Source organism: Coregonus lavaretus, assembly GCF_964263955.1.
Source record: "Coregonus lavaretus genome assembly, chromosome: 37".
In the NCBI taxonomy this organism is placed as follows: domain Eukaryota; kingdom Metazoa; phylum Chordata; class Actinopteri; order Salmoniformes; family Salmonidae; genus Coregonus; species Coregonus lavaretus.
This window is the reverse complement of record NC_140024.1, coordinates 6801352-6872700: the sequence shown is the minus strand read 5'-3', so window position 1 is coordinate 6872700 and position 71349 is coordinate 6801352. Positions and strand designations below refer to the sequence as shown.

At 42.8% G+C, this 71349-nt stretch overlaps 5 protein-coding genes across 9 annotated transcripts in view; 2 read left to right on the top strand and 3 right to left on the bottom strand.

The window, feature by feature from the left end:
- The window catches only part of LOC311111778 (receptor-interacting serine/threonine-protein kinase 2-like), a 7601-nt gene extending 606 nt beyond the window's left edge, over positions 1 to 6995 (top strand). The window contains exons 2-12 of one of the 5 annotated variants that reach the window (XM_084154605.1): positions 1302 to 1455; positions 2340 to 2489; positions 2778 to 2920; positions 3069 to 3118; positions 3269 to 3418; positions 3816 to 3901; positions 4109 to 4177; positions 4273 to 4414; positions 4567 to 4740; positions 4877 to 4903; positions 5387 to 6995. In XM_084154605.1, coding sequence (XP_084010731.1) covers positions 1302 to 1455; positions 2340 to 2489; positions 2778 to 2920; positions 3069 to 3118; positions 3269 to 3418; positions 3816 to 3901; positions 4109 to 4177; positions 4273 to 4414; positions 4567 to 4740; positions 4877 to 4903; positions 5387 to 5691 — 1450 coding nt within the window. In that variant the 3' untranslated portion in view covers positions 5692 to 6995. Of the gene's footprint in view, positions 1 to 1301; positions 1456 to 2339; positions 2490 to 2777; positions 2921 to 3068; positions 3119 to 3265; positions 3419 to 3815; positions 3902 to 4108; positions 4178 to 4272; positions 4415 to 4566; positions 4741 to 4876; positions 4904 to 5383 lie in introns of all 5 variants that reach the window. The other 4 variants (XM_084154604.1, XM_084154608.1, XM_084154607.1 and 1 more) reach the window with 4 other exon arrangements.
- A 686-nt stretch (positions 6996 to 7681) lies between these two features.
- On the top strand, positions 7682 to 27288 carry LOC311111680 (Y+L amino acid transporter 2-like). The gene is made up of 10 exons (XM_084154469.1): positions 7682 to 7757; positions 19134 to 19704; positions 20327 to 20452; positions 20569 to 20713; positions 21215 to 21338; positions 21798 to 21901; positions 24149 to 24245; positions 24514 to 24663; positions 24817 to 25000; positions 25174 to 27288. Exons 2-10 carry the CDS (start codon positions 19203 to 19205, stop codon positions 25239 to 25241), a joined length of 1500 nt encoding a protein of 499 aa, XP_084010595.1. The 5' UTR covers positions 7682 to 7757; positions 19134 to 19202; the 3' UTR covers positions 25242 to 27288.
- Positions 27239 to 30471, bottom strand: LOC311111681 (putative RNA polymerase II nuclear localization protein SLC7A6OS). Its single transcript, XM_084154470.1, has 5 exons — positions 30198 to 30471; positions 29176 to 29484; positions 28768 to 28974; positions 27975 to 28107; positions 27239 to 27856 (listed from the first exon to the last, which is right to left on the bottom strand). The coding sequence occupies exons 1-5, from the start codon at positions 30387 to 30389 to the stop codon at positions 27747 to 27749; spliced, it is 951 nt and encodes a 316-aa protein (XP_084010596.1). The 5' UTR covers positions 30390 to 30471; the 3' UTR covers positions 27239 to 27746.
- Positions 30472 to 52772: 22301 nt separating this feature from the next.
- LOC311111334 (adhesion G protein-coupled receptor G3-like) lies at positions 52773 to 55352 on the bottom strand (the record flags this gene model as incomplete). Its single annotated transcript, XM_084154055.1, has 4 exons — positions 52773 to 53121; positions 54611 to 54710; positions 54811 to 55091; positions 55336 to 55352. The coding sequence occupies 4 exons, from the start codon at positions 55350 to 55352 to the stop codon at positions 52773 to 52775; spliced, it is 747 nt and encodes a 248-aa protein (XP_084010181.1).
- Positions 55353 to 60946: 5594 nt separating this feature from the next.
- On the bottom strand, positions 60947 to 69288 carry LOC311111141 (adhesion G-protein coupled receptor G1-like). Its single transcript, XM_084153827.1, has 12 exons — positions 69154 to 69288; positions 68615 to 68678; positions 68171 to 68261; positions 66256 to 66384; positions 65848 to 65976; positions 65652 to 65706; positions 65353 to 65444; positions 64666 to 64784; positions 64143 to 64423; positions 63943 to 64042; positions 62235 to 62515; positions 60947 to 62114 (listed from the first exon to the last, which is right to left on the bottom strand). Exons 1-12 carry the CDS (start codon positions 69212 to 69214, stop codon positions 62005 to 62007), a joined length of 1512 nt encoding a protein of 503 aa, XP_084009953.1. The 5' UTR covers positions 69215 to 69288; the 3' UTR covers positions 60947 to 62004.
- Between the last annotated feature and the right edge of the window lie 2061 nt (positions 69289 to 71349).

Sequence of the window (71349 nt, the reverse complement as noted above, 5' to 3'; positions counted from 1 at the left end):
GCTGCTGTGATGGCACACTGTGGTATTCCACATAATAGATATGGGAGTTTATCAAAATGTGATTTGTTTTCAAATTCTTTGTGGGTCTGTGTAATCTGTGGGAAATATGTGTCTCTAATATGGTCATACATTTGGCAGGATGTTAGGAAGTGCATCTCAGTTTCCATCTGTATTCTCTCCAGAGCCAGGTCTGCCTATGGCCTATGGCCGCCTTTCTCAATAGCAAGAGTTATGCTCACTGAGTCTGTACATAGTCAAAGCTTTTGTTAATTTTGTGTCAGTCACGGTGGTCAGGTATTCTGCCACTGTGTACTCTCTGTTTAAGGCCAAATAGAATTCCAGTTTGCTTAGTTTTTTGGTTAGTTCTTTCCAATGTGTCAAGTAATTATCTCTTTGTTTTTTCATGATTTGGTTGGGTCTAATTGTGTTACTGTCCTGGGGCTCTGTGGTGTCTGTTTGTGTTTGTGAACTGAGCCCCAGGACCAGCTTGCTGAGGGGAATCTTCTCTAGGTTCATCTCTCTGTAGGTGATGGCTTTGTTATGGAAGGTTTGGGAATCGCTTCCTTTCAGGTGGTTGTAGAATTTTAAGGCTCTTTTCTGGATTTGGATAATTAGCAGGTATCGTCCTAATTCTGCATGCAGTCTCAATTTGGTGTTTGTCTCCATTTTGTGAATTCTTTGTTGGTTAATGGACCCCAGACCTCACAACTGTAGAGGCCAATTGGTTCTATAACTGATTCAAGTATTTTTTGCCAGATCCTAATTGGGATGTCAAATGTTATGTTCCTTTTGATGGCGTAGAAGGCCCTTGCTTTGTCTCTCAGATAATTCACAACTTTGTGGAAGTTACCTGTGGTGCTGATGTTTAGGCCAAGGTAGGCATAGTTTTTTGTGCGCTCTAGGGCAACGGTCTCTAGATGGAATTTGTATTTGTGGTCCTGGCAACTGAACCTTTTTTGGAACACCATTATTTGTATTATAGGTGCTGCTGTAGGCCCTTCTTTGTTGGGGACAGATCATCAGCAAACAGTAAACATTTTACTTCAGATTTTAGTAGGGTGGGGCCAGTTGTCTCTCTCTCTCTCTCTCTCTCTCTCTCTCTCTCTCTCTCTCTCTCTCTCTCTCTCTCTCACACAACTTTCTAAAAGATGACAAATCTGTCACATCATGGTGATTACTTGTTTAGTGTAAACAAAAGCCTTGTGAACCAAGACCACTTCAGCAGGTGTTTGTGTGTTTATATTTGTTTACTGCATATGTTTGTATGTGGTGTGTTGACTGTGCGTTTTGTTCTGCCCCAGTGAGTGGACTGAGTGGATGAGAGACGTGGATGTGGTCAGACAAGTCCATTCAGAGCGGGTTCTGGTTCCACTGGGTGTGTACAAGGCCTGGTGTCTGATGGGCCTGCTGTATGACTGGATGCCTGAAGGCTCTCTGCACTCTCTACTATACCAGGTCAGTGTAATATATGAGCACTCAGTCTAACTCAAATATGAATATGCATGTATAGTGTGTGGCAGTAGGCTAATTGATTAATTTAAATAGGTTCTGCATCTTTTCCCTTGGTTGTGGCCTACAGTATACACAGAGTATACCAAACATTAGGAACACCTTCCTAATATTGAGTATTGCCCATTCACCCTCTGAATGGCACACACACAATCTGTCTCAATTGTCTCAAAGCTTAAAAATCCTTCTTTAACCTGTCTCCCCCCCTTCATCTACACTGGTTTAAGTGAATTTAACAAGTGACATCAATAAGGGATCATAGCTTTCACCTGGATTCACCTGGTCAGTCTATGTGATAGAAAGAGCAGCTGTTCTTAAAGTTTTGTACACTCAGTGTATGTCAACAAACTGGTGGTCAGAGCTTCGATAGACACATATAAAGTTAATCAAATAATGTCCTTCTTTTGATTGCTTTATTTACAATTCCCGTGTTTTCAAGGAGAACATTGCTAAGCTTGTCGCCCACATGCTGTGTCTGGAAAGCCCCTGGCTGATGCAAAAAGAGATCCATCTGTCACTGCCTTATTTACACAAAGAGCTCTTCCTGGTTCAGGAGAAAGTGCCCTGGCTGGAACATAACGTCAGACAGTAGACATGTGACTTAATTCCAATGCACATGACTTAGTCTATCTGTGGTTAAACTGTATTTACATATAATAAGTTGGGTCGTGATCAGGTTGAATTCTTTAGGATTTTCAGTTCACAATTTCAACTTTGTGTTGTCATGTGCTTTTTTCCCCACTAGTCATTTTCAGTTCCCCTTTATTTATTTATTTAGAGAGTTTATACTGAATCTGTTGAATGATTGCAACCCTTGTTATCCCTGTCAGACCCAGCTGTATCCAGGTCTACCGATGAGTTTCAGGCTTGGCATCCTATTAGATGTGGCAGAGGGGTTGTGCCACCTCCACTGCATACCACTCCCCCACCAGGCCCTGAAACCCACCAATGTTCTCCTGGACCAGCAGTACCGGGCCAAGGTAGAGAACAGTGACTGATAACTGACCCAATCCTGTACTACAGAGACAAAAGCCTTCTCTCTGAGTGGTGAAACTAATGTGAGAAAGAACTCCATTTGATTGATGGTATATGAGCCATTGGATATGGTGTATTGTGAACGGTTACAGGTGCAAGCTTTACAGTGTACGTATGTGGGTTTGAGTCTGTGTTAGAACAGGTGTTTTTTGTCGATTTGTATGTGGGTGTTTATGTTCATGTGTGTTGTCGTTTATGTTAATGTGTGTGGGTGTTCATGTTCCTACCTCCAGGTGAGTGACTGGGGCCTGCCCAGGGAGTGGAGGGTTGGCTCCTCTCTCTCTGCTGGAGGAGGGCCCTGCTTCAGGGACTTGGTATACCTGTCTCCTGAGGCCCTGACAGGGACCACACCCTCTGTGGAGGCAGACATGTACAGGTGAGATCACCTTTCATGATCCTGCCACTTCAAACAGTCATATTCACCAATGAAATGTACCAGGTGGGGCAGGAGGGGTTTAACACTTTTCTACAGATGCCTTTACTAATGAACATGCAGTTACCCAATGAATATCTTCTCTCTTTAGCTTTGGTGTGCTGCTGTGGGAGACTTTGAACAGAAGGCAACCATGTGGAGGTGTGTTTCTATATCTTTCCGTCTATTCAAAGCACAGCTCTGTTTCTATCAGAGGAGACTAGGTTATACCTGGCTGTATGTCATACAGTCTCAATATTTTATTACATTTGTAACTTGTAAGACATCATGTCATTGTCTATGCCCAAGCAGATTTGCTCCAGCTGCTTTCAGGTGAGGATGGGGTTGATTCAGGCTTGGAGGATGAGCTGCTACCCAAGCATGTGCCCCACTGCCATACCCTCTCCCAGCTGATGAACAACTGCTGGAGCACTAACCCACACAGCCGTCCAACAGCAGAGGGTGAGTCTGTCTGTGAGGGTGAATCAGAGTATAGATAGACAGTGGTGAAGAGAGCAGCTGTGCCTGGACTTTGTGATCTCTCCTTACAAGTCCCCCTTCCTTGACTGGTTACCCACCTGCCTGTTGAGGACAAGTGACAGGCACAACCACTTGCAGCACCCACCTCCTCTCTGTTCCACACGCCAGGACTGGGAGATACAATCCCATACCCTACTTCTGCCATCTAAATTGTGTGTAATTGTTTATTATCTGATGTTAGTCCATATCCATGTATTTAATTGCCTATGACTGCCATGTGTATATAAAAACAATCTTGAAATGTTGGTGCATTATGGTCAATGTGATGTTTACTTGGCAGACATCTTTTTCATGTCCTCTTCTTGCTCTCTGTCCACAGACTGTGCATTGGAACTGAGGAGCGCCATAGCAACCTTTGATCCTGATGCCATGACAAGGGCTATCCTCAGGGTGAGGGAAAGCAAGGTACTGATCATCCTTATTTAATAAGTTCTAATATTACACTCCGAAGTCCGATATTCTCTGTTACCACAACCCTGATCTGCTATCGGTTTGTTTTGACTGAGGGAATCAGGATATGTTTAATGTGGTTTTAATCTCTCAACAGTTACCACTGATAACAGTCTCTCGTCATGAGCAAACATGTGTATGCGTCTTCTGTCCCTTTACCAGGAGAGGGCGCTACATGACTCTAAAATACATCCTGTGAAGGATATTCCCATTGAGATAAACAACCTAGAGGTGAGCTTGGTTCACATTTTTGTGGTATTATGACTGTACTTAATGCTTGTGAAGTCTATTACATTTAAAACAATATTTACATATCTCATTACTAGGCCTGCGCTGGTTCCGGAGACACTAAATGTGTGGGCAACAAGACACTGCCTTTACCACAGACTACCAGCCCTAGTGAAACACTCCCTAGTCCCCCTACAGCCATATATACAGGGGAAGCACCCCAGAGGAGGCACTGTCAGGGTAAGAACTTCAAACTGATCGATAATGAGAGCAGTTTGTGAATGTGCTCAGTTTGTCAGTGAAACCACCCTGTTGTTTATCTTCTTTATTAAGTCATGATTAATTTATACCTTATCCCGAACAGTATAACAGCAACATGTGTCTCTCCCCAGACTGTGTGACTGGCTCTGTGGTGTCTTCCAGCAGTGGCCCGGTTCCTGAGCATCCCAGAGGGACAGGATGCGTCTCCCAGGGACAAAGACAGAGCCTACCACCCCCACTCTCCTCCAGCCCCTCCAAAGCCCTCAGACAGAGCCCTCTCAACCAGCCCACTGCCAGCTCCCATGGTAGGAAATGTGTTTAAGCTTAGACCTCCCACCTATTACCCAGTTTTGTTTGCAAACTTATGTACAGTGCCAGACTGTAGCTATCTAGAATTTACTTATCTTTTTCTATCATGTTTCTAAAATGTTGCTGAAAAAGGTGAAGAGAACGTAAAGCAATATGAAAGTGAGTAGACGTTAGAAACAATGCCTCCCTCTGTGTGTTTGTATGTGCACAGTAAGCAGTTTTGGGGATTGCTGGTTTCCTGCATGGCCATCCTTTCACAGTCTTATCTGTATCCAATGCATTTCCTCTCTTGAGAATCTTTGTTTCTCTCTATAAGTTGTCTGTTGTCCCAGTAAATGCTCTGAGTCAAAAACATTTTGTCTTTTAAAAAGCAATATATGGCTACCACACATTTTAAAGTGTGTTGAATAAGAGGGTAACTTGTCTAGTAGGGCTATGAATTCAGTGAAATAATCTACTGCACAAATTACTGTCTTTCATATCAGATAGCTACTACTTCTCTCTTGTCCTCTTTCTCTGAGTTGTCTTAGTATTTTTCTGAAGGTCCTCTCTACATGATTTGTGTTTTATGAGTGTGTGAGAGATGTGATATTATAGTTTTTGTACCATCCCTGAAACTTCACCCTCCCTTCTTGTCAGCAGCTGCACGGTGTGTGACTCCGACGGCGGTGAGCTGTTGTCGTATCCTGCGCGAGAGGCGTGAGGGCATAATTCGAGGCATGACGGAGGGACGACTCAACAACCTGTTGGATGTGCTCATCTCACGGCGGGCCCTTCCCCTGGAGGCCTATGAGGTCATCTCTGCCTCTCTGACACTGACTGCTCGCACACGCTCCCTACTGGACACCTGTGCCTGTCTGGGGGAACACACAGCTTCCCTGGTAGCTACCACCCTTGGTCTGATGTCCATTGCCACCAATCGTGGCCCTCCACAGATGTCTCACTGAAGGTGGATGGATGGTTATTAGAATGGGGGTTGTGTAGTGATGGGCCCCTAACCAAATGTATCTGTTCACTGTTTATCGTGTCATACTGTATCTCAGAGAGTCAACTGAGACTGGAGCCTTGGAGTGAAGAGCTGAGGAACCCTAACCAAATCTATTCTATACTGACTCAGGTCTAAGGCAGACCACAGTCCATCAGAGTGAATATCAATTGGAGAACCTGAGATTCCTAATTTCATCAGAACAGCTGCAATGACTCATCTATATACATAGAGATCCATGTTGGTGACACACCCATCCATGCCTTTGAAGTCTGAGTATTCAGTCAGAGTGGTGCTACCTCTGAAGTTGATGTCAATAATATGTTTGATTAGAGGACGCTTCTGTGACAGTAAAATTATAGAAACAATGTTGGAGAGAAACCAATGAAAGGGAATAGCTGTGTGGATGATTAGGAGTGATTAATCTGCTTTGATCATGTTTATGACCCATCACTAGCGATAATGAGTGTTAACTATGTGTTGAGGGAGTACTGAGCTAGCACACAGAACTGTTTGTTCTATATTAGATGCTACATTTTCTGTGTTATGACTTTTGTCCCTCTCTCCTCTGTGGGTTATTGCATGGTGCCACAATGTAGCTCGTCTTTTGACAGCCTGTTTATAACGTACATATTGTACAAAACTATATGTTCAACATAGTTTGGATTATCCTGTTCAGCAGTTTCTGACTTGGTATCTTGTAACAAGATTATTATTTGTTGGTTTATCATCAGATAAGTCTCATTTTATGCTACTTTTGCTGGTTGTTTGTGTTTGTAAATCTGTTAAATCCTTGAACCTGTAGGTCAATGTCACATTCCCCTCAGGGTACCCTTTGATTTTGTTGCCCATCTTGCGCATCCCGCCTTTTAACAATTACATTTACATTTTAGTCATTTAGCAGATGCTCTTATCCAGAGCGACTTACAGTTAGTGAGTGCATACATTTTCATACTGCAATACAATGTCTAATTGCATGTCTGGTCTTCACACCGTACCACAGGCTTCACACAGTACTAATTGTCACACATTTTAAGTACAGTCTAAAGACGTTTATGTACTAAAAGGGTAAAAAGGGGTCTTGTCAAGTGAGAGGCCCAGTGAAGTATTGGCCATAGCGTACATCTTTTTTTTTTTGGAGGGGGGGGGTCTGTTTAACATCATGATGAAGACAGTCATTTCCCCAAAGCACTGTCTGTGTGAACAGCCTAATGATCTGAATATTTTGAGTTGCATAATAAAGCAAATGAATCTATAACGACATAACATTCGATCAAGACTCCTCCTTGACACTCAAGAAGCTACTTTCTTGTTTTTTTTTTTTAGTTCATGCACTCAGAAACAAAGGAAGATTTTTAAAAGAGGTTGTAATTTTGATCCAGTGGCATAAAGTAGGTCTACTTGGAGAATTTTTGCCTATTACTGTTGCGCTCAAATATATTGCCCACTGGGCACACACACACACTTGTATCAATGATGTTTCCACATAATTTCAATGAAATTACTTTGAACCAATGTGGAATAGACGATTAATTTACATCTGTGCCCAGTGGGTGTTTTCTCGCTTCAAAACTGGTTGAATGGCTATTTTCACCCTGAAGGTACCTGTAAATGACCACAGGTGAGATAAATTACACATTAAACGGGAATCGCTTCACTTGCCGACAACCAAATTCATTTCATTTGAATTCTGAATAATTGATTCCAGGTATTTATTTTACTTTGAAGTGAAAAATCTGTTTCATTTTTGTTTCTTGGTCCAGTGCAGTTGTAAATCAAACAAATACTGTAAACACCTAATTATATATATATATATATATATATAGTTATTTTAGAAGAAAATAAATAGTGAATCATGCAAGTGTTCCAATATACTGCATTTGACAGCAACTGTATCCATTCACGTGATCATTTATTGCCGCCGTCACGTGACTGTGATAATTTGTCTCTGCTGTGTGTTCATTGGGGATGCCGCAACCACACATCTTGGCAGGTCGTCAAGAGCGAAAACCAGAAAACAAGAAAAAGGTAAGACAAATAGCGGATACGAATGTAGCTATGTTACTACTAATTTCACTAGTCAGTGTAATTGCCTTATTCACAGCCTACCTGCCATGTAGGACAAAGGAGGTTGTTATTTCCTAACAAGAAGATGGAAAAGATAACTGGTCCCCTGCGTTTGCATTGGTTTTACTGTATGTTTTACTGAACATTACAGTAAATATAATGTCGATATTGTTTTGGAAACAGACCAAAATCAATCTCATTTAGGCTGCAAATTCAAATCCTCGATTTCCCTGTAGGGGAGACCGGGGTTGGTTGTCTCACGGGTTGGTTGTCACAGTGCTTTCTCGTCACAGTGCTTACTCAAAATCCAGGGGGGCTGTGTAATAATTTTAAACAACAAAGAAATGTGTAGGTCAAGCCCGCTTGTCACAATCTGAAAACCATCCCCATTGTAACAATGTACTCAGTAAGATAAATGACGTTGAAAAGACGCCTAGAATACTTGTTTTTTGGACGTTGAAAAGACGACTGTTTCACAAGTTTGGATAGCGCAGTCCAGTAGAGTTTAATTCAGCAGAGTATGTTAGAGTACAGTAGTACGGTACAGTGCAAGACAGTTGAATTCAGTATAGTACAGTACAGTAGAGAAAAGTACCGTACCATACAGTTGAGTTAAATTTTAGTAGAGTACAGGATATTAGAGCAGTGGTTTCCAACCGGTGTGCCGCAGCACATTGATGTGCCTTAAGGAACTCTCAGGTGTGTTGCGAAACTTTTCCTAATCTTGTGGCCTGCGGAATGCACATGGAATTTTGACTTGGGCACCCTAGTGCTGGTCAGATAATACATTCAATGGAACATGGTTACGTCTGTATCCAGTGCGCTCAGGCTGTTGTTTCATTTGTGTAATTTTACTTTGTCTGTGAAAACCATTAGCACAGGCAACTCTGATTAGGTTTAGCCAGAGTAATTTATTTCTTAATATATGGCTCTGGGCTAACTGTAGCTATTCCACAGCCTCTGCGATATAAACAAACTGAGCATGGCCTTGTGTCGCAGAAAACCACTCATCTGTAGACCAAACCGATTTTACCTGAGCTACATTTTCTTCTTTCTGGCAGGACGCTCTTAAAGGGGTAAACACAAATTATCCATAATCACATAAGGAGCTATCAAAACTATGAAAATATTTCAAATAAACCCTATGTAATCTGTTTTTAAAAAATTGTCACAGAAAATTGATTGCATAATGATTCAGATGAGATGGAGGTCATTACCACTGAATAAATTAGGGACATTTTAGGTGTGCCGCATAATTGTATGTCCCATCAAGGTGTGCCACAGTTAAAAAAAGGTTGGGAACCACTGCATTAGAGTATAGTACAGTACATTACAGTTGAGTTTAATTCAGTAGAGTACAGTAGGATATAATACAGTATATTATACTGTACTCTACTGTGACGATTTGAGTGGAGTAAGAACTACAATGTCAAAGCAAATATTCAACAATGTTAAATTTATTTTTACTCATTTATTTTTACTATGTTAGATAGAAATACTGTTCAGGCTTTACTTTTTCTAAAACTTTGGTTCAATTGTTGCTGAAAAACAAATGGCAAACACTGTGACAACCAACCCCATACTCTGTGACAACCAACCCCGGACAGTTTGTGTTTAATGGCTTATAACTCCATGTTGGAATAAGATATGAGGATAAAAAAGGGTCCCCATTTCAACCCAAGACCTTGGTCTTTCTCCTAATATTGAAAATAGTCTTGTTAGATATACCGGTGCAGAGAAATACATTATGAAATACAATGAATATAACATGGTAACATATTTTGTGAAATCAGCTACAATTAGGCTTACTCAGATCTAAACTTAGTTGAAAACCAATAGCCTGATATTTCGAACATCTGTTGATAAGCAACTGCTTGCTAAGGTTACGGTTAGGGTTAGGTTTAGAATAAGGGTAAAGGGTAAGTGTTAGGCCAGTGCTTAATTTGTAAATCGGGAGGTGCCGGAACAAAAAGTGAGCGCGAGAGGGGAGTGACCTGGGGAGTTCTGAGGTTTTGAGGTACTAGAACGCATGAGAAGAAAGTGTCATAGAGCAGTAGAGTAGAGACACTTACAGAAGTTGTATACATTGGGAACATTTTTAGTAGCCTAGGGTCTCTGATGTTTTGGGGGTCCTTTTTATAAAGGCATTTCATGCAATTCTACATCATTTTACATGACTCGAGACTTTGGCAGAATCTTTTTTAATACCGCACAAATCAATTATTGAAATGGCAGGCTACTTTGACACTGACAAACTGAGAATCTGAGATCAATAAAAACGACCTTGTCTTGATTCCATCAATAGCCTAGGCCTAGGTGTGTGGAGACCCATATTGAGGAGGAAATTATAGTCCTAAAAATCCTTTCCAGTTTCACTGACTCACCCAATGATGCGCAGCTCACTCGCTGGTGATGGCTGATGCACTCGTGCCAAAAGCCTATCTCTCTTTTGTTTTACTTTGTAAAACAATATTTGGAAGTTGATCAAATATTTTGGTAGCCTACAGCATAGTCTTCTCTTTTCAGCAGGAGCCATTTGGTTTCCAACCTGTATTTTTCCTCAATTGTATTTGAAAAAGGACTGTTTTGTCTGTTTGTTTTTTCACTGACAGATTTGCCTCGCGTTCCCGACTGTAGGCTATTCCTTGTTATTGGGCTACAATTCACGGCTAGCCTGTTTTTAAAAAGAAGCTATTGATCCTCTGTGGTTAAATGATAGGCCTTCTCATGAGGTAGTAGGCTATTCTGAATTATTTCATTTATTTCTGAACAGACAGCAGTAATTCTATAACTTTGGCACATGTATTTAAATTTATCAGGGGTGCTGCAGTTCCTTCAGAACCCTTTGTGTGATTCTATAAGGAAATAAATGATGAAGTGCAACGCTGGAGAGATGAGTTGCAGGCTCATGTCTATCAGAGCAGAAAGGGAGAGAGATCATATAAAGTGAATCTCATTCTAGTTACAGTTGAAGTCGGAAGTTTACATACACCTTAGCCAAATACATTTCCACTCGGTTTTTCACAATTCCTGACATTTAATCCTAGTAAAAATTCCCTGTCTTAGGTCAGTTAGGATCACCACCCCTGTAGCTCAGTTGGTAGAGCATGGCGCTTGCAACGCCAGGGTTGTGGGTTCGTTTCCCACGGGGGGCCAGTATGAAAATGTATGCACTCACTAAGTAAGTCGCTCTGGATAAAAGCGTCTGCTAAATGACTAAAATGTAAAATGTAAGAATGTGAAATGTCAGAATAATAGTAGAGAGAATTATTTATTTCAGCTTTTGTTTCTTTCATCACATTCCCAGTGGGTCAGAAGTTTACATACACTCAATTAGTATTTGGTAGCATTGCCTTTAAATTGTTTACCTTGGGTCAAACGTTTCATGTAGCCTTCCACAAGCTTCCCACAATAAGTTGGGTGAATTTTGGCCCATTCCTCCTGACAGAGCTGGTGTAACTGAGTCAGGTTTGTAGGCCTCCTTGCTCGCACACGCTTTTTCAGTTCTGCCCACAAATTTATGATAGGATTGAGGTCAGGGCTTTGTGAAGGCCACTCCAATACCTTGACTTTGTTGTCCTTAAGCCATTTTGCCACAACTTTGGAAGTATGCTTGGGGTTATTGTCCATTTGGAAGACCCATTTGCAACCAAGCTTTAACTTCCTGACTGATGTCTTGAGATGTTGCTTCAATATATCCACATAATTTTCCTTCCTCATGATGTCATCTATTTTGTGAAGTGAACCAGTCCCTCCTGCAGCAAATCACCCCCACAGCATGATGCTGCCACCCCCATGCTTCACGGTTGGGATGGTGTTCTTCGGCTTGCGAGCTGCCCCCTTTTTCCTCCAAACATAACAATGGTCATTATGGCCAAACAGTAATTTTTTTTGTTTCATCAGACCAGAGGACATTTCTCCCCATGTGTATTTCAAGGTCTACCTTCAAACTCAGTGCCTCTTTGCTTGACGTCATATCATGGGAAAATCAAAAGAAATCAGCCAAGACCTCAGAAAAAAATTTGTGGACCTCCACACGTCTGGTTCATCCTTGGGAGCAATTTCCAAATGCCTGAATGTACCACGTTCATCTGTATAAACAATAGTACACAAGTATAAACACCATGGGACCACACAGCCGTCATACCGCTCAGGAAGGAGACTGCAACAGTACAGAAGCCATTCAAGTGCAAAGCACTGAGGAGCTGCTGGCCCTGTGCCATAAGAGCATGACTCACAGACAGGACATACCCACTCGGCAACACAGGACTTGATGTCTTATTCAGTGTCATGGCCACTGTCAGATCAAATCAAATTGTATTTATCACATGCGCCGAATACAACAAGTGTAGACTTTATCGTGAAATGCTTACTTACGAGCCCTTTCCCAACAATGTAGTTAAAAGTACGAAAATTAACAAATAGATACAAAGAAAATAGTAACACAATAAAATAACAATAGCGAGGCTATATACAAGGAGTACTGGTACCGAGTCAGTGTACTGGGGTACAAGGTAGTTGGGGTGATTGATTGAGGTAATATGTACATGTAGGTAAGGGGTGAGAAACAGAAAGTCAGGGTAGCCATTTAATTAACTGTTCAGCAGTCATATGACTTTGGGGTAGAAGCTGTTCAGGAGCCTTTTGGTCCCAGACTTGGCGCTCAGGTACCGCTTGCCGTGCGGTAGCAGAGAGAACAGACTATGACTTGGGTGGCTGGAGTCTTTGACCATTTTTAGGGCCTTCCTCTGACACCGCCTGGTATAGAGGTCCTGGATGGCAGGGAGCTCGGCCCCAGTGATGTACTGGACCGTACGCACTACCCTCTGTAGCGCCTTGCGGTCGTATCCTGAGCAGTTGCCATACCAAGCGGTGATGCAGCCAGTCAAGATGCTCTCAATGGTGCAGCTGTATAACTTCTTGAGGATCTGAGGGCCCATGCCAAATCTTTTCAGCCTCTTGTAGGGGAAGATGCGTTGTCGTGCCCTCTTCACGACTGTGTTGGTGTGTTTGGACCATGATAGGGACACCGAGGAACTTGAAGCTCTCGACCGTCTCCACTACATGCCCGTCAATGTGAATGGGGGCGTGCTCGGCCCTCTGTTTTCTGTAGTCCACGATCAGCTCATTTGTCTTGCTTACGTTGAGGGAGAGGTTGTTGTCCTGGCACCACACTGCCAGGTATCTGACTTCCTCCCTTTAGGCTGTTTCATCGTCGTCGGTGATCAGGCCTACCACCGTCGTGCCTGTGCTTACTGGGCTGTACTGTTGTGGTATGGGGTTTCCAGGGTGATACCACCATCCTATAGTGCTGGGCAATATGGCCAAAATACACTATATATAAAAAAAAGTATGTGGACACCCCTTCAAATCAGTGGATTTGGCTATTTCAGCCACACCCGTTGCTGGCAGGTGTATAAAATCGAGCAACAACGGCTCAGCCGTGAAGTGGTAGGCCACACAAGCTCACAGAACGGGACCGCCGAGTGCTGAAGTACATAGTGCATAAAAATCGTCTGTCCTCGGTTGCAACATTCACTACCGAGTTTCAAACAGCCTCTGAAAGCAACGTCAGCACAATAACTGTTCGTCGGGAGCTTCATGAAATGGGTTTCCATGGCCGAGCAGCCGCACACAAGCCTAAGATCACCCTGCGCAATGCCAAGCGTTGGCTGGAGTGGTGTAAAGCTCGCCACCATTGGACTCTGGAGCAGTGGAAACACGTTCTCTGGAGTGATGAATCACGCTTCACCATCTGGCAGTCCGACGGACAAATTTGGGTTTGGCAGATGCCAGGAGAACGCTACCTGCCCCAATGCATAGTGCCAGCGTTAAAGTTTGGTGGAGGAGGAATAATGGTCTGGGGCTGTTTTTCATGGTTCGGGCTAGGCCCCTTAGTTCCAGTGAAGGGAAATCTTAATGCTACAGCATTCAGTGACATTCTAGACGATTCTGTGCTTCCAACTTTGTGGCAAGTTTGGAGAAGGCCCTTTCCTGTTTCAGCATGACAATGCCCCTGTGCACAAAGCGAGGTTCACAGAGAAAAGGTTTGTTGAGATCGGTGTGGAAGAACTTGGCTGGCCTGCACAGAGCCCTGACCTCAACCCCATCGAACACCTTTGGGATGAATAGGAACGCCGACTGCGAGCCAGGCCTAATCGCCCAACATCAGTGCCCTACCTCACTAATGCTCTTGTGGCTGAATAGAAGCAACTCCCTGCACAATGTTCCAACATCTAGTGGAAAGCCTTCCCAGAAGAGTTGAGGCTTTTATAGCAGCAAAGGGGGGACCAACTCCACATTAATGCCCATGATTTTGGAATGAGATGTTTGACGAGCATGTGTCCACAAACCTTTGGTCATGTAGTGTATCATATCACAATATTTTACATACTTTTGACGGTATTTTATGTTTCTGAATAATAAAAGTTCTAAATATATTTCATGAGTAGTGACAACAAATGATGACAATAAATGAATTCTAAGTGGTTTAATGGACTTTCTCCATTCTGATTGTTTTATACTCAACCAAACCAAACCAAACTAGGACAAAACTGACAGTGAAGTAGTCAAATTTGTTCAACTTTTCATTTATTTAGCACTGTATCAAAATACCTTTTCATAGACTGTATTGTAAAAATCCATACCGGTATACCTCAAAAGACGATATATCGCTTAACCCTACCATCGTATAGCACTAGGGTTTGATATATATATATATATATATTTTTTTTTTTTGTCATTGATATTGAATGCACCTTATGGTACCATAACAAACAAAAGCAGAGCCCCTTCCAGACAGGGCAGTTCAGAAACACAACCCCTGTTTTGTTCAAATAACCACCTGTGGGATGTGGATATTGACATCTCTTTTTCTCTCACAGTCTGCATAGGACATATCTTAGTGGAATGACAGTCAATGTTTCCAATGTTTCGGCACTGAGAAATGTCAGGTCTGCTGAGCGCAAACTTGAATGTTGTGAAAATGTGTGCAACTTCCTGCGCGCATTTACTGTGAACACTGAGGCTGTACCCACTTTAAGTTACCATTTTAACAGTGGCCAAGTAGGCTACTGTGGCTATTTGATCATAATGTAGGCCTACCAGTGGCCTACCATCAAAAACAATGGAGAGAAATGCATCCCATAACATTTTAACATGGAAATAGCAGTTCTATCATTCAGCCTATAGAAGCAGCAAATGTGTGGTGTTCAATGTGGACTACATTCCATGAGACTTTTGAAAAAAACATGCAGGGCTTGACATTAACCTGTTTATTCACTTGTCCTTCAGGCAAGGAGGTGACTGAAAATATTGTTGTTTGATGCAAGAAACCACTTTACAAAATACAATTCATTGTTATTTCCATATCATTATTACATAGAATCAGACAAATTATGCTACCCTCTGCCTATTGACTACTTGGCTTATTCAAGACAGTCTCAAAATACAACACTGCCCCTTTAAGACATAACAAAAGCTCTTTACCTGACTAGCTTTTCAAAGATGGCTAGAAATGCACACCTTTTGTGCTCTTGTAGGAAGCAACCACTCCCCCATTGCTGACTAGAAATTAGCTATAACTGGGCCAATAACTCACTAACTAGCAAAGAATATGAACAAATGTGCACAGGTGGCTACATGATCTCAAAACAAGCGCATCTACTAGCTACCGCTCATGCTGTAAACAGTCAATTTCAAAGTGAATGGCACAGATCCATATATGGCAATGGCTATTTGCATATAGGCCAACTGCAGCTCTGATTGGTTATGGTGCACCAGACTGTGTAGCGTATGGGCCTGAGTTGTGCCTGTCAATGCAATAGAATCCTAATCTGATGCACTCTGCCGCCAATATTTTTAGTTTTGTACTAAGTCTTGCATAGTTCGTTTCGTTATGCTACATTGAAAGTGGCTAATATTGCTTTGATTCGAGCAATTCCCACAGTAGAGCGAACCGTTGATAGTGTAAATAACTAAAGGGGAAAACTCTAGAAAGTTGAGTGAAGTTCAATCTCGTGGTTCTCTGCGCAGGCTGATATTTATTCTGATTGACAGTCCGAGGGGAGCTGTGCCTGCACAGCTTAGAGGGAACATTGCTGACAATCCCATGCAAATATGGTGACTCTGGCCTCTATTCCCGGAAGAGCAACTGGCCATAGCACTGTATTTGAGGGTTTTCCAGAAAGTAGGGAGGAATTTCTTAGAACATGTTCTTAGTTAAACAAATGAGCTCACTTTCAGCACATGGGGCTGCATGGGGCTTACACCCTTTCATTCATGTCTCACTGCACCTCTCTGAGCCATTCATGTATTTCATTAAACTCTAAGAGGTCTGTTTACCTCTTACCTGTCTTTCTAAAAAATTATGTGGTAATTATGTAATTATGCTTAATGAACAATCTCTTGTAGAATAATAGTGAAGACATCAAAACTATGAAATAACACATATGGAATCATGTAGTAACCAAAAAAGTGTTAAACAAATCAAAATATATTTTATATTTGAGATTCTTCTAAAAAATACTGAAATATGACATTTACATAAGTATTCAGACCCTTTACTCAGTACTTTGTTGAAGAACCTTTGGCAGCGACTACAGCCCTCGGGTCTTCTTGGGTATGACGCTACAAGCTTGGCACACCTGTATTTGGGGAGTTTCTCCCATTCTTCGCTGCAGATCCTCTCAAGCTCTGTCAGGTTGGATGGGGAGTGTCGCTGCACAGCTATTTTCAAGTCTCTCCAGAGATGTTCGATCGGGTTCAAGTCCGGACTCAAGGACATTCAGAGACGTATCCCGAAGCCACTCCTGCGTTGTCTTGGCTGTGTGCTTAGGGTCATTGTCCTGCTGGAAGGTGAACCTTCGCCCCATGAAAACTATATTGCAGGGTTCTCCCCAAATAATGTAAGAGAGGCGCTGCAACACCTTGTGCTACTGTATATAAAAAAATGTTTTACATGATTTGTTATCATATAAGGCACTTTTTTTTTTCTAGATTGCAAGAAATGGCAGTTTCAGGTGTTCAAAAAACGCAAATATCTTTGAGTCCTAAAGCCATACCAACACCACCTTGTTAAAAAATCCTGGGGAGAGCCCTGATATTGTCTGTCTGACTCACCTACTACCCATGTAGATTGGACAACACAAACATTGTCCCATCCTCCTGTCCAAATATCGTTGAGATACGATTGTATCTTCTTCTTTTTTCTCTAGGGGGGTGTGCACGGAGGCGTCAATTGGTGGGCGGGAAGAACAAAATATATAAAGGACACATTGCTAGGCCTAAACAGTGTTACACCTAGTTATTTTTTATCTAGTCTAGGCTGCATGATTTTCAAATTGGTAGGGCTATGTTTCTCTTGTCCATAACAATACTCATATCAGCATAGCCGCGGGAAGTAGGGGTGCTGAGGGTGCTGAAGCACCTGATAAATTAAAATATAGTTTTTTCCCCCACAAAATTAGTGAACTAGGCCTTTATTACTCCTGTATGAAAAATACTCAGGGAAAAGTCCATCATCCTGCTGAGTTCGTCACTGGGAGAACATGCTGGTGTTCCTTGCCAGAAACCTTTATGGGGCCTAAGACATGGGAAAAAACAACTTAGACCTAATGGTTCCTCATTGCACTTTTTTTATTTAATTTTAAATGTAGCCTATATTCAAATCCAGATTCATCTTAATCGAAAGACATAGCCTATAGGATAGCCTGGAATATTCTGTCAAACCTTGAAAGACTTATTTGCACAGTTTTTTTGCACTAATTTAGGTTATTCCGTACTTATTCTTTTTAGGCTACTTGATATATTTTCTAACTTGTGAAAGGATTTGTACAGTACCCTAATAGGCTTATTTGTTTTTAGCATATGTTCATTAGTTTTTAAGTGTTATAAAGAATGTTATAAATAATAATTTTATCTGATTGTATATTTATGGTTTTTACAGTTCGATAAGCAAGGCATAATAGACCTATTTGTTTTTAGCCTAAATCAATGTTCCTTCAAGTGTTATAAAGATTGTTAAAGGCTAAATAATCATTTATTTTATCTGATTTGTTGTTGACTTGTATATAAATGCACAATTTGTAAGCTATAGAAAACACCGACTCATCATTCATTCATACATACACCGACTCATCATTCATTTAGCCTATTTTTTTTGTTCCCGCTTATTGAAAGTGCTGCTGCGGGAGCTTATGCCCGATTGCCCGTTGCGCAATTTAAGGACATGAACAGGCTAAACACTTCGACAATATTATCCATATTCGTTTATAAGTTTAACTTGTAAAAGGAACGTTTACTGCACCTTTTATTGACAGTAGCCTATGTGTAGGCCTATATTATTGTCTGTTTGGGAAAAAGGGCCCCTATCTGACATTTTGGGCTGCTTTGGTGCTCTCTGGTCTTTATACAATCTACATTGTTCTCTTGCATTATGTTAGTAGTCTAACTACTACATTTTATATTGAAATGTAATAGGCTATGGCAAATAGGGAATAGGCCATTTGGCATGTCTCCCTGTTGCGGAGGTGCTGTCAAATTCAAATATACTAAACCATTGTTTGTGACATCACAATGTCGTCACCATCCACGATGGCTGTCAAACATGGTCATAGACGATGCAATTGTAAAATCGCTTGCTACATGTGTAAATTAAAAAGCAGGGTTACTGTCAAAATGATTTCTTTAAAAAAGTAATACAGGCTAAAAACAAATAGGTCTATTATGCCTGGCTTATCGAACTGTAAAAACCATAAATATACAATCAGATAAAATTATTATTTATAACATTCTTTATAACACTTAAAAACTAATGAACATATGCTAAAAACAAATAAGCCTATTAGGGTACTGTACAAATCCTTTCACAAGTTAGAAAATATATCAAGTAGCCTAAAAAGAATAAGTACGGAATAACCTAAATTAGTGCAAAAAAACTGTGCAAATAAGTCTTTCAAGGTTTGACAGAATATTCCAGGCTATCCTATAGGCTATGTCTTTCGATTAAGATTAATCTGGATTTGAATATAGGCTACATTTAAAATTAAATAAAAAAGTGCAATGAGGAACCATTAGGTCTAAGTTGTTTTTTCCCATGTCTTAGGCCCCCCAGAGCTGTTTAGACATAGGTGTGAGATGATGGGCACATGGGCCCCCAGAGCTGCGGGAGTTTCCGCTACACCAGTGAGTGGGCCTGGAGGAGAGTAGGGGGATTACATTTGGACTAGACCACTCCACGCTCTCTGTCTGCTTCAGAGGCATTAGCTACGCTACTTTTCCTTCTCTTTCTCTCTTTCAAATCTCGAATTCTCAGTCTTCCCCTTTCTTGTCTCTTAGGGCAGGTAGCACCCAGACAGAGGGGACCCTTTTTCCAGAAGTAGCCAGCCAGCCAGACAGAGTCCCAGCATGGAGAACCAGGACGAGTCCAGCAAGCTGAACGGGAGCTCCTCGCACCCCGGCGAAACCGCAGCCGTGGCCCCCGAGCAGGCTAAAGAGAGCATGCAGATGAAGAAGGAGATCTCCCTGCTCAACGGAATCAGCCTCATCGTGGGCAACATGATTGGCTCAGGCATCTTTGTGTCTCCCAAGGGCGTGCTCATGTACAGCGCCTCCTACGGCCTGTCGCTGGTCATCTGGGCCATCGGTGGAATATTCTCAGTGGTCGGCGCTCTGTGTTACGCAGAGCTGGGCACCACCATCACCAAGTCCGGGGCCAGCTATGCCTATATCCTGGAGTCCTTTGGTCCATTCATTGCCTTTATTCGCCTGTGGACATCACTGCTCATCATTGAGCCCACCAGTCAGGCGGTCATCGCCATAACGTTCGCTAACTACCTGGTGCAGCCGCTCTTCCCCACGTGTGAGCCACCCTACTCAGCCTCGCGCCTCATCGCAGCCGCCTGCATATGTGAGTAATTCCTAATGACGCGCTTACGCCCTCTGACTAACCTTTTCCTTTATCCTTCTCTCACAAATGGCAAACAAAGTGTCAAAGGACACTCTGAAAATGCAGACAATGTAAAAATAGAACATTAGCAGACTGTTTCATTTAAGTTGAGTCACTAAAATGCTCTCAAATTGCTCTTAGTAGGACTTGCTCTCTAGGTTTTCCAGAACCTTCCTACCTCATACCCATTTCAGTAACCCTACGCTACTTCGGCAGACAGTTATGCTAACATTGGGGCCGAGAAATAGTACATACTGTTCCTGCATTACAGGGTGTACATGAACTGATTCCAGATCTGTTTTCATGCATGTGTGTGCACTCACTGCACTGTGCATCTGTACAGACAGAAGCCCAACAGAACGGCGCTGACAGAACTACTCTCAGAGTTAAGAAGCTTCGAGTCCTCTCATCATGTGACCTGTGAATTGTAACACATAACATGTAACTAATTGAATGAGTACTCCGTGAGTGAAAGACTCACAGCACAGTAAAAGGATTTGGCTCTGATCTTTGACCTTTTAACAGTCCTCTGCTAAGTAGTCTGCTGATGTTGTGTGAACACTCCTGTCTTTGGTTGGCCCAGGTTTGCTGACGTTCATCAACTCGGCCTACGTGAAGTGGGGCACCAGGGTGCAGGATGTCTTCACTTACGCCAAAGTTCTCGCCCTCATCGTCATCATCATCACCGGCGTAGTGAAACTATGCCAAGGTCAGTGACACTGTATCACTGCTGCCAACACACTACTGTTGATTCATTTTCATATCCGATTTTTATCCCATTGCATGAATGGTTGTATAGTAATTACTGCGTCTGCCTCCTCTCAGGATACACCATGAACTTTGAGGCGTCGTTCCAGGGCTCTTCTACAGACCCAGGAGACATTGCCTTGGCCCTGTACTCTGCCCTGTTCTCCTACTCAGGCTGGGACACACTCAACTTTGTTACCGAGGAGATCAAGGACCCAGAGAGGTACTCATGACACCCGGACAACACATACCAAACATACCATTATTGACCTGCTTGATTTCCGCCTCTATAGTCAGTCATTAACCAGCCTGGCCGCAAATCTGCTTGTGCTTTAGCCAACTCCTTTGTCATTCATTGTCATACATGACTGTTTGGCACGACAACGAATCCAACAGAAGGGTTGGCTGAAGCACAAACCGCTCTGCTCCCATGCTAGAACCGTAACTGGGTTCCATTACTAATCTGAGGAAGCTTTGGTAACAAGGATGTGTGAATGCAGCGGTGGATAATGGAGTGCCATAGTGATTGCTGGCAGCTGGGTGTTATTCCAAAGTAGAACCTACTGGATGTACATTCCCACATTAACGCCAGTGCCATGTAACCTTTCCACCATGTTGCGCTGTAGGTTTAAGCAAGTCAGCTCCGGTAAGAGTATATGCCAAACAAAGAGAGACGTATACTGTATGAATGATTAATGTTTGACCTCTTACTCTGTTTCCATAGGAACCTGCCCCTGTCCATTGCCATCTCCATGCCCATCGTCACAATCATATATATCATGACTAACGTGGCTTACTACGCCGTGCTGGACATGAGTGCTATCCTCGCCAGTGACGCCGTGGCTGTGGTGAGTTCAGAATTAAGAGCTCTTTCTTTTATATCATGGAATAGGTTTTATTTAGTTTATTGGGCCAATGGGTCTCTGTTGAAGAGCAGATTATTTATGGCTCTGATTTCCGGGAATGTCGTTTGAGAGGGAAATTGTATACAGTGCCGACCCACATGCCACATGTTGAAGTTATGCGATTAATGCCCTTGCTTGTTTTTTATGTATACATTGAGTTGATGTTCAGTTCTGTTCCTAGGCCTGTTTGTCTTTGTTTTTATAAGCACCTGATCACCCTCAGGCAACTGTGTCAGGGCTGGGCTGTCTGGCCCATTGACAGTCTGGATGTTTCATTGGAGTCTGACAGACTCCCATTTAGATATGGATCTTTCTTTATCAATGTGTAAAAGTGCCCCCTTGAAAAGTGTGTTTTTGAGATTCTGTGTAAAATCCTAATATGTTTTATTTTCTCCTCTGTAGACGTTTGCAGACCACACTCTGGGAGTGATGAGCTGGACCATCCCCATCGCTGTGGCTCTGTCCTGTTATGGAGGGCTAAACGCATCTATTATCGCTGCATCCAGGTAAACCCTGTGACACACACACACATACACAAACACACACACTCACACTCCCATACAATGCCCTAAGCTTTATGGTTTTGCTGTACAGTCTAAGGCCTTGATTTCCATGTTCCATCTGGTTATATCTCTGGTTATGTTGTGCTCCGATGGTTTTTATAGTGACGTTCTATAATTAACACCATCTGGAGTTGCTTTCTGGTAATGATTACGGAGGTACACTACATGACCAAAAGTATGTGGACACCTGCTCGTCGAACATCTCATTCCAAAATCATGGGCATTAATATGGAGTTGGTCACCTATTTGCTGCTATAACAGCCTCCACTCTTCTGGGAAGGCTTTCCACTAGATGTTGGAAAAAAGGGGGACTTGCTTCCATTCGGCCACAAGAGCATTAGTGACGTCAGGCACTGATGTTGGGCGATTAGGCCTCGCAGTCAGCTTTTCAATTCATCCCAAAGGTGTTCGATGGGGTTGAGGTCAGGGCTCTGTGCAGGCCAGTCAAGTTCTTCCACACCGATCTCGACAAACCATTTCTGTATGGACCTCACTTTGTACACAGGGGCATTGTCATGCTGAAACAGGAAAGGGCCTTCCCCAAACTGTTGCCACAAAGTTGGAAGCACAGAATCGTCTAGAATGTAATTGAATGCTGTAGCGTTAAGATTTCCCTTCACTGGAACTAAGGGGCCTAGCCCGAACCATGAAAAACAGCCCCAGACCATTATTCCTCCTACACCAAACTTTACAGTTGGCACCATTCATTCGGGCAGGTAGCGTTCTCCTGGCATCTGCCAAACCCAAATTCGTCCGTCGGACTGCCAGTTGGTGAAGCGTGATTCATCACTCCAGAGAACGTGTTTCCACTGATCCAGAGTCCAATGGCGGCAAGCTTTACACCACTCCAGCCGACGCTTGGCATTGCGCATGGTGATCTTAGGCTTGTGTGCGGCTGCTCGGCCATGGAAACCCATCTCATGAAGCTCCCGACTAACAGTTATTTTGCTGCCGTTGCTTCCGGAGGCAGTTTGGAACTCGGTAGTGAGTGTTGCAACCGAGGACAGACGAGCTACGTGCTTCAGCACTCGGTGTTCCCGTTCTGTGAGCTTGTGTGGCCTACCACTTCGCCGCTGAGCCGTTGATGCTCCTAGACGTTTCCACTTCACAATAACAGAACTTACAGTTGACCGGGCAAGCTTTTGCTGGACAGAAATGTTATGGACTGACTTGTTGGAAAGATGGCATCCTACGACGGTGCCACGTTGAAAGTCACTGAGCTCTTCAGTAAGGCCATTCAACTGCCAATGCTTGTCTGTGGAGATTGCATGGCTGTGTACTCGATTTTATACACCTGTGAGCAACGGGTGTGGCTGAAATAGCCGATTACACTAATTTGAAGGGGTGTCCACATACTTTTGTATATATAGTGTATGCTGTATGCCACAGATGTACCATTAGGTTGACCAGATACTCTAGTGGCCTCTAGTGCTGAGCGATTAATCGAAATGTCGGTTATTTTTTGGTTTTTAAACAACTAATTGATCGACATCTGTTCAATTATTTGAATTCCATTTCGTTCGTTTTCTTTTCTGTGAGCTCAATGCACACATTGGCTGCAGTTTCTCTAGAGATAAATCAGATCATGCCTGAATTGTGCGAGGTAGCAGGGAGTTGTAGTTACCTATAGGCCAATGTTCTACGTAGTTTAGCGCAGAAAACGTGATAATTAACTACAATGACCATAATCCATTGCGCGGCTACTTGTCCGGTCTGTGTGGGGCAGACACGGAGAGAGAGGGAAGAGACCGAAGACGCACAATCGAGAGGGATAGAGAGCAGACACTTTGCGAGGTATCTCTACCTGAAAATACATGATCAAAGTGATTGATAGTTGGTATTCAGCAGTTATAAAAGTATGCCTTATTTACTTTGAAGAACTACTAAAATAGTGATTTAGTCAGAGCATAGGCAGCAGCTCTATAGAGATGAGATGATGACTTGGAATTAAATAATTAAGTAATCAAATAAAACAAATGTAATATATACAACAACTGAAGTATTTTATAATATAATTGTTTTATTCTGTGTTGTTCAACCCACATAATGCATAGTGCATTTAATGTACAAAATAATCATCTAAATCGAAAACCGTGATTATTTTTTTTATAATCTATCCGAAACTGAACCGACCACAAAAAGCACTAATCGCTCAGCACTATATCTAAGTGATACCTCCACCGTTGGCAGGCTGTTCTTCGTGGGTGCTCGTGAAGGTCACCTCCCGGACGCCTTATCAATGATTCATGCGGAGAGGTATACCCCTGTCCCTGCTCTACTCTTCAACGTAAGCACCCCCTTTCCTTACATCACCTACAACGCATACTTTTGTACATTTTCATCAACTTTTATGCCAAACAAACAAAGTAGAATCATCTCCACTGTCCACATCAACTCAATGCTGCTGTCAGTGCTGACACCTGGTGGATAGACATGACCAGTGCAGCTTCCTTACTATCTGGTGTGGATGATTTTGATGAGCCATGTCTCCCCCTGCTGGCGAGTCATACATTCTGCCTCTTGTTGACCAGTTTCTTTTTTTGTTGTGTCCACAGTGTGCCATGGCCTTGGTATACCTGACTGTGGAGGATATCTTCCAGCTGATCAACTACTACAGCTTCAGCTACTGGTTCTTTATGGGTCTGTCTATCGCCGGGCAGATCTACCTGCGCTGGAAGGAACCAGACAGACCCAGACCACTCAAGGTGAGATAACTTGACTGTTTCACCCTGTGAACCAATATGTTCATACTTAATCAATGAATAGACTAAAGATAAAATCTCTTGGAAGATAAGTAGTTACATGTAAGACAACAATGAATGTATGTGCTTGTCTCCCCTCTGTGTTCCTGTGTGCAGTTGACCCTGTTGTACCCCATCATCTTCTGTTGTTGCACTGTGTTCCTCGTGGCAGTACCACTGTACAGTGACACCATCAATTCTCTCATTGGCATCGCCATTGCCCTCTCCGGAGTGCCGGTCTACTTCCTGGGCATCCACCTGCCCGAGTCCAAACGCCCACCCTACATTACCAAGTTACTACGTGAGTTAACCTCTCTCAATAAGAGCCTTTCCACAGCCTGTTTCCAAATGAGGACTGATTACATTTCTGTCTTGTATAATAGTTGAAAATATGTCCGTTGAAAGATGTGGAAACAGAATTTTATTTGAGTAATTTATGATTGCGCTCTAACCTCTTTCTTTCTCTTGTGCTAGGTTCTTTCACACGCTTTACTCAGCTCACCTGTTTCTGTGTGCTCACCGAGATGGACATCAATGAGTAAACCCTCACTCCCAACCACGACATAAAGTTCTCCCCATGTTACCCACCACCCTTTGCAATTCACAAACAGACACATGGGACCAACTCATGGAAATTCACCTCTTTTGCAAAAACAAGGGAATATTTCAACATTTTACTTCCAGTGACCTGACTACTACATTAGTCTGTAGTTTACAAGCTGGGACACAATACACCCGTTTACACGCACAGACAGGGATAGAGAGGTGACCGCGTGGGACTCTTGACTGCCATCAGCCTGGTGCCTGATGGTTCATGTGAAGTTAAGCATTGGGCAAGGACAGATCCCAAGGAAAGCCATGGTCATCTGGCCAGTACTCTGGGACATCCCCCTCCTCCTCCTGTCATGATCCGACTCATAGTTTCACTTCTCCCAATCTCCTGACATCATCATCCCCTGCCTGGTGTATGAGCTGAGGGGGTGAGATCCACATCAGGGCCTATGGAGGTGGTCCCTCCCTTCTCAGCGGCTGGAAATCCATGTAAGATGGCAATACTGCTCTTATCGGGTTATGGAATTACCTAGAGAGGTTGGACAAGACTACTTTTGTTTTATGATCTCAAAGGGTATAGGTATACACTTTTCATTTTGAGTCTTATAATATGCTGTGCCTGTCAAATTCATATACACTGAGTGTACAAAACGTTAGGAACACCTGCTCTTTCCATGACATACAGTAGACTGACCAGGTGAATCCAGGTGAAAGCTATGATCGCTTATTGATGTCACCTGTTAAATCCACTTGAACCTGTCTCCTCCCCTTCATCTACACTGATTGAAGAAGGATTTTAAAGCCTTGAGACAATTGAGACATGGATTGTGTATGTGTGCCATTCAGATTGGTGAAGACAAAATATTTAAGTGCCCTTGAATGGAGTATGGTAGTAGCTGCCAGGCGCACCGGTTTGATCGTGTCAAGAACTGCAACGCTGCTGGTTTTTTTACACAACAGTTTCCCGTGCGTATCAAGAATGGGCCAACACCCAAAGGACATCCATCCAAGTTGACACAAATGTGGGAAGCATTGGAGTCAACATGGGCCAGCATCCCTGTGGAATTTCGACACCTTGTAGAGTTCATGCCCAACAAATTGAGGCTGTTCTGAGGGCAAAAGGGGGTACAACTCAATATTAGGAAGTTGTTACTAATGTTTTGTACACTGTCTATGTCTGCGTATCCCAAAGGGACATGCAAACAGACTGATTTTTTATAAATAAAGGTGAGGCTAAGGTCTGTGTTCTCGTGGAGCTTTTGAGTTATGGATGATAGTTTATTGGTTATTATGGATGATGGTTTATTGGAAAAAGGGAACAAATGACTCAACGTCTGCTGCTACATGGTTGTTCAACACAGCTCTACTACAGTCCTTAGTTCAGTGGTTTTTCCAGCCCTCTCACTCATGGTGTTACTTCAGTTTTGATCATATGATCATTTTTCTGTGAACTGCAGACTGACCTCAGAGTAAGGTTAATGTAGCATTCAATTATGCAAACTATCTATACACAGTATTCGTCCATATGCACCGTTTTCTTTAATTGGGCTGGACCTCTAATATCCATAATACAATATTCATAAACCTGAAAACCCAATCCCACCAACAAATAAATTATTATTCTGTACTGTATTGCTTTGGAAAATGTGCAATAGCCAACTAAATGCCATGTCATCTCAGCAATGGCAAATGTAACTCTCCAAAGACCATGGTGACTGAGGCCATATCAGCTTTACCAACAGTTTGGGATCACTTGATGGGCCTATTGGGGCAGCAGCAGTGAATTAAACAAATGTTAACTTTATTGTACCTGTAAGTCAACCATGCATAGGATCTCCTGGGCCAATATTGGATGAAGCCACTATAAGTTATTCAGCGACTATGAAAGACAGTGAACTTGTTCAGAGTACATTTCTGAGGAATGACAGTTGGCTCTCATTGGTTTACCTGCTAATTTCACGAAATGCCCCATGGAAGATTGGTTATTGATAGTTTTATCTAATTTATTGTGTCGTTTATCAATAAAGCGTTTAAACCAGTTTGCAGTATGTTTCTATTCATTACAGCAATAATGCACATAATTTCTTTGGCAGTTTTACATTTATTTTGAAAGCTTTATTTTATACACATCTACATATTTACAAAAGGGATTCGGAGTTAATCTTTCATCAAACATCTCTCACACATCAAGAGTACAATCTCCATGTGACAGGGAATGTAGACCCAAACATATTGTAACACACAAAACGCTCCACACTTTCAGATGCAATCACTACCATACGCTTACACGTACATACTACCATGCACAAAATGCAAACACGCATTCCAAACCATCTCACCAACAAACAAGTTTAACAAGAAGCACATAAAGCATACCACAGTTATGTGCGACACATCTACCACCATTCACTTTGAACACTCACACAAAATCACACCAACACTTGCACAGTAAAAAAGGACACTCAAACACATCCACCAGTCCTTGAAGTTGGAGATCAGTCGGAGTCATCCTTGTCTCCATCGTCGTCATCTAACTCCTGCATCACCTCGCTCTGGTACCGGTCCCAGGATCTCCGACTGTACGAGTGCTCCTCTTCCCAGTACCCTTCAGGATGAGAACGGCAAAATTAGGTTTCGGAGAGGAACTAGTAACGCAATTACGCTTACTATGGGAGCTTTGATAATCATTGTGTGACACTTTAGTGAACTTTGCACTAGCCTACCTCCATAGCGCTCCTCTCTGTCGCTGCCATCCTCACCGTCTTCATCTGGGTAGTCATTCCTCCAGTTCCCCTCTTCGTTCTCATCATCCTCGTCCTCATACACTTCTTCCTCATTCACCACCAGGTCAGGCACCTGGAAAACCAAGACGTCAAGGTTATTCCTCCGGCACCATTTTATGTTATTCAGATACTAACCTCGTCCCAGGCTCAATTGCTTCGGCATTTAGAGCCTGGAAACACTGGGCAACAAAGTGGGACTTGAATTGAAAGTGGCGTGGGTTAAAATCGAGGGGAGAGAGCCTGTTACAGCTGTATTAGAATTTTTTAAAAAAAGTTATATCACAGCACTTTTTTGGGAAGCCCAATTGATTGAGTTTGGGCATATAAAGTTTGTGAAAACTAGTTCTAAGATACACATTTTCCGATTTCACGAGCTCACTTCCTTGTTTAGCCTAAATCGCTTGCGCTTTGAAATCCCCAATGTAGAGGGGAGGTTCTGAAGGTTATGCTAGATGGTGATGACAGATCAGCCAATAAATTCAGCTGGACTTCTTCCCGGTCCTGCCATAGGCTCCATTCAAGTCCCTTTCTGAGGCACTGTGAAACCAGACCGTTTGAAAGAGAAAGAGCCGGCTGGTGGACAAGATTAGTCAGACACCACAGCAGTTTACCAAATCAATTATGCAGGTACAATTGAGATTGGTCTATGTGTTAGGCTAAATTATCTGCATGGCTATGAATGTTCATACTTGTATCATGCATGTGCATTGCAGTATTGTGTTCTGAACCTCACCAACTCTCCCTCGTCTGAGTAGGGCCTGACGGACAGGATGTCCTGGATCCAGCCTGCAGTGACTGTTTCCTGGTAGTAAAGGTCATACACGTAGTCGTCCTCCCGTTGACGATGCTCAACACCCACACCCTCTCCAGACACACTCAGCTTCTCACGGATCATCTTCATCGAGTTACACAGGATAGTCTCTGGGTCAGGGTTCAGCAACTGGGAAACAGAGGGCAGTCACAATAAGCATAAAATTCTAGCCATCCAAATACTAGGCCTATGTGTCAGTGGCAGGTAGGCTATAATCTGGCTCAACTGAATTAATCATATGGGAACTGACACGTTTACATAGGACATCCTAGTTTTAAGAAAGTTTCCCCATCTCTAGCTAAACCTTAGGGGAGCCCAGCTCACACTTACCTTACTAGGAGCTTTGTCCTGGTCCCCATCTTCCTGGATGATGTCAAACACCTGATATTCACCCAGGCTCCAGGCATTTTTGCCTGGCTCCTCCTCTGAGGTCTCTGGCTGCATTGAGGGGGGCTGTTCCGCAGGCAGCCCTGCTCGATGGCTGGAGAGGATCCTGTATCGCTCCTCCCGTCTGGTGCTCCACTTAGCGCTCCGCAGATCTCCCACAATCCTCTGGGAGCTGCCTGCGGAGGGGCGCAGGGCGTGGGCCATGCGGGGGCGGGCCAGTGCTTCACGAACCTGTGTCTGGACTGGGGCATCCTGAGAATAGTGACAGTGTAGGGAAGCAGTTATCCTAACAAAGAGGGTTGAGACTAATAAGACTTGCAGTGCATTACATGAACGGTTCACTAAATTAACTTAGCTACCAGAACTGTTTGAGTGCTAAGAATACATTAAGATTGAAAATAAAACAATGTAGAAATAGGTTATGGAAACTAGCAACCTAGCTATGACTGAATTTCAGGACCATCACCACACAACTCAAATGCCAACCAAGTTATTTTCTACCCAAACAACAGGTGTTGCGAAGGATTATCTCCACATAGCTAGCTAGCTAACTATACAAATTAATATTGTCCCGTGGTCTTGAAAGGGCAGGTGTGCAAAAGGCAGGTACACCAGGTAATGGTGCTGTGAAGTTAACGTAGTTAGCGAGAACGTAGGCTGGCTGGCTAGTTTGCTAACGATAGCTACCTAGCTATCTCTGTTGTTAGCTTGCTTGCTAATCAACACAAAGCGAGTTAGCCAGTTAGCTAAGTAAGGATGACTTGGGCTGGAGATAAAATCTAATTTAGATAGCTAACTAGCAATAAACCTAACGTTCGTTAACCAACTGATAAGCTAACTACGGTTAGTTAGCTAAACATCAAAGACACTAGCTAAACAAAAACAGCAGACTTTAGTGTCTTGCACAGCACCAGCCGATTGTGTCCAGCGCCCACGAGACACCGTGGTTTGACAGCGGCCCATACCTGTGATGCTACCGTCGCCACGAGTTTGAAGACTGAATTCTCAACCTCTGTATCATCGGGCTCAGGCACAGTTTCCCCAGCGGTCTGGGATGTGGTCTCCGGCCGAATACGTTTACAGGCAAGCAGCAAAGCATCGGCAGGGTCGGTTCCTCTCTTTCTTTTCACCCGGAGAATAGTGGTGCTTGGATCCATGGCTACTGCTCCAGCTGGCGCTACCGTAACTCGCTAGCTATAGTCGCACTTGTGGAAGAGGAGGCATGGTTCTTCTTCTACTACTATGGTATCTTCTTCGATGAGGTTTAACGGCGGTTGGCATCTAATAAATGTTGCATTACCGCCACCTACTAGACTGGAGTATAACTCCCTTATACTTGAAATAAATAATCATAAAATAAATAAATCAACATATACTCTTTCATCTAACCCTACACTCACTAAAAACCCACCACCCTACTCCACTATTTAAATATATTTAATCCTACCTCAGGTCAACAGCCTGAAAGGATGGGACACCACGCAGGGTGCGCGTAATACCAGAGTGACCTGCCGTAAGGGTAGTGTGCACCCAGATCAGCAGGCGGTCACGGACACTGGTGGGTACATACAGTCGTGGTCAAAAGTTTTGAGAATGACACAAATGTAAATTTTCACAAAGTCTGCTGCCTCAGTTTTTATGATGGCAATTTGCAAATACTCCAGAATGTTATGAAGAGTGATCAGATGAATTGCAATTAATTGCAAAGTCCCCCTTTGTCATGAAAATGAACTTAATCCCCAAAAAACATTTCCACTGCATTTCAGCCCTGCCACAAAAGGACCAGCTGACATCATGTCAGTGATTCTATCGTTAACACAGGTGAGAGTGTTGACGAGGACAAGGCTGGAGATCACTCTGTCATGCTGATTGAGTTAGAATAACAGACTGGAAGCTTTAAAAGGAGGGTGGTGCTTGAAATAATTGTTCTTCCTCTGTTAACCATGGTTACCTGCAAGGAAACACGTGCCGTCATCATTGCTTTGCACAAAAAGGGCTTCACAGGCAAGGATATTGTTGCTAGTAATATTGCACCTAAATCAACTATTTATCGGATCATCAAGAACTTCAAGGAGAGAGGCTCAGTTGTTTTGAAGAAGGCTTCAGGGCGCCCAAGAAAGTCCAGAAAGCGCCAGGACCGTCTCCTAAAGTTGATTCAGCTGCGGGATCGGGGCACCACCAGTGCAGAGCTTGCTCAGGAATGGCAGCAGGCAGGTGTGAGTGCATCTGCGCGCACAGTTAGGCGAAGACTTTTGGAGGATGGCCTGGTGTTAAGAAGGGCAGCGAGGAAGCCACTTTTCTCCAGGAAAAACATCAGGGACAGACTGATATTCTGCAAAAGGTACAGGGATTGGACTGCTGAGGACTGGGGTAAAGTCATTTTCTCTGATGAATCCCCTTTCCGATTGTTTGGGGCATCCGGAAAAAAGCTTGTCCGGAGAAGACAAGATGAGCGCTACCATCAGTCCTGTGTCACGCCAACAGTAAAGCATCCTGAGACCATTCATGTGTGGGGTTGCTTCTCAGCCAAGGGAGTGGGCTCACTCATAATTTTGCCTAAGAACACAGCCATGAATAAAGAATGGTACCAACACATCCTCCGAGAGCAACTTCTCCCAACCATCCAAGAACAGTTTGGTGACGAACAATGCCTTTTCCAGCATGATGGAGCACCTTGCCATAAGGCAAAAGTGATAACTAAGTGGCTCGGGGAACAAAACATCGACATTTTGGGTCCATGGCCAGGAAACTCCCCAGACCTTAATCCCATTGAGAACTTGTGGTCGATCCTCAAGAGGCGGGTGGACAAACAAAACCCCACAAATTTTAACAAACTCCAAGCATTGATTATGCAAGAATGGGCTGCCATCAGTCAGGATGTGGCCCAGAAGTTAATTGACAGCATGCCAGGGCGGATTGCAGAGGTCTTGAAAAAGAAGGGTCAACACTGCAAATATTGACTCTTTGCATAAACTTAATGTAATTGTCAATAAAAGCATTTGACACTTATAGAATGCTTGTAATTGTACTTCAGTACACCATAGTAACATCTGACAAAAATATTAAAAAACACTGAAGCAGCAAACTTTGTGAAGACCAAACTTTTGACCACGACTGTACACGCGCCCTGGATGTCTTCGTCCATATCCCAAAAGACAGGTGCAACGATGAGAGACGAGGGCAGGATTGGACCCCCCAGATCCTTCCTTTCTCGTGCATGGTGCATCTTGGAGAGTGCGTTGGCCTTCACATTCTGGGATCCTGGTTGGTAGGACAGAATGAATTTGAAGCGAGTGAGAAATTGGGCCCACCTGGATTGACGAGAGTTCATCCGTTTCACTGCCCGTATGTGCTCCAAATTCCAGTGGTCAGTTAGAATCCTGAATGAATGGACTGCACCCTCCAGCCAGTGTCTCCATTCCTCCAGAGCGAGGACCACCACCAACAGCTCCCTGTCTCCAACTCCATAGTTCCTCTCTGCGGGGAAAGCTTTTTAGAGAAAAAGGCACAGGGATACATTTTCTCTGGTTTACCGTGCCGCTGGGAGAGGACCGCACCCACGCCTCCTCCGATGCGTCCACCTCCAGGATGAGAGGATGAGATGGATCTGGGTGTTTTAGGATGGGCGCTGTGGTGAACCGCTCCTTCAGCCTCTTGAAGGCAGCGTCAGCCTCAGGGTTCCAGGCCAGCTTCTGAGGCCCACCCTTAAGGAGAGGTGAGCGGGCGGCTATGGAGCTGAAGGACCTGATGAAACGCCGGTAGAAATTAGTGAAGCCCAGGAAGCTCTGTAGGCCCTTGATGGTGGTGGGAACTGGCCATGACGGCGTCAGTCTTCACTCATTCCATGAACACCCCCTGAGGACTGATCCGGTATCCCAGGAAGGAGATGGCCTGTTGGTGGAATTCGCATTTCTCCCCCTTCACCAACAGGCTGTGTTCCCGGAGGCGGAGTAGGACAGCTCGGACGTCCCTGACGTGCTCCTCGAACGTAGCCGAGTAGATCAGGATATCGTCGATGTACACCACCACCTGTCTACTCAGCATATCCCGGGACACGTCATTGACGAAGGACTGGAACACAGAAGGTGTGTTGGTTGAGGCCGTAGGGTATGACGCAGTATTCATAGTGGCCTGAGGTAATGCTGAATGCCGTCTTCCACTCGTCTCCTTCCCGGATTCGGATCAGGTTGTAGGCACTCCTCAGGTCCAACTTGGTAAAGTACCGGGCCCCTCGTAGCTGCTCGATGGCCGACGGAACCAGAGGGAGGGGGTACCGGTACTTGGTGGTGACTGCGTTCAGCCCCCGTAGTCAATGCATGGTCTCAGTCCTCCGTCCTTTTTGGCCACGAAGAAGAAGCTGGCGGAGGCAGGAGAGGTAGAGCGTCTGATGAACCCCTGTCTCAGGGTATCCGCCACATACTTCTTCATGGCCTCAGTCTCCGCCATAGAAAGGGGGTAAATGCAACTCTTCGGGGGGTGTTGTCCCTCCAGCAGGTCAATGGCGCAGTCCCAGGGCCTGTGAGGAGGGAGACACGTAGCCTTTACTGAAGAGAAGACATCGGAGAGATCTGCGTACTCATGTGGAATGTTGGGCTGGAGGGCGGACTCCGGACTCTCCACTGAAGTGGAACAACAAACCACCGGCAGGCAGGTCTTCCGGCATGAGGTAGACCAGGCTGTGATACTCTTGGTGCTCCAATTGATGGTGGGGTTGTGTAGTCTGAGCCAGGGCAATCCCAAGACGATCCGGTTAAGGGGTGACGTGACGATGTGGAATGACAGCTCCTCGTGGTGCTCCGGTAGTGTGGGAATGGTGATGGTGATGGGGAGAGTGACGTGCGTAATGGTGTCTGATCCAATTAGTTTCTTGTCCAGTGAGGTGACATGTAGCGGAGATGGCAGTGGCACAGTGGGCAACCCCCATTCAGAGACCAGCTCCCTATCAAAAGGTTCCCCGCTGATCTGGAATCTATCATAGCAGTAGAAATGGAAGAGAAGGAATAACCAGACACCGTTATGGGAACTAAAAACAATGGTTTTGTGATAGGAGCTGACGTAACAGTCGCAACGGGAGTCATACCACCTAGATAGGGAGCCGCCAGGAGATCTGTGGTCCGTGGTGGTATAGGGGGTGCTGCCCACCTCCATGGGTGAGGATCGGAAGCAGGGCGGCTTCCATAGCTCAGATGGGGTGAGCGTCGAGACTCCGGGAGGTGTTGGGAACGCCGTCTCTCTCTCAACATGTCGTCAAGACGGATGGACATGGTGATGAGGGTATCAAGGTCCATCTCGTCGTCCCGACATGTGAGTTCCGTCTTGATGTCGTCCCATAAGCCTCTCCTGAAGGCTGTGCGCAGAGCACACTCATTCCAGCCAGAAGACGCCGCCACCGTGCGAAAGCTCAGAGCGTACTTGGACGCGGGCCCCTCTCTCTTTTGTAGATGGAGGAGATGCTCACCCCCGTCCTTTACCCCGTGGGATGATCAAACACCGCCCTGAACGGAGCGAGGAAGGTGGGGTAGGGTAGTGCCACTGCTTCCTCTCCTTCCCAGACTGCCGTGGCCCAATCCAGCGCCTTCCCTTTAAGTAGCAAAATCACCAGCGCTATCCTGGCTTGGTCAGATGGATATGCCCCAGGCTGATGCGCCAGATAAAGTGAAACGTGTAGCAGGAAGCCGCTACATTTAGTAGTTTTACCGTCAAATCGCTCCGGTAGGGCGAGGGTTCCCGCAGAAGTGGGTGATAGCCCGGGAACAGGTGGATTTGGGGCACTCGCCGCTCCGTGAGATGGAACCGGAGCGCTGGGCAGATTTTGCAGAGTTTGGAGCACTTCCTGCATGGCGGCGTTCAACTGGGCAAGCTGCTGCTGGTGCTGGTCGAGGCACTGGGAAACTCCTGCTGCATCCATTTTCATTTGGTGTGTGATTCTATGATGAGTACTGAGTATACAAAGAGGCAGGAAGCAGACGCAGGCATTAACAAGGTCAAGGTTTACTTAAACAATGACAAAGAGAAATAACAAAGATAGAGTACACGACAAGAAGCTAAACAATCACACACAACATCATAAGGAACAGTCCAGGGCTAAACAGGGGTGGTGATGAGATGATGAGGTGCAGGTGCAGGTGCGCTGGAGGTGATTAGGGTGCGTTGGGTTTCCATTCCGGTGTTGCCGAGGTGGTGCGCTCAGACTGGTGGCTCAGTAGACCGGCGAATCAGAGCGCCGGAGGGGAGCAACGGGTGGAGACGTGACAAATGGCACCCTTTCCTTGAAAACAAAACAATTAACCTCTCTTTTCCCCATGTGCCTGCTCCCTCTGACCAACAGAAACACAAACAATTATCACAAGGCCACTTCTGGTTATCTTCACCGATTCCACACCACCCAACTCTGTTTTCACCCACCCTGAAACCACAAATGGATCAGCCAAATGGCAAGGGTGCACTTTTTCCAAAAATGTCACTCCTACTGTCACAGACTCATCTTTATCCTGACCCTCGGTGCAAGCCTTGGGCTCCTTGAACTGCACCACACCTACCACCTCCGATACTTCGCCCTCATTCACTTCCATTTCTCCTCTTGTCTTCGATCCGACATACAGCTCACTCTGCTTTCACTTTCTACCATTCTTCTGTAACAAACCATCTCCCTTTTTTCTGCCATTTTTAAGCGACTCAAGCTCACCCTCTTCCTCCCGCTCTCTCTTCATCCTCCTCTGCCTCTCTTTTACCCTCCTTATGATAATACTGCACTTCTCCTGACATACATCTTGTTCTTGCCCTTTCAAGGGACGCCATTTAACCGGCTGTCACAATCTCCATACAATCAACACGAACCCCTCGGGATGTAGAGCTCAACAGTGCATCCCACTTGTAAAGCAACTGCTTCGTCTTGATGTTCTTCTTCGTCGGTAGCTACCAAGAAGCTTTTCCATTTCAAACAAGCGCGCTCTTCCAACCACCATCCACAGACACTTCTTCCCCCGACAGCCTCTCACGGATCTCTCCTCCAGTATCCTCCCTTCTATGGTATATTGTCGATTGCACAATTTAATGTGCAACCCTCCACCGACTGTGCGGGATGGAAACAGGATTCTCCAAAAACGGAACAAACTACCAAAAAATTAAATAAACAAATCAAACAACTTTCTTGTTAAAAATAAAACAGATCTGATCCCTACACAGACTCAAGGGTAACCTGGGAGGGCAGGTCTTCCGGCACAGTACACCTTCCAAGTCTTCAGATGTAAAATCCTTAAGTCCCAAAAACGTTTCTGCCGCAGCCACAATAATGTCTAGTTTCTTAGACTTCTTTGAGACTTGTGCCGTACAGTTTATAACTACAGGCTGTGGTGCGTCCACTATCATATCATGTATTATTTTAACCACCGCATAGGAGATTCGATTGACCGCAAAAACTTTTGCCACCTCAATCTCCTTCACCCTTGCAGGGCACTCCAGGAACTCGGGATCATGATCCCCATAATTGCAACACCGTCGTCCACACCGTTCTTCAGTATACTCTGTCCGTCTGCACACACTTCAAACATGGCCAAATCCTTTACAATTCTTACACAGCAATGGTTTGGGGACAAATGCTCTTACATCGTATCTTACATAACCAAGCTTCACATGCGTAGGTACAGTTGAAGTCGGAAGTTTACATACACTTAGGTTGGAGTCATTAAAACTTGTTTTTCAACCACTCCACAAATTTCTTGTTAACAAACTATAGTTTTGGCAAGTCGGTTGGGACATCTGCTTTGTGCATGACACAAGTAATTTTTCTAACAATTGTTTACATACAGATTATTTCACTTATAATTCACTGTAGCACAATTCCAGTGGGTCAGAAGTGTACATACACTAAGTTGACTGTGCCTTTAAACAGCTTGGTAAATTCCAGAAAATGATGTCATGGCTTTAGAAGCTTCTGATAGGCTAATTGACATCATTTGAGTCAATTGGAGGTGTACCTGTGGATGTATTTCAAGGCCTACCTTCAAACTCAGTGCCTCTTTGCTTGACATCATGGGAAGATTATAAGAAATCAGCCAAGAACTCAGAAAAACATTTGTAGACCTCCACAAGTCTGGTTCATACTTGGGAGCAATTTCCAAACGCCTAAGGGTACCACGTTCATCTGTACAAACAATAGTATGCAAGTATAAACACCATGAGACAACGCAGCCGTCATACCGCTCAGGAAGGAGATGCGTTCTGTCTCCTAGAGATGAACGTACTTTGGTGCGAAAAGTGCAAATCAATCCCAGAACAACAGCAAAGAACCTTGTGAAGATGCCAGGAGGAAACAGGTACAAAAGTATCTATTTCCACAGTAAAACGAGTCCTATATCGACATAACCTGAAAGGCCGCTCAGCAAGGAAGAAGCCACTGCTCCAAAACCGCCATAAAAAAGCCAGACTGCGGTTTGCAACTGCACATGGGGACAAAGATTGTACTTTGTGGAGAAATATCCTCTGGTCTAATGAAACAAAAATAGAACTGTTTGGCCATAATGACCATCGTTATGTTTGGAGGAAAATGGGGATGGCTTGCAAGCCGAAGAACACCATCCCAACCGTGAAGCACGGGGGTGGCAGCATCATGCTGTGGGGGTGCTTTGCTGCAGGAGGGACTGGTGCACTTCACAAAATAGATGGCACCATGAGGAAGGAAAATTATGTGGATATATTGAAGCAACATCTCAAGACATCAGTCAGGAAGTTAAAGCTTGGTCGCAAATGGGTCTTCCAAATGGACAATGACCCCAAGCACACTTCCAAAGTTGTGGCAAAATGGCTTAAGGACAACAAAGTCAAGGTATTGGAGTGGCCATCACAAAGCCCTGACCTCAATCCTGTAGAACATTTGTGGGCAGAACTGAAAAAGTGTGTGCGAGCAAGGAGGCCTACAAACCTGACTCAGTTACACCAGCTCTGTCAGGAGGAATGGGCCAAAATTCACCCAACTTATTGTTGGAAGCTTATGGAAGGCTACCCAAAACGTTTGACCCAAGTTAAACAATTTAAAGGCAATGCCACCAAATACTAATTGAGTGTATGTAAACTTCTGACCCACTGGAAATGTGATTAAAGAAATAAAAGCTGAAATAAATAATTCTCTCTACTATTATTCTGAAATTTCACATTCTTAAAATAAAGTGGTGATCCTAACTGACCTAAGACAGGGAATTTTTACTAGGATTAAATATCAGGAATGGTGAAAAACTGCGTTTAAATGTATTTGGCTAATGTGTATGTAAACTTCCGACTTCAACTGTATTTGCTCTTTATCAAAAAACAACAGGACTGACAGACTTTCTTATTTTTCTCCATTCACCCAGCGGTTCAGATGCCGGGCACCAACCACACCAGGAATTCTCTTCAGGTATTCAACCTGAACATCCGTCGTCACCCCTGAGATGACTCCTTTGATGGGTGCTCTACTCCGAAGTTCAAAACACAAAACTTCTGTTGTCTGGATTATTTTGACGCTCACTGCAATCTTCCTCTGTTCTTCAGAAATACAATTAATCAAAATAAGACCACTCCTGGTCACTCTGACAGACTCCAGCGCATACTTCACAATTTTCGACACCTCAAACAGGTCTCCCACATATGCTTCGTTACTCAACAAAAGCATCCCAACAAGAACCGATTCATTATCATTCATACACATATCATCCACTACAATTTTTGACAATTTCTTTTTTGTTCCAGTTTTCGATACTACTGTTGTCCATTCAGAACATTCGTCTTCACCAACTTTGCTCGACGTGCTGCTTGATCCGAACTCAGCATCCACTTCCTGTCATGGTTCCACCTGAGGGTCGGCAGAGACCATCCTAGAGACAATAATAACACTCAGGTATGTTCTATCATTAATTATGATTTCCCTTTAAGAGAGGTGTGTTTTCTGTTTACCTTTGTAGAAGCTTGATTCATTTGCATTTGTTTCCTGACTGAGTTTTCTAGCCCTAGTTGTTTTCCCAGTATTACTGTGATCCTTCTGTTACCAATTCTCAGTAAAGTATTTACGTTTATTCTAAACCACTGATTCCTTGTCTGGTCTCTTCTCTGCTCCTGGGTCCAACACGTCACACTTTCGCCATCTTCCCCTCCTTACATTTACATTTTAGTCATTTAGCAGACGCTCTTATCCAGAGCGACTTACAGTTAGTGAGTGCATACATTATTTTTTTACTTTTTCATACTGGCCCCCGTGGGAATCGAACCCACAACCCTGGCGTTGCAAACACCATGCTCTACCAACTGAGCTACATCCCTGCCGGCCATTCCCTCCCCTACCCTGGACGAATTGTGCACCGCCCCATGGGTCTCCCGGTCGCGGCCGGCTACGACAGAGCCTGGATTCAAACCAGGATCTCTAGTGGCACAGCTAGCACTGCGATACAGTGCCTTAGACCACTGCGCCACTCAGGAGACTCATTCTTGGGAAAGGACTTCAGATGATGTTCCAGGAGGCAGGGTTGCCCGGTCTAGCTAAATTTCTAGCCCCAATGAATACTCAAAACCCGCCCACAAGGCCTAAAAACTAGCCCCAAATATTTTTTTCGCAGCAAGAGAGGAGTTTTTACATTTTTACATTTACGTCATATAGCAGACGCTCTTATTCAGAGCGACTTACAAATTGGTGCATTCACCTTATAGCCAGTGGGATAACCACTTTACAATGTTTTTTTTTTTGTGTGGGGGGGGGGGTGGGGGGGTGGGGTAGAAGGATTACTTTATCCTATCCCAGGTATTCCTTAAAGAGGTGGGGTTTCAAATGTCTCCGGAAGGTGGTGAGCGGGAACTATGCTTCCGCAGAGGAAGGGGAGCCAGCAGGCCAGAGGTGGATGAACGCAATGCCCTCGTTTGGGTGTAGGGACTGATCAGAGCCTGAAGGTACGGAGGTGCCGTTCCCCTCACAGCTCCATAGGCAAGCACCATGGTCTTGTAACAGATGCGAGCTTGCCACATTTAGCCAATAAACCCTTTTTCAATAACATTATCGAGCAAATTAAGAAGGAATATCGACTTAACTTCTAACGACCTAAGAAGCAAAATGTGGTTTTCCATCAAAATAATTATGACCTAATGTGAATAATAAAGGAATTTGAATATGTCGCAATAGAAAATAATGAGCCCTTACTAAACTTCAAAAAACTAATGTTAGGCTATTTTCTGGCAACTGTGCCAGACGTTAAGACTACAAACCGTTATAAATGGCCTATTTGCGAGATTAATTTATTTCTATGGGCATAGGCTAGGCCTACCGCCTAAAATCTGGGTTTATGATTGTAATTATACTTTGCCAGCGTTTGGTTATCTAGATGCAGGTAGCCTATAGCCCCTGATAGACCTACATCTAATTTCAGATAGCCTGCAGTAGCCTAGGCAAAATGTAGACAAGATGTAAAATGAACGATTAAGCAGACTAATTTATTCATCATGAATAGCGAGGCGATTTTGAAGTAAGAAGTGCTTCCATTGCCCAATAGACTGGGTCGTAATTTCAATCACTGAATCAAATATTAATAACATGGATACAGTGGTGTAAATATACTTTAAAGTACTACTTAAGTTGTTTCTGGGGGGTATCTGTACTTTACTTTATATTATTGACAACTTTTACTTCACTACATTCCTAAAGAAAATAATGTACTTTTTACTCCATAAATTTTCCCTGACACCCAAAAGTACTCGTTACATTTCGAATGCTTGGCTGGACAGGAAATGGTCCAATTCACGCACTTATCAAGAGAATATCCCTGGTCATCCCTACTGCCTCTGTTCTGGCGGACTCACTAAACACAAATGCTTTGTTTGTAAATTATGTCTGAGTGTTGGAGTGTGCCCCTGGCCATTTGTAAAAAAAAATAGACAATTGTGCCATCTGGTTTGCTTAATGTAAGGAATTTGAAATGATTTATACTTTTACTTTTGATACTTAAGTATTTTTTAGCAATTATATTTACTTTTGATACTTAAGTATATTTAAAATCAAATACTTTTAGACTTATACTCAAGTATTTTACTGGGCGACTTTCACTTTTACTTGAGTCATTTTCTATTAAGTATTACAATTGGGTAACCTACTTTTTCCACCACTGATTAAATCCGATTGTCAGCTCCAGGTAGGCTACACAAGTGTCACAAATTGATTTGCAATGACTCCAGTGATATCGTCATTTCAACTTATTTATTGTAGAACATGGTAGGCTACTGTCGTAGTAAATATAATTTGTTATAGATTGGTCTGACTAAAATGTTCTGTAAGACCCATTTGGAGCCTGTTTTCAATAAATGCTGTGCCAGGTCAGAGAGCAAAAGGTCAGAGAACAAAAGGACAGAGAAAACCTTATCTTATCACCAAATGGCCTAGGAATGTGATAATAGACAACACCCCCACCTCCGGCCATAAACAACAGATACTCCTCAGGAGTTCCCTGGACACACACAGACATCTCAATGTGGACGCACACTCATTCTCAACCCCCCCCCCCTCTACTGGTCGGGTGCCAAGGGCAGAGGACTCTGCCGTGCACCAATGGGGTATCTGCTCTGGACAGAGCAGACCCGCCTCCTACGCCTCGGGAACCAATCAAGGGACTAGAAGAAGGACCCCTTCCTCTATGTTACATTGTATAAAGTAATGCTGTAAACTCTTTTTAATCATCCTTCTCAGCTGACACTAATAGAGTGCTATATGATTAGGTCCATGCATGTTAAATTAGCAGGATCCCATGCATGTTATCTAACAGTAACAGATATCTCTGTGTTTAATAAACTGCCTTTTGCTTAAGCAAATTCCTCTCTGTCTAGCGTCGATGGTTTTGTACTTCCTCTCCAAATTATGGTTTCACCAACAAATTGGTAGCAGAGGATGGTTTAATTCGATCTAAAGAGTTGGTGCGAGAGGAAAAGGCAAATCATCGATCTAAAAACAGACGGAAGAGTGACCTGTAATCCAGGAGACATCAACTATTCGTCTTGCCTCAGGAACCTGATCAGAGCGCTCTTCTAAAAAGGTAGGCAGAGCCTGTTAAAACGAAATCTTGCATATTGTATTATAGACCAATACCAAATTTTGATCAGAAGTACTGAGTGTGAGTATGAATACTTGTTAAATAATTTTCCATCCTAATGAATTAAGGCATACATGAGATATCTGGTACTGTGTTTTATACTAAGGAATAAAGGAATAAGGAATAAAGGAATAAGGAATAAAGGAATAAGGAATAAAGATAAACGTATCCAGAATGTGTCAAACTACGGATTGACGCATTGGTGGATAAGATTTGACCCATAAAACTAGATTCCTAAAGGGACCCAGTTTGAACTGAGACCTTTTGCTTAAATCCTATTAGGGGAGGTCCTACCCTATAGGTTGCGAGGAGGTTGAAGTTAAACTGTGGCAGAGTTCTAGACGTTAGGTGGGGGAGAATCACCGAAATTGACCAGAGGTACTAAATTCCCGGGGATGCCAGTTATCTCTGTGATTTCACACTTAAAACGTTCCATATAAATGGTTGTGTGAAAGGTACAATTAAGCTGAGACTAAGTCCTTCCTAGATCGAGTTGTCTAAAAAAATCCTTTGATAGGGATCCAGTTGCTTCTGTGACTTCACATAAGTATAAGGTTGTGTGAAGGGTGGCAGTTGAACTGAGACTATGTTTTAGGACGCTCTGGTAACCTAAATTTTTTAAGGTATTGTATTCTAATTGGCAGTTTTGTTTTGCTGTGTTCATATTTTAACGTGTCTGTGTTATATCTTAAACGTGTAATGGATGATGGGAAGTTATAGTGAGACTTATGAAACTGAATACTAATCTGTTGAACTGAGTGAATTTGACCTAGGCTTTCAGGAACCAGGGACTGGGGAGACTGATATTGAGGTTGTGCATGATTCTAGAACAAGCGTGAGATAACTAACGCGTGGTGTGTGCTGTGTGTGGAAATTACTGCATTGGTATATGTGACTGGAATTCTGATTCTTATGATAATGATTGCATTACTAATTATATAAATTAACCCTTTATATACGAGGGTGTCATACATGAGATAAGTCTGAATTGATACCGATAATACATTCTTGGAAATAAAACACCAGGGACGGGATAAGTGTATAAAGATAGAGAAAGCAAGATGGCAGGGCCAAACCCAACCAAACCCAAATTTAATGAATATCTAGAACAACGAATGACAGACAGAGCAAGGGGAAAAGTACAGTATAAGAAAGTTAAAAAAGTGTGGGAGGAGGTAAAGTTAAGATGGACACAGGCAGGTTACCTTAGAGGGGGACCTCCTTCAGAGGAAGAACTCAAGATTATGAAGAAAGGACTAGAGGTGGCAGTTGAGAAAGCCGAGGAAGAGCTGAGAATAGGGACATGGGCAATAGTGGAGAGCAGGAGGGTGCAACCAAAGAAAACAGAAACGATGTGTGTGGCCACTGAAGCAGCTTCCCCAGAGGCCAGTACCAGCACCACTCCTGGCCCCACCTCACTATACAACCTAAAAGGCACCATGACTTTTGGCCCACAACCACAACCATGGCCTCAGCAGGGCACCCCATTAGGTCCTCCAAGAGGAGGGAACTACCTGTGTTACAATTGTGGAGGAGCTGGACATTTTAGGCGTGATTGTAAGGAACACCCACAATTTAACCATCAACCCCAATGGAGGGGAAGAGGCAGAGGTACACCACAATGGAGAGGTAGAGGAAGGGGAGGACCCCCACAACAACCATAAACCCACCTGTCTGAACTCCAGGTGCCCGAAGGCGTGATCCTCATCCAATACTACTACCACCGACATCACAGACTGAACTCAACCAAGGCGATATAGCACAGTTACAGAGCTCGGCAGGACCCTATGAACACTCAGTCTGGGTCCAGGAGGGGGCGGCAGAGGACAGGACGAACTCTGGAGGTGCCATGATGGACTCACACATCTGGTGGCACCCTCACATGACAGAAACTGTAGACAGGTTTTCAAAATGGGTAGAGGCAATTCCTACAGAAACTACAGAATAAGAGGATGCTAGGTCAGTCATTAAGTGGCTACAAACTGAATTAATACCCAGGTACGGTATACCAAGGCAGATAAGATCTGACAACCACACGTTTTAGCAACAAAACATCTGAGAGAGGTGGAGGAAATGTTCGGAATCATGCACAGATTCGGTTCAGTAACATCCACAGTCTCAGGGACTCGTGGAACGTGCACCACATTTAAAGCTAAAATAACAAAGGTTTGTGCAGGAACAAAATTAACATAGGTCCACCAAGGAAGGGAGGTCATATGCCCTCCCTTGATGTACAACAGATAGAAATGACTGATTATGTGAAGAAATTGACGGAATTTTCTGCAGCAATCTCTTCTCAGGTGTAGAAGGCCCAAGAGGGGGAGCTGTCGGGAAGTACACTGCCACTGAAGGTAAAAGTGGGAGACTGGGTGAGGGTAAAAGTCCACAAGAGAAAGTGGCTGGAACCCAGGTGGACTGGACCGTACGAAGTGAAGGAGGTTACTTCACACTCAGTCCAGGTCAGAGGTAAATCAGGCGCACCCTGGCACCATCTAACTCATTGCACACCAGCCCCCACTCCTTCTAGATCACTGACAGAAGTCAGGGCTGATTTGAGCAGCCAAACCCAAAATTTGACACCAAAATGAAGATGAAATAGAATTTGAACAACAGCTTTGATGTATTTAATCGTGCACTAGAGGGAGACTAACATTGTTTAATTAACTGGCCATATAATTAGTATGCTAGAGGGGGATGGTTGAATTTTTTTTACAATTGCATTATGCGTTATCATGTGTTGTTTCCTTCCTGCATTATTGTTTTTCTTTTAAGACTGATTCAACTATGCTTCATGCCACCATAAATAATGGATCACGTCTGGGAGACGTGAAGAGGGGGATTTGTCGTAGTAAATATAATTTGTTATAGATTGGTCTGACTAAAATGTTCTGTAAGACCCATTTGGAGCCTGTTTTCAATAAATGCTGTGCCAGGTCAGAGAGCAAAAGGTCAGAGAACAAAAGGACAGAGAAAACCTTATCTTATCACCAAATGGCCTAGGAATGTGATAATAGACAACACCCCCACCTCCGGCCATAAACAACAGATACTCCTCAGGAGTTCCCTGGACACACACAGACATCTCAATGTGGACGCACACTCATTCTCAACCCCCCCCCTCTACTGGTCGGGTGCCAAGGGCAGAGGACTCTGCCGTGCACCAATGGGGTATCTGCTCTGGACAGAGCAGACCCGCCTCCTACGCCTCGGGAACCAATCAAGGGACTAGAAGAAGGACCCCTTCCTCTATGTTACATTGTATAAAGTAATGCTGTAAACTCTTTTTAATCATCCTTCTCAGCTGACACTAATAGAGTGCTATATGATTAGGTCCATGCATGTTAAATTAGCAGGATCCCATGCATGTTAGCTAACAGTAACAGATATCTCTGTGTTTAATAAACTGCCTTTTGCTTAAGCAAATTCCTCTCTGTCTAGCGTCGATGGTTTTGTACTTCCTCTCCAAATTATGGTTTCACCAACACTACAGTAGCCTCCAGATGCAAATGTATCATTTTCCACATTTAATGTAAGTTTCATTGTGGACCTTTCCCTATAACGGACACATGCTAGGGAGTTCCATAACTTCCATTTCAAATTTCCACTCGTGCTGCACTCGAGACTTACTTTCTATAAGTAGTCCACATTAGAATGCAGTTTAAATCTAATGCGCTCTAGAGCGCCTAAAGTCGTTTTCCTGTTGTCGCCATTATTTCTTGATGCCATTATTTCTTGATGCGCATCAGTTCTAGCACGTTAATAGCCTGTGTTTTATGGAAAAAGGGTCTCCATAATGACAATCTAAATAGCCGACCTACAACTGGTAAAAAGTTGTCACGATGTGCACGCATGCTGCTCTATCTCCTCTCACTCACTTGACTCAGCTGCCTGCTGCAGCGCCCAGAAGAGGATTGGGAGAATGTCATATAGTCAGATGAAACCAAAATATAACCTTTTGGTAAAAACTCAACTCGTCGTGTTTGGAGGACAAAGAATGCTGAGTTGCATCCAAAGAACACCATACCTACTGTGAAGCATGGGGGTGGAAACATCATGCTTTGGGGCTGTTTTTCTGCAAAGGGACCAGGACGACTGATCCGTGTAAAGGAAAGAATGAATGGGGCCATGTATCGTGAGATTTTGAGTGAAAACCTCCTTCCATCAGCAAGGGCATTGAAGATGAAACGTGGCTGGGTCTTTCAGCATGACAATGATCCCAAACACACCGCCCGGGCAACGAAGGAGTGGCTTCGTAAGAAGCATTTCAAGGTCCTGGCGTGGCCTAGCCAGTCTCCAGATCTCAACCCCATACTTTCCATTTCTGTGGTACAGTTGATAACCATGGCAATAAATGCTAAGAAGCCAATCTGACCATCATATAATAGGCATATACATTACTCTTACTGAATTTCCACGTGGGCAAGGATATTGGAAATTTAATCAAAGCCTATTGGATGATAATTTATTCATAATTAGAACAAAGGAATTTATAACTGACTTTTTCCAACATAACATAGGTACAGCGAATCCCCTTATTGTATGGGACACCTTTAAATGTGCCTTTAGAGGCCATGCAATTCAGTACTCATCTCGAAAACAAAAGCAATTTAGGTCAAAAGAGTTTATACTAAGAAAGGAAATAGAAAATCTAACAGAACAGATAGATGGCAATAAAAACTGTAACATAGAGGCTCAGAATAAATTAGAGGAAAAACAAAAAGAAATGGAGAAACTTATTCAAGAAAGATCAAGTGTAATATATTATAAAAATAGAGCAAACTGGATGGAATATGGGGAAAAATGCACAAAATTCATTTTTAATCTTCAACATAGGAATGCTACCAAAAATAACTTTATGAAACTGGTTACAATTGACGGAGTCACCCACAATTCACCAAATGATATTTTGAAGGAAGAAACAAAGTACTTTAAACATATGTTTTCTTTTCAGTCACCTCCATCTCCTCTAACTGAAGCTAATTGTAGCGATTTTTTTTCTATTGATAATGTCAAATTAACAGCCACACAGAAAGACTCATGTGAAGGTGATATTACAGAGGAGGAACTTCTGGATGCAATTAAAGACTTTAAGTCCGGGAAAACTCCAGGGTTGGATGGCATACCAGTCGAGGTATACCAAACCTTTTTGATATACTAAGCGGACCGTTATTAGCATGTTTTAACCACTCCTATGTAAATGGTAGATTATCTGACACTCAAGAAGAAGGTCTGATCTCATTATTATTGAAACAGGATACAAGTGGAAAATATAAAGATCCAGTCCATTTACAAAATTGGAGGCCCCTTACACTTCAGTGTTGTGATGCAAAAATCCTAGCAAAGTGTATAGCGCATAGAATTAAAAAGGTATTGTCGGATATTATTCATTCTAATCAGACAGGTTTTTTTACATGGAAGATACATTGGAGATAATATAAGGCAAGTATTGGAAACAATAGAACACTATGGAAAATATGGGAAACCAGGCCTGCTATTCATAGCAGACTTCGAAAAGGCATTTGATAAAGTTCGACTGGGGTTTATATATAAATGCCTGGAGCATTTCAATTTTGGAGAATCTCTTATAAAATGGGTCAAAATCATGTATAGTAACCCTAGGTGTAAAATAGTAAATAATGGCTATTTCTCAGAAAGTTTTAAACTGTCAAGAGGAGTGAAACAAGGATGTCCACTATCGGCATATCTATTTATTGTGGCCATCGAGATGTTAGCTGTAGCTCAGCTGGTAGAGCATGGCGCTTGTAACGCCAAGGTAGTGGGTTCGATCCCCGGGACCACCCATACACAAAAATGTATGCACGCATGACTGTAAGTCACTTTGGATAAAAGCGTCTGCTAAATGGCATATTATTATTAAAATCAGATCCAATAATAATATCAGAGGATTAGAAATACAGGGCTTAAAAACAAAGGTGTCATTGTACGCTGATGATTCATGTTTTCTTTTAAATCCACAACTAGAATCCCTCCACAGCCTCATAGAGGATCTAGATACATTTTCTAACCTCTCTGGATTACAACCAAATTATGACAAATGTACTATATTACGTATTGGATCACTAAAAAATACAATTTTTACATTACCATGTAGTTTACCAATAAAATGGTCTGATGGTGATGTGGATATACTCGGAATACATATCCCAAAGGAAATAAATGATCTCACTTCAATACATTTTAATAGAAAGTTAGCAAAAATAGATAAGATCTTACTACCATGGAAAGGAAAATACCTGTCAATTTGTGGAAAAATCACCCTGATTAACTCTTTAGTATTATCCCAGTTTACCTATTTGCTTATGGTCTTTTGCTACGCCTAGCGAACAGTTTTTTAAATTATATGAGAAAAAAATATTCAATTTTATTTGGAACGGCAAGCCAGACAAAATTAAAAGAGCATATTTATATAATGAATATGAATTCGGAGGACAGAAATTATTAAATATTAAAGCATTAGACCTATCACTAAAAGCTTCAGTCATACAAAAGTTATACTTAAATCCGAACTGGCTCTCAAGCAAATTAGTAAGATTGTCTCACCCAATGTTCAAGAAAGGCCTTTTTCCCTTTATTCAGATTACAACCTCTCACTTTCAGTTATTTGAAAAGGAAATAATCTCCCAAATGTTACTATTTCTAAAACAAGCCATAGAAAGTTGGTTGCAATTTCAATTTAATCCTCCAGAAACGACAGAACAAATAATGAAACAAATATAGTGGTTAAATTCAAATATACTAATTGACAAAAAAACTTAATTTTTTTACAGAATGTTTAAAAAAGGTATAATCTTCGTAAATGATATCATCGGTAGGACTGGTGGAGTTATGTCGCACATGCAGCTAACAAAAACATATGGAAATGTCTGCTCTACCCAAAATTACAACCAAATAATTGCAGCCTTACCGCAAAAGTGGAAGAGGAAAGTGGAAGGGGGAGAAAGTAAGGAACTTGTCTGTCGGCCTTGCATTAAAGAACATAATTGGTTAAGGAAAACTGTGATAAATAAAAAAGAATTGACAGCCGTCCCATATAGATTGCAAAATAGTTGGGAAGAGATCTTTGACGTACCGATCCCATGGCATAGTGTTTATGAACTGACACGCAAAACGACACCGGATTCAAAAATTAGAATCATTCAATTTAAATTATTATATAAAATTCTTGCTACCAATAGAATGTTATTTATATGGGGGATACAATCTTCCCAGCTCTGCAGGTTTTGCTGTGAAGAGACAGAATCATTAGATCATTTGTTTTGGTTCTGTCCATTTGTAGCTTGTTTTTGGACACAGGTCCAGGAATGGCTAAAGGATTGCAATATTTACCTGGAACTAACCTTGCAGATAGCATTACTGGGTGATCTGAAAAATCATAGTCAATCAATCAATAATATAATAATACTTTTAGCAAAAATGTTTATTTTTAATTCACAATCTGTAGAAGCAATGAGAATAGAAAGGTTCAGAATTTTTGTAAAACATCACAGTACGGTCGAAATATATATGGCAAATAGAAATCCTATATGGATGGTGTTAAGAGATAGATGGGAGGTATTGAATAGAGTTGAAGGATGGGACTAATAACAAATAACAACAAATAATAACAAAGATAGCTAATAATGTAAGCATACTGTGTCCATAATAAGTATATAGGTTGTATGTTGGGAGCTTGTGGGAAGGAGCACAGTTAGAAAGATATGGCATATAGAAGCAAACCGGATGGACACCATGAAAATGATCGGAGAGGTTGAGAGTAGAAGAAGTTCAGGAACAAAAAAAAAATATATATATATATATATATATATATATATATATAATATAATTATTGTAAAATTAACTCTGTCCATAAGGTGTAGATAGTAATGATAGACCGGAAGTAGAGGCCTGGGCATTGTTGTTCACTAATTTACTCCAAGTAGGGAAAGGATGGTGGGGTTGAAAAGTAATAAAGGGGAGTATGTATATAAAAAATAAAAAAACATGGGGGATTGGAAGTGATGCAGACAATTACATTGATAGAAGATACAATCTATCTGCAATATTAAGCTGATCCATTCCCCCTAAAAAAATAATAAAAAAAAATAAAAAATGTAAAAAAAAATAAAGAAGCCAATCTTACTGAAGCACAAATTCATATCACTCTGTATTGGCCTAATCCTACTACTCACCCTTGACCAATCATCCTCTACTCTCTTTACTGTCTAAGCATAAGACACCTTCTGTTCTACTCTGACCCTGGCAATCTCAACCTGTCTCTCTCGCACTGGACACTTCACCGGACACAATTGACACACATTTTTGTCCACCAATACTACACATTCCTTTGTCCCATGCCCTCCTGCACACTTTTCATATCTCGTAATCTCCCTCCCTCCTACACACTGCTGTAACATGACCATAAGCTTGGTATCTGAAACACTTTAGTGGGTTCGGCACAAAAGCTATCACTGGATAACTGACATATCCTAACATGACTTTATCAGGTAAAGACTCAAAAGGACAGACAATGTCTTTTCGGTTTCACCACGCTCGCCACCGGATCTGTGTCGCACCAAACATCGGGCGTCACAGACACATGGAATTTACAATTTAAGTTGCTCCAGAGCAAAGCAAGTCACAGATCTTGTCCCTAGTCATGTGGCACGAAGCACCTGCTCCCTCTGAACAGAAGAAATGCAGAAAATCATCACAAGTCTACTTCGAGCTACCTTCACCGATTTAACAGTTCCCAACTTATTTTCTACCCAGCCTGATACTACATATGGATCAGCCAAAAGACAGGGATCCACTTTCTCCAAAAATGTCACTACCACTAGGCCCGAATCATCCTTTGCATGACCATCGGGGCGATGCTCGGACTCTGAGGTCTTCACCACACCTGCCACCACAAGTAATTCATTCTCACTCTCGTCAGGTTCAATTTCTGAGCCATCAGAGACAGCAGAATATGGTTTATACTTGGCGCCATTCTGCCTCAACACACATCTTCCCACTGCACTCAGCATTCTCCTTCTTCCTTGCTGTCCATAACCACGTCTATCAGTTCACCACGCTCTTGCCGCACCTTCATCTGCTGTATTACTTGCAGAGCACACACCGATGGCGTTCCTACAAAACCCATCTTCTGTTCCTTAGCCCAATTTACAAATCTGGCTATCTCTGTCCTACCATGCTTCACCTCACACACCTCACTGCCATCAATACAACGAGTCAAAACATGTTTTGTTTTTTATTTACAATAAATTACATTATATTAAAGTTCAAAGTGATATTCTATTATGTATCATTAACCGTTGGGGAAAAGGCTGAATCATAGGTCAAATAGCATTGGTAAATTATTTGAACGAAACAATAAGAAAACATTCAATTATTCAATTATCTGATCAACACCACAACACCAAACATCATTTTATCCAGTAGATAGGCTGTGTGCTAACGGCTATTGGCTCCATGTGTCACACTTTATGTGTCGTCTCATAAATGTCATGTTTATACCAGGGGTGAAAGTAAGGTGGTATGGTCTGATACAGCGTCCCAACAAAATAAATAGTGGGGGTACGCTGTACCGGTACAAATGAGCCTATCACAATCATTTAAATCAAAATGTCCAAAAAACTGTAGGCTATTACACCACTTTTTATCAGTACCGCATTTCAGAGGCATGAACAATGTGCGAATGGACATGAAAACAGGTGGTAGGCCTATGCTCCAAAATGCAATGTGGTTCAACAAAAATAAACACTGAAATTATGCCAAGGCAGAGATGAGTGGCCGACACCGAGATGCGCGCAGACAGCAGTGGACGCATAAATTCTGGCCTAATGACAAACCTCCAAATGTCATGACACTTTTTGGTGTTTTGTGTAACAGCTGTCTCTTTCCATTCACCACTGTTTGGAGGCTGGAAAGATGTTGTGAGTGGGTAAATGGGTAGCCTAGTAAAGGAGCCTTTTGAAGTGATTGTTTGACAATCAGTTGAAAATATCATGACTGGTTTTGTTTATGCCATATTAAAAGGTCATACATTTTACAAGTTAAATCTTAACGACAAGGCCCAGAGAGATCCTATTGAATTGATAGGGATTCTATATGTAATTCTTTGAATAGGCCCATACACATTTTTCAGGATAAGAGGTCCGTACCGGGAATAACTTAATTATACTTTCACCCCTGGTTTATACTCAGAGTATGTATGGGTTGAATGGGACTTGGTCTGCAAACACTATTTAAAGTATGCTGGAATGTGTTGCACGTCCCACAGTATCAGTTGAGGTTTGTCTCCATCATCTTTTGACTGGAAAGGTCTTTCACAGAGGAGCGCTCTGGGCAGCCCTTACGTGAAAGGACAAGAAACCACAGGAACAAGAAGACACCTGTAGTAGGAATAATTTTGGAGGGATTGAAAAGCAACAAATCACCCAGTGATCACTCAGATTTAAAGCAGTCAATCATATATATTTCCTTAGAGAGGTTGTGTGCGATACGATACTGACCCTGGAAGCAGTTGAATATACTGAAGAGGTACAGCCCATGGAGAGAAAGGGGGCCGTAGGTGCAGAACGCCAGCCCCCATGGTACTCCTAGCACACAGCTGAGCCCCAGGACCGTGGCCCAGTCCTTCCACATCCTACCCTTCCCTCTCTGCCCCCATAGCTTCACCACCACCACACCTAGCATGGCTGTGTTGAAGAGGAAGACCAGGCCCAAGTATCCACTCACTGTGACGTAGCTGACCACCACTCCAGGGCTGTCTGTAGCACTGCTTATCCAACATCTGCAGTTAGAAAAGAGTCCATTTGAACCTTTGTTTGTTTTCATGGCTACGTATATACTACCAGAGTAGGTGTGTCCAAACCTTTGACTGGTACTGTATATTTAAATATTAACTTCTTGTGACAAAAGTTTGGACACACCTACTCATTCAAGGGTTTTTCTTTATTTTTACTATTGCGTTTGAGCCAATCAGTTGTGTTGTGACAAGGTAGGGGGTGTATACAGAAGATAGCCCTATTTGGTAAAAGACTAAGTCCATATTATGGCAAGAACAGCTCATATAAGCAAAGAGAAACGACAGTCCATCATTACTTTAAGACATGAAGGTCAGTCAATCCGTAAAATTTGAAGAACTTTGAAAGTTTCTTCAAGTGCAGTCACAAAAACCATCAAGCGCTATGATGAAACTGGCTCTCATGAGGACCGCCACAGGAATGGAAGACCCAGAGTTACCTCTGCTGCAGAGGATGAGTTCATTAGAGTTACCAGCCTCAGACATTGCAGGCCAAATAAATGCTTCACAGAGTTCAAGTAACAGACACATCTCAACATCAACTGTTCGGAGTAACTGTGTGAATCAGGCCTTCATGGTTGAATTGCTGCAAAGAAACCACTACTAAAGGACACCAATAAGAAGAAGAGGCCTGCTTGGGCCAAGAAACACACGCAATGGACATTAGACCGGTGGACATTTGTCCTTTGGTCTGGAGTCCAAATTGGAGATTTTTGGTTCAAACCGCCGTGTCTTTGTGAGACGCGTTGTGGGTGAACGGATGATCTCCGCATGTATAGTTCCCACCGTAAAGCATGGATGAGGAGGTGTTATGGTGTGGGGGTGCTTTATTGGTCACACTGTCTGTAATTTATTTAGAATTCAATGCACACTTAACCAGCATGACTACCACAGCATTCTGCAGCGATACGCCATCCCATCTGGTTTGGGCTTAGTGGGACTATCATTTGTTTTTCAACAGGACAATGACCCAACACACCTCCAGGCTGTATAAGGGCTATTTTACCAAGAAGGAGAGTGATAGAGTGCTGCATCAGATGACCTGGCCTCCACAATCCCCCGACCTCAACCCAATTGAGATGGTTTGTGATGAGTCAGACGGCAGAGTGAAGAAATAGCAGCCAACAAGTGCTCAGCATATGTGGGAACTCCTTAAAGACTGTTGGAAAAGCATTCCAGGTGAAGCTAGTTGAGAGAATGCCAAGCGTGTGCAAAGCTGTCATCAAGGCAAAGGGTGGCTACTTTGAGGAATCTCAAATATAAAATATATTTTGATTTGTTTAACACTTTTTTGGTTACTACATGATTCCATATGTGTTATTTCATAGTTTTGATGTGTTCACTATTATTCTACAATGTAGACAATAGTAAAAATAAAGAAAAACCCCGGAATTAGTAGGTGTGTCCAAACCTTTGACTGGTACTGTATATTTAAATATTAACTTCTTGTGACAAAATACTGTGAATTAAACCTCACATGTCTGTTGATGAGCCATTATTGGCCCCCTTCATGTAGAAGCTATGTCTGCCGTAGACTCCTAAGAAACCACAGGCTACCACAGTCGCAGTGGGTATGCCTGGAATCAGGGACTGCATTTAGACTATACATTGAATGGTATAGAATATTGCTCAACTGTCAAAGTAAAAAATGCTTAGAAGTGTAACTTGTGATCTCACCCCATCCAACCAGGCTCAGTTTGAGCAGGTATTTGCTGATATAGATGTTGAAGACGCGGACTAACAGCATGTAGAGATGGAAGCCTTCAATGGCCAACCAGGTGAAGGTGGACAGGAGAGCCCAGTGCAGTATCAACCCAAAGGCCAGACAGACACGTCCCTCAGCCCCATCAGCCTCATACCACACCCACCACTCGCTCAAGAGGTAGGAGAGGTGCAGAAACAGGAGTGCTCCTGTCAGCTGCACATGAATACCTATTGACTGTTCAGAACGCCCCTTCCTATGGGGACAGAAAACAAGAGGCTAAGGCCCACAGAGATGTTTATATAATGTATAATTTATTTATGATCTATTTCTATGATCAGGACCTTTGACTGTGGACATCTGTGAGTGAGTTCTCTCGCTTACCTCTACTTTGAATTTAATTGCTAAATATTTTTGACACATATACGTTTGTGAATGTGTAGCTGCATTGTGAATGGTTTAACTACTCTGTTTATTTTCAAGGAAGAGAGAACACTTACCTAAGACATATGTACATGACAAGGGTTACTGTTGTGAAAACCACAGTGAATGATGAACAAATGTAGTAGATGTAGCCTAGGTTGGCAGCATTCACAGGGTCTACAGACAACTTTGAGTTCTGTCAGTGAGAAAATAGGATAAGGAATCAAGAGTATGCTACCAGCTAGGACTGACCCCCCCCCCCCCCCCCACCCCCACCCCAAAATGTAATTATTAAAGTGATAGTTCACCCAAATTAACGTTTTAGCATCTGTGGTACAAATCCAATGCAAGTCAATGGACCTGTTAGCATTTTTCACACTACATGTCCAAATTATCCTAAAGTATCTACAATTGATTGCGTAGCACAATTAAGTTACTTATAGATGATTTGGACATGAAGCACAAAATATGCTAATATCTGTATCATTGACTTGCATTGGATTTTTGCCACAAATGCTAAAACATTAGCATTTGGAAACAGTGGCCAGGTAAACAAACCAAAGCATGGATTGCTGTCATACCTTGTCGTTAGACTGCTTATAGAGTAAGGAAACCAATATGACATGTTGTAATTTGGGTGAACTGTCCATTTAAAGTGAGTGTTTTGAAGACTCTGTATCAGTCTTTGCATATATTACACAGCTTTGTATAGAGTTATTCAAATTATCAAAGTAATGATCTATATATACAACTGTAGCACATATTTACCACAAGCACTGCAAAGAAGCTGAGATGGTTGCAGCTGCACACAAACTCTCCATGAATGAGGCTTGTGATACAACCCTCTGAGCTCCAGCCCCCTGCAGACAGAAAAGCCACAAATGTCACACACACACACACACACACACACACCTAGCAAAGGGAGTTCAACACACACACACACACACACACAAACACCCACGTACACAGGAAAAGAACATGGTAGTCCACAGCAGTCATTCAACCATTAAAAGATGAGTCGAGCCATATCCCCCACCTTCGCCATTATTATTTTCTGAGTCCTTCCAGAAAACACAAGTCCCTCTCTCAGTCTGAAACAAAGGCAATGTAAAATGTATGGTTACTTCATTGAAGTGTAGAATATTTGTTTTAGAGATAGGTGCACAGTCACAGTCTTATTCCTCCAGTTAGTGTCAAGTGGCCTCCTTTCCACAGTCTGTCCATTCACCCACCACATTTGTGTTTCTGAAGGCGATTCTGACAGGCTGGTCAAGGTCACTCACACCGTGGTCCCCCACCCTCACAGCCAGCACAGACTGCCCCAGGACCTCCCCTGATCTAGAGCCTCGAACTGGACCAAGCTGTTGGCAACATTGGAGGGAAGTGCAACAGAATGCAGCAAAAGAGGAGCAAATGTCATTCAGAGAGGTCATATGTGCCTTTTACTTTCATAAAATCCTTCCTCAAGGGCCTTGTAAGAAACATTTGTATTAAACGACTTCATGATACTAAATAATATATTAATTGTTTTACTGTAGTGATAAATTGTATACCTGATATGGCAGCAGTGATACTTTTACATCCAATACCATTGGTGGTTTCAGCTAAAACTAAGAATAGCCTAAGAGGCAGTTACCAACCCTGAATAGAGAGCTGTTGAGTACAGCCATAGTAATGTGCACAGTGCAATGAGAGACGTTCCTCTGGCTTCTCTGGAGGGCATGTGCAGGGATGTGCACTCTGTGTCCAGAATCTGTGCTCTCTTCTGCCTATGGTGGAATTAATGGACATTACAATTTTGTGTGCAACATATCCATTGGAAATACCCAAAATTGCAATATGCAACAGTAAAAAAAACATGAGATTAGCTTGTATCGGAACTCTTCACTGTTGCTGCACCCCGGTATATATGACTGAACCAGAAGGTTGTGAGATCAACAGCAATGTATTAATGATCTCACCTGGTTAGATGAGTTGACAGACCATCTGTAGAAGTTTGGGATGGGCATTCTGGCCAATACAGTGCACCTTGCAATTCTATCCTCATAACACCTACCAAAAACACAAACCCCTTTCTTATATTCAACTAATAAATGGATACAAATGGATATAAAATCCTGTGTACCTCAGTTGGTAAGAGCATGGCTCTTGCAACGCCAGGGTTGTGGGTTCCTTTCCCACAGGGGTCCAGTATGTGAATGTACAAATGTATGCACTCACTACTGTAAGTTGCTCTGGATAAGAGCGCTAAGTGACTAAAATGTAAACATAATGGACATTGCAATATGGACTAGCTAAATGTTTAACTTTGTAGTTAAAAGGCTTGACAGGTATGTCAATCCATGGCATGTTAAAACCCCCTTACAATAGAGGATAAGGATAGGTGCAAGACTTTTATTGGAGTACCTGGTCCATGCCACTTCTTTGTGAAGACAATCTTCAAGAGCATCTTTACAGTTTGGAAGTTTGTCTGGAAACGTTATTGACAAGGTTAGCCATTATAGTGCATGTATCACTCTGAAAATGGCAATGCTTCATCTCAAGACAATCACATTAAAACAACCAAATCAAAAACTACTGTAGGCACTCTAGCACTAAAGCCAATGTTGGTGACAAAAACTCAGTGGGGACCACGTCAATCAGGGGTGGCAAACCCTGGTCCTCGAGAGCCGCAGTGAGTGCAAGCTTTTTTTCAGCCAAGTTGAGACACACCCGGTTGAACTACTCACGTATATTTAACAGACCTTGATTAGGTATCTTATTTAAATATGACAGCTCTCCTGGCCAGGGTTGGCCAATCCAGATTTAATATTTAACTGGTCCACCTCTTTTCACTGATGTCCATGAATGTCCAAAAATGTTTACACAACCTCAACCTATACTCATCCACATGTGCCATCCCTTTTAACACTTGGTCAAAACATAGAAACAAAACAGGAGCTTACCATTGGTACTCAGGGTTGCAGGGATGCATATAAATATGAGAATGAAATCACTGGTCTTCATCACTCTCTCCCTCTTTCAATCTGTGACCTCTGATGGATTAAAGGTCTGTCTTCTTAGTTGATCTTTGCTTGTGTGTTGATGTTTCCTGGTTTCATATCGTCACTACAATTACAGATGGGGTTGGACATATTTGCACATCCAGGAAGTTGATTTCTTTGTCAAATTCCACGATAGTCTACTTGGGTGAATACAAGTAGGCTATTGTAAACACAGCATGTAATGAATACAACACTTTTATTAGTGATTGATTCAATTTATTAGACAATAAAATAAAATAAAAACATACTGTACATAAGACGCCTCCACACACAATTATAACACAATTAACACAATAAAGCTTGAAAGCTTATTTCCTTTATAGTCCTTTTGGGGGGGAAGGGTTGGTGTGTGAGGGGTTAATGTTAGGTAAATCAATATATTGAAAACATTTCAGTGAGAATCAGAAAAAAATCCTAGATGGTGGCATTTGTCTCATACAGACATTCATCGTTACAACAACATCTCTAAGACTCATTCTGCCACTCACCAGAAAACAACTAGAAAAGAGGTTGTCTCTGTTTCACAATCATAAGGAAATGGTCAATCGTGAGCGAACTATGACAGACAAATTGAGGAAAAAAAATCCAGAAAATCACATTGTAGGATTTTTTATGAATTTATTTGCAAATTATGGTGGAAAATAAGTATTTGGTCACCTACAAACAAGCAAGATTTCTGGCTCTCACAGACCTGTAACTTATTCTTTAAGAGGCTCCTCTGTCCTCCACTCGTTACCTGTATTAATGGCAGCTGTTTGAACTTGTTATCAGTATAAAAGACACCTGTCCACAACCTCAAACAGTCACACTCCAAACTCCACTATGGCCAAGACCAAAGAGCTGTCAAAGGACACCAGAAACAAAATTGTAGACCTGCACCAGGCTGGGAAGACTGAATCTGCAATAGGTAAGCAGCTTGGTTTGAAGAAATCAACTGTGGGAGCAATTATTAGGAAATGGAAGACATACAAGACCACTGATAATCTCCCTCGATCTGGGGCTCCACGCAAGATCTCACCCCGTGGGGTCAATATGATCACAAGAACGGTGAGCAAAAATCCAGGCCCGTCTGAAGTTTGCTAGAGTGCATTTGGATGATCCAGAAGAGGATTGGGAGAATGTCATATGGTCAGATGAAACCAAAATATAACTTTTTGGTAAAAACTCAACTCGTCGTGTTTGGAGGACAAAGAATGCTGAGTTGCATCCAAAGAACACCATACCTACTGTGAAGCATGGGGGTAGAAACATCATGCTTTGGGGCTGTTTTTCTGCAAAGGGACCAGGACGGCTGATCCGTGTAAAGGAAAGAATGAATGGGGCCATGTATCGTGAGATTTTGAGTGAAAACCTCCTTCCATCAGCAAGGGCATTGAAGATGAAACGTGGCTGGGTCTTTCAGCATGACAATGATCCCAAACACACCGCCCGGGCAACGAAGGAGTGTCTTCGGAAGAAGCATTTCAAGGTCCTGGAGTGGCCTAGCCAGTCTCCAGATCTCAACCCCATACTTTCCATTTCTGCGGTACAGTTGATAACCATGGCAATAAATGCTAAGAAGCCAATCTTACTGAAGCACAAATTCATATCACTCTGTATTGGCCTAGGCCTACTACTCACCCTTGACCAATCATCCTCTACTCTCTTTACTGTCTAAGCAATTACTGTCTGACCCTGGCAATCTCAACCTGTCTCTCTCGCACTGGACACTTCACCGGACACAATTGACACACATTTTTGTCCACCAATACTACACATTCCTTTGTCCCGTGCCCTCCTGCACACTTTTCATATCTCGTAATCTCCCTCCCTCCTACACACTGCTGTAACATGACCATAAGCTTGGTATCTGAAACACTTTAGTGGGTTCGGCACAAAAGCTATCACTGGATAACTGACATATCCTAACATGACTTTATCAGGTAAAGACTCAAAAGGACAGACAATGTCTTTTCGGTTTCACCACGCTCGCCACCGGATCTGTGTCGCACCAAACATCGGGCGTCACAGACACATGGAATTTACCATTTAAGTTGCTCCAGAGCAAAGCAAGTCACAGATCTTGTCCCTAGTCATGTGGCACGAAGCACCTGCTCCCTCTGAACAGAAGAAATGCAGAAAATCATCACAAGTCCACTTCGAGCTACCTTCACCGATTTAACAGTTCCCAACTTATTTTCTACCCAGCCTGATACTACAAATGGATCAGCCAAAAGGCAGGGATCCACTTTCTCCAAAAATGTCACTACCACTAGGCCCGAATCATCCTTTGCATGACCATCGGGGCGATGCTCGGACTCGGAGGTCTTCACCACACCTGCCACCACAAGTAATTCATTCTCACTCTCGTCAGGTTCAATTTCTGAGCCATCAGAGACAGCAGAATATGGTTTATACTTGGCGCCATTCTGCCTCAACACACATCTTCCCACTGCACTCAGCATTCTCCTTCTTCCTTGCTGTCCATAACCACGTCTATCAGTTCACCACGCTCTTGCCGCACCTTCATCTGCTGTATTACTTGCAGAGCACACACCGATGGCGTTCCTACAAAACCCATCTTCTGTTCCTTAGCCCAATTTACAAATCTGGCTATCTCTGTCCTACCATGCTTCACCTCACACACCTCACTGCCATCAATACAACGAGTCAAAACATGTTTTGTTTATTATTTACAATAAATTACATTATATTAAAGTTCAAAGTGACATTCTATTATGTATCATTAACCGTTGGGGAAAAGGCTGAATCATAGGTAAAATAGCATTGGTAAATTATTTGAACGAAACAATAAGAAAACATTCAATTATTCAATTATCTGATCAACACCACAACACCAAACATCATTTTATCCAGTAGATAGGCTGTGTGCTAACGGCTATTGGCTCCATGTGTCACACTTTATGTGTCGTCTCATAAATGTCATGTTTATACCAGGGGTGAAAGTAAGGTGGTATGGTCTGATACAGCGTCCCAACAAAATAAATAGTGGGGGTACGCTGTACCGGTACAAATGAGCCTATCACAATCATTTAAATCAAAATGTCCAAAAAACTGTAGGCTATTACACCACTTTTTATCAGTACCGCATTTCAGAGGCATGAACAATGTGCGAATGGACATGAAAACAGGTGGTAGGCCTATGCTACAAAATGCAATGTGGTTCAACAAAAATAAACACTGAAATTATGCCAAGGCAGAGATGAGTGGCCGACACTGAGATGCGCGCAGACAGCAGTGGACGCATAAATTCTGGCCTAATGACAAAGCTCCAAATGTCATGACACTTTTTGGTGTTTTGTGTAACAGCTGTCTCTTTCCATTCACCACTGTTTGGAGGCTGGAAAGATGTTGTGAGTGGGTAAATGGGTAACCTAGTAAAGGAGCCTTTTGAAGTGATTGTTTGACAATCAGTTGAAAACATCATGACTGGTTTTGTTTATGCCATAATAAAAGGTCATACATTTTACAAGTTCAATCTTAACGACAAGGCCCAGAGAGATCCTATTGAATTGATAGGGATTCTATATGTAATTCTATGAATAGGCCCATACACATTTTTCAGGATAAGAGGTCCGTACCGGGAATAACTTAATTATACTTTCACCCCTGGTTTATACTCAGAGTATGTATGGGTTGAATGGGACTTGGTCTGCAAACACTATTTAAAGTATGCTGGAATGTGTTGCACGTCCCACAGTATCAGTTGAGGTTTGTCTCCATCATCTTTTGACTGGAAAGGTCTTTCACAGAGGAGCGCTCTTGGCGGCCCTTACGTGAAAGGACAAGAAACCACAGGAACAAGAAGACACCTGTAGTAGGAATAATTTTGGAGGGATTGAAAAGCAACAAATCACCCAGTGATCACTCAGATTTAAAGCAGTCAATCATATATCTTTCCTTAGAGAGGTTGTGTGTGATAGGATACTGACCCTGGAAGCAGTTGAATATACTGAAGAGGTACAGTCCAGGGAGAGAAAAGGGGCCGTAGGTGCAGAACGCCAGCCCCCATGGTACTCCTAGCACACAGCTGAGCCCCAGGACCGTGGCCCAGTCCTTCCACATCCTACCCTTCCCTCTCTGCCCCCATAGCTTCACCACCACCACACCTAGCATGGCTGTGTTGAAGAGGAAGACCAGGCCCAAGTATCCACTCACTGTGACGTAGCTGACCACCACTCCAGGGCTGTCTGTAGCACTGCTTATCCAACATCTGCAGTTAGAAAAGAGTCCATTTGAACCTTTGTTTGTTTTCATGGCTACGTATATACTACCAGAGTAGGTGTGTCCAAACCTTTGACTGGTACTGTATATTTAAATATTAACTTCTTGTGACAAAAGTTTGGACACACCTACTCATTCAAGGGTTTTTCTTTATTTTTACTATTGCGTTTGAGCCAATCAGTTGTGTTGTGACAAGGTAGGGGGTGTATACAGAAGATAGCCCTATTTGGTAAAAGACTAAGTCCATATTATGGCAAGAACAGCTCATATAAGCAAAGAGAAACGACAGTCCATCATTACTTTAAGACATGAAGGTCAGTCAATCCGTAAAATCTCAAGAACTTTGAAAGTTTCTTCAAGTGCAGTCACAAAAACCATCAAGCGCTATGATGAAACTGGCTCTCATGAGGACCGCCACAGCAATGGAAGACCCAGAGTTACCTCTGCTGCAGAGGATGAGTTCATTAGAGTTACCAGCCTCAGACATTGCAGGCCAAATAAATGCTTCACAGAGTTCAAGTAACAGACACATCTCAACATCAACTGTTCGGAGTAACTGTGTGAATCAGGCCTTCATGGTTGAATTGCTGCAAAGAAACCACTACTAAAGGACACCAATAATAAGAAGAGGCCTGCTTGGGCCAAGAAACACACGCAATGTACATTAGACCGGTGTCTTTGTGAGACGCGTTGTGGGTGAACGGATGATCTCCGCATGTATAGTTCCCACCGTAAAGCATGGACGAGGAGGTGTTATGGTGTGGGGGTGCTTTATTGGTCACACTGTCTGTGATTTATTTATTTATACACTTAACCAGCATGACTACCACAGCATTCTGCAGCGATACGCCATCCCATCTGGTTTGGGCTTAGTGGGACTATCATTTGTTTTTCAACAGGACAATGACCCAACACACCTCCAGGCTGTATAAGGGCTATTTTACCAAGAAGGAGAGTGATGGAGTGCTGCATCAGATGACCTGGCCTCCACAATCCCCCGACCTCAACCCAATTGAGATGGTTTGTGATGAGTCAGACGGCAGAGTGAAGAAATAGCAGCCAACAAGTGCTCAGCATATGTGGGAACTCCTTAAAGACTGTTGGAAAAGCATTCCAGGTGAAGCTAGTTGAGAGAATGCCAAGCGTGTGCAAAGCTGTCATCAAGGCAAAGGGTGGCTACTTTGAGGAATCTCAAATATAAAATATATTTTGATTTGTTTAACACTTTTTTGGTTACTACATGATTCCATATGTGTTATTTCATAGTTTTGATGTGTTCACTATTATTCTACAATGTAGACAATAGTAAAAAATAAAGAAAAACCCTGGAATTAGTAGGTGTGTCCAAACCTTTGACTGGTACTGTATATTTAAATATTAACTTCTTGTGACAAAATACTGTGAATTAAACCTCACATGTCTGTTGATGAGCCATTATTGGCCCCCTTCATGTAGAAGCTATGTCTGCCGTAGACTCCTAAGAAACCACAGGCTACCACAGTCGCAGTGGGTATGCCTGGAATCAGGGACTGCATTTAGACTATACATTGAATGGTATAGAATATTGCTCAACTGTCAAAGTAAAAAATGCTTAGAAGTGTAACTTGTGATCTCACCCCATCCAACCAGGCTCAGTTTGAGCAGGTATTTGCTGATATAGATGTTGAAGACGCGGACTAACAGCATGTAGAGATGGAAGCCTTCAATGGCCAACCAGGTGAAGGTGGACAGGAGAGCCCAGTGCAGTATCAACCCAAAGGCCAGACAGACACGTCCCTCAGCCCCATCAGCCTCATACCACACCCACCACTCGCTCAAGAGGTAGGAGAGGTGCAGAAACAGGAGTGCTCCTGTCAGCTGCACATGAATACCTATTGACTGTTCAGAACGCCCCTTCCTATGGGGACAGAAAACAAGAGGCTAAGGCCCACAGAGATGTTTATATAATGTATAATTATTTATGATCTATTTCTATGATCAGGCCTTTGTCTGTGGACATCTGTGAGTGAGTTCTCTCGCTTACCTCTACTTTGAATTTAATTGCTAAATATTTTTGACACATATACATTTGTGAATGTGTAGCTGCATTGTGAATGGTTTAACTACTCTGTTTATTTTCAAGGAAGAGAGAACACTTACCTAAGACATATGTACATGACAAGGGTTACTGTTGTGAAAACCACAGTGAATGATGAACCAATGTAGGAGATGTAGCCTAGGTTGGCAGCATTCACAGGGTCTACAGACAACTTTGAGTTCTGTCAGTGGGAAAATAGGATAAGGAATCAAGAGTATGCTACCAGCTAGGACTGACCCCCCCCCCCCCCCAAAAAAAAGAAGTAATTATTACAGTGATAGTTCACCCAAATTAACGTTTTAGCATCTGTGGTACAAAAATCCAATGCAAGTCAATGGAACCTGTTAGCATTTTTCACACTTCATGTCCAAATTATCCTAAAGTATCTACAATTGATTGCGTAGCACAATTAAGTTACTTATAGATGATTTGGACATGAAGCACAAAATATGCTAATATCTGTATCATTGACTTGCATTGGATTTTTGCCACAAATGCTAAAACATTAGCATTTGGAAACAGTGGCCAGGTAAACAAACCAAAGCATGGATTGCTGTCATACCTTGTCGTTAGACTGCTTATAGAGTAAGGAAACCAATATGACATGTTGTAATTTGGGTGAACTATCCATTTAAAGTGAGTGTTTTGAAGACTCTGTATCAGTCTTTGCATGTATTACACAGCTTTGTATAGAGTTATTCAAATTACCAAAGTAATGCTCTATATATACAACTGTAGCACGTATTTACCACAAGCACTGCAAAGAAGCTGAGATGGTTGCAGCTGCACACAAACTCTCCATGAATGAGGCTTGTAACACAACCCTCTGAGCTCCAGCCCCCTGCAGACAGAAAAGCCACAAATGTCACACACACACACACACCTAGCAAAGGGAGTTCAACACACACACACACACACATAGCAAAGGGAGTTCAACACACACACACACACACACACACACACAAACACCCACGTACACAGGAAAAGGACATGGTAGTCCACAGCAGTCATTCAACCATTAAAAGATGAGTCGAGCCATATCCCCCACCTTCGCCATTATTATTTTCTGAGTCCTTCCAGAAAACACAAGTCCCTCTCTCAGTCTGAAACAAAGGCAATGTAAAATGTATGGTTACTTCATTGAAGTGTAGAATATTTGTTTTAGAGATAGGTGCACAGTCACAGTCTTATTCCTCCAGTTAGTGTCAAGTGGCCTCCTTTCCACAGTCTGTCCATTCACCCACCACATTTGTGTTTCTGAAGGCGATTCTGACAGGCTGGTCAAGGTCACTCACACCGTGGTCCCCCACCCTCACAGCCAGCACAGACTGCCCCAGGACCTCCCCTGATCTAGAGCCTCGAACTGGACCAAGCTGTTGGCAACATTGGAGGAAAGTGCAACAGAATGCAGCAAAAGAGGAGCAAATGTCATTCAGAGAGGTCATATGTGCCTTTTACTTTCATAAAATCCTTCCTCAAGGGCCTTGTAAGAAACATTTGTATTAAACGACTTCATGATACTAAATAATATATTAATTGTTTTACTGTAGTGATAAATTGTATACCTGATATGTCAGCAGTGATACTTTTAAATCCAATACCATTGTTGGTTTCAGCTAAAACTAAGAATAGCCTAAGAGGCAGTTACCAACCCTGAATAGAGAGCTGTTGAGTACAGCCATAGTAATGTGCACAGTGTTATGAGAGACGTTCCTCTTGCTTCTCTGGAGGGCATGTGCAGGGATGTGTACTCTGTGTCCAGAATGCGTGCTCTCTTCTGCCTATGGTGGAATTAATGGACATTACAATTTTGTGTGCAACATATCCATTGGAAATACCCAAAATTGCAATATGCAACAGTAAAAAAAATATGATATTAGCTTGTATCGGAAGTCTTCACTGTTGCTGCACCCCGGTATACAGTGGGGAGAACAAGTATTTGATACACTGCCGATTTTGCAGGTTTTCCTACTTACAAAGCATGTAGAGGTCTGTAATTTTTATCATAGGTACACTTCAACTGTGAGAGACTGAATCTAAAACAAAAATCCAGAAAATCACATTGAATGATTTTTAAGTAATTAATTTGCATTTTATTGCATGACATAAGTATTTGATCACCTACCAACCAGTAAGAATTCCGGCTCTCACAGACCTGTTAGTTTTTCTTTAAGAAGCCCTCCTGTTCTCCACTCATTAACTTTATTAACTGCACCTGTTTGATCTCGTTACCTGTATAAAAGACACCTGTCCACACACTCAATCAAACAGACTCCAACCTCTCCACAATGGCCAAGACCAGAGAGCTGTGTAAGGATATCAGGGATAAAATTGTAGACCTGCACAAGGCTGGGATGGGCTACAGGACAATAGGCAAGCAGCTTGGTGAGAAGGCAACAACTGTTGGCGCAATTATTAGAAAATGGAAGAAGTTCAAGATGACGGTCAATCACCCTCGGTCTGGGGCTCCATGCAAGATCTCACCTCGTGGGGCATCAATGATCATGAGGAAGGTGAGGGATCAGCCCAGAACTACACGGCAGGACCTGGTCAATGACCTGAAGAGAGCTGGGACCACAGTCTCAAAGAAAACCATTAGTAACACACTACGCCGTCATGGATTAAAATCCTGCAGCGCACGCAAGGTCACCCTGCTCAAGCCAGCGCATTTCCAGGCCCGTCTGAAGTTTGCCAATGACCATCTGGATGATCCAGAGGAGGAATGGGAGAAGGTCGTGTGGTCTGATGAGACAAAAATAGAGCTTTTTGTTCTAAACTCCACTCACCGTGTTTGGAGGAAGAAGAAGGATGAGTACAACCCCAAGAACACCATCCCAACTGTGAAGCATGGAGGTGGAAACATCATTCTTTGGGGATGCTTTTCTGCAAAGGGGACAGGACGACTGCACCGTATTGAGGGGAGGATGGATGGGGCCATGTATCGCGAGATCTTGGCCAACAACCTCCTTCCCTCAGTAAGAGCATTGAAGATGGGTCGTGGCTGGGTCTTCCAGCATGACAACGACCCGAAACACACAGCCAGGGCAACTAAGGAGTGGCTCCGTAAGAAGCATCTCAAGGTCCTGGAGTGGCCTAGCCAGTCTCCAGACCTGAACCCAATAGAACATCTTTGGAGGGAGCTGAAAGTCCGTATTGCCCAGTGACAGCCCCGAAACCTGAAGGATCTGGAGAAGGTCTGTATGGAGGAGTGGGCCAAAATCCCTGCTGTGTGTGCAAACCTGGTCAAGACCTACAGGAAACGTATGATCTCTGTAATTGCAAACAAAGGTTTCTGTACCAAATATTAAGTTCTGCTTTTCTGATGTATCAAATACTTATGTCATGCAATAAAATGCAAATTAATTACTTAAAAATCATATAATGTGATTTTCTGGAAGTGTTGTTCTCACAGTTGAAGTGTTCCTATGATAAAAATTACAGACCTCTACATGCTTTGTAAGTAGGAAAACCTGCAAAATCGGCAGTTTATCAAATACTTGTTCTCCCCACTGTATATGACTGAACCAGAAGGTTGTGAGATCAAAAGCAATGTATTAATGATCTCACCTGGTTAGATGAGTTGACAGACCATCTGTAGAAGTTTGGGATGGGCATTCTGGCCTTTACAGTGCACCTTGTAATTCTATCCTCATAACACCTACCAAAAACACAAACCCCTTTCTTATATTCAACTAATAAATGGATACAAATGGATATAAAATCCTGTGCTCTCAGTTGGTAAGAGCATGGCTCTTGCAACACCAGGGTTGTGGGTTCCTTTCCCACAGGGGTCCAGTATGTGAATGTACAAATGTATGCACTCACTACTGTAAGTTGCTCTGGATAAGAGCGCTAAGTGACTAAAATGTAAACATAATGGACATTGCAATATGGACTAGCTAAATGTTTAACTTTGTAGTTAAAAGGCTTAACAGGTACGTCAATCCATGGCATGTTAAAACCCCCTTACAATAGAGGATAAGGATAGGTGCAAGACTTTTATTGGAGTACCTGGTCCATGCCACTTCTCTGAGAAGACAATCTTCAAGAGCATCTTTACAGTTTGGAAGTTTGTCTGGAAACGTTATTGACAAGGTTAGCCATTATAGTGCATGTATCACTCTGAAAATGGCAATGCTTCATCTCAAGACAATCACATTAAAACAACCAAATCAAAAACTACTGTAGGCACTCTAGCACTAAAGCCAATGTTGGTGACAAAAACTCAGTGGGGACCACATCAATCAGGGGTGGCAAACCCTGGTCCTCGAGAACCGCAGTGAGCGCAAGCTTTTTTTCAGCCAAGTTGAGACACACCCGGTTGAACTACTCACGTATATTTAACAGACCTTGATTAGGTATCTTATTTAAATATGACAGCTCTCCTGGCCAGGGTTGGCCAATCCAGATTTAATATTTAACTGGTCCACCTCTTTTCACTGATGTCCATGAATGTCCAAAAATGTTTACACAACCTCAACCTATACTCATCCACATGTGCCATCCCTTTTAACACTTGGTCAAAACATAGAAACAAAACAGGAGCTTACCATTGGTACTCAGGGTTGCAGGGATGCATATAAATATGAGAATGAAATCACTGGTCTTCATCACTCTCTCCCTCTTTCAATCTGTGACCTCTGATGGATTAAAGGTCTGTCTTCTTAGTTGATCTTTGCTTGTGTGTTGATGTTTCCTGGTTTCATATCGTCACTACAATTACAGATGGGGTTGGACATATTTGCACATCCAGGAAGTTGATTTCTTTGTCAAATTCCACGATAGTCTACTTGGGTGAATACAAGTAGGCTATTGTAAACACAGCATGTAATGAATACAACACTTTTATTAGTGATTGATTCAATTTATTAGACAATAAAATAAAATAAAAACATACTGTACATAAGACGCCTCCACACACAATTATAACACAATTAACACAATAAAGCTTGAAAGCTTATTTCCTTTATAGTCCTTTTGGGGGGGAAGGGTTGGTGTGTGAGGGGTTAATGTTAGGTAAATCAATATATTGAAAACATTTCAGTGAAAATCAGAAAAAAATCCTAGATGGTGGGATTTGTCTCATACAGACATTCATCGTTACAACATCTCTAAGACTAATTCTGCCACTCACCAGAAAATAACTAGAAAAGAGGATGTCTCTGTTTCACAATCATAAGGAAATGGTCAATCGTGAGCGCATTTGAGAACCTACTGCTCACAGTGAGACACTTTCTGCAGAAGTGATATTAGTTCAAATGTAAAAAATATTACAAGATTAAAACACACTTTCCATAGTTGGCTAGACTGTAGAAAATCAAGGGATAGATTGTGAAACTAATAATGACGAGGCTGTGTGAAAATGTCTATCACATGAGAGTGCTGTGTCTCAGCGTGTTGAGAATATGTGGGCTTTATCCTGACTTGCCCTCATGGGCTGAGGATTAAAGATGCCGGCTAGGCAAAGGTTTTAAACAGTTTTATGACGGGTCGTAAATACCGTGCAGACTTTCTCTTCCTTGCCATGAAGTATTGGGAGAAAGGACCCCTTTGTTAACACAGAGATTCTTCACGCCAAATCTCCGACATCCAAAAGTGGATAACAATATTTCTACCAAAAAGAATGTGGGAAATGGTCGGTGGGGACTTAAAGAACAATCATGTCAAATTCGTTACTACAGTGGGGAGAACAAGTATTTGATACACTGCAGATTTTGCAGGTTTTCATACTTACAAAGCATGTAGAGGTCTGTAATTTTTATTATAGGTACACTTCAACTGTGAGAGACGGAATCTAAAACAAAAATCCAGAAAATCACATTGTATGATTTTTAAGTAATTAATTAGCATTTTATTGCATGACATAAGTATTTGATCACCTACCAACCAGTAAGAATTCTGGCTCTCACAGACCTGTTCGTTTTTCTTTAAGAAGCCCTCCTGTTCTCCACTCATTACCTGTACTAACTGCACCTGTTTGAACTCATTACCTGTATAAAAGACACCTGTCCACACACTCAATCAAACAGACTCCAACCTCTCCACAATGGCCAAGACCAGAGAGCTGTGTAAGGACATCAGGGATAAAATGGTAGACCTGCACAAGGCTGGGATGGGCTACAGGACAATAGGCAAGCAGCTTGGTGAGAAGGCAACAACTGTTGGCGCAATTATTAGAAAATGGAAGAAGTTCAAGATGACGGTCAATCAACCTCGTTCTGGGGCTCCATGCAAGATCTCACCTCGTGGGGCATCAATGATCATGAGGAAGGTGAGGGATCATCCCAGAACTACACGGCAGGACCTGGTCAATGACCTGAAGAGAGCTGGGACCACAGTCTCAAAGAAAACCATTAGTAACACACTACGCCGTCATGGATTAAAATCCTGCAGCGCACGCAAGGTCACCCTGCTCAAGCCAGCGCATTTCCAGGCCCGTCTGAAGTTTGCCAATGACCATCTGGATGATCCAGAGGAGGAATGGGAGAAGGTCGTGTGGTCTGATGAGACAAAAATAGAGCTTTTTGGTCTAAACTCCACTCACCGTGTTTGGAGGAAGAAGAAGGATGAGTACAACCCCAAGAACACCATCCCAACTGTGAAGCATGGAGGTGGAAACATCATTATTTGGGGATGCTTTTCTGCAAAGGGGACAGGATGACTGCACCGTATTGAGGGGAGGATGGATGGGGCCATGTATCGCGAGATCTTGGCCAACAACCTCCTTCCCTCAGTAAGAGCATTGA

What these genes read in the sequence shown, in the direction of transcription:
- LOC311111141 (XM_084153827.1), bottom strand. Translation starts at nt 69,214, where the DNA reads ATGAAGACCAGTGATTTCATTCTCATATTTATATGCATCCCTGCAACC. An exon ending in AGAGAAGTGGCATGGACCAG is followed by an intron (nt 68,262 to 68,614) that starts GTACTCCAATAA and finishes TGTTTTTGGTAG; the next exon opens with GTGTTATGAGGATAGAATTA. An exon ending in GTCATGTACATATGTCTTAG is followed by an intron (nt 64,424 to 64,665) that starts GTAAGTGTTCTC and finishes CTGTCCCCATAG; the next exon opens with GAAGGGGCGTTCTGAACAGT.
- LOC311111680 (XM_084154469.1), top strand. Translation starts at nt 19,203, where the DNA reads ATGGAGAACCAGGACGAGTCCAGCAAGCTGAACGGGAGCTCCTCGCAC. An exon ending in CATCGCAGCCGCCTGCATAT is followed by an intron (nt 19,705 to 20,326) that starts GTGAGTAATTCC and finishes TGGTTGGCCCAG; the next exon opens with GTTTGCTGACGTTCATCAAC. An exon ending in CCAGTGACGCCGTGGCTGTG is followed by an intron (nt 21,339 to 21,797) that starts GTGAGTTCAGAA and finishes TCTCCTCTGTAG; the next exon opens with ACGTTTGCAGACCACACTCT.
- LOC311111681 (XM_084154470.1), bottom strand. Translation starts at nt 30,389, where the DNA reads ATGGATCCAAGCACCACTATTCTCCGGGTGAAAAGAAAGAGAGGAACC. An exon ending in AGGACAAAGCTCCTAGTAAG is followed by an intron (nt 28,975 to 29,175) that starts GTAAGTGTGAGC and finishes TCTGTTTCCCAG; the next exon opens with TTGCTGAACCCTGACCCAGA. An exon ending in ACTCAGACGAGGGAGAGTTG is followed by an intron (nt 28,108 to 28,767) that starts GTGAGGTTCAGA and finishes TTGGTTTTCCAG; the next exon opens with GTGCCTGACCTGGTGGTGAA.